Below are 70,763 nucleotides of genomic sequence, written 5' to 3' on the forward strand. Positions count from 1 at the left end.
AGTATCTTGGTCTCATGAAGATAGTCTTTCTCTTATGCCTCAAAAAGGGATTTTTAGGGGCCTCCGTGGGGCCTGTGACTACACTTTGAGAACCATTGTTTTGAAGTTCAGATGAAGCCAGCTTCTTTTGGTCCTTGGCCACCAGAGCTCTTCAATATTTGAAATTAGCAGGTATGTTATAGTGAATATAAATAATGTAGGAAAAGGAAAGAAAAGTGGTGGGAAAAGGCTACACAGTGCTTGATGTCCATTACCGTGAGGATAGGAAATTCTGCACCAGTGACATAGGGAAGGGCTCATGAGGGAGCCTGGTTCTGACACAGTCGGTGGTTGAGATTGAACCAGCTACCTTGGCGTGATGCCTTGCCTTAAGAGTCTGGATTAAGAATGTGAATGTAAATTAAGATAATTGTGATCTTGGATTTTGCATAGATTATGGAAGGGACCAATTGGAAAAATCCCAAGGAAGATTGTCCTTGTGTTCTTAAAAACCTTAGCCTGGGACCCATTGCTTTAGCCATGGGGAAGTACATAATTGGTTTATCTGCAGTTAGTTGCTCACCTCATAACCAATAATTGTGTCTAAAGATGCAGGCTCTGTAAACTCCAACTCTGTAAATTGGAGCTCCTTATGACAGAGCAGGTCACGTTTTTCTTTCAGAATCCATACGTACAAAGAATTATCTTGCTCTCCAAACACATTTCTTTGTAGTCGGAAAACCGCAAGGATGGGAGCAGCAGTTGCTCAAAGATAGGGAACCAGAGGTACACCTGGGTGGCTCAGTCAGTTAAGTGTCTGCCTTCAGCTCAGGTCAGGATCTCAGGGTCCTGGGATCGAGGCCCGCATCGGGCTCCCTGCTCAGCGGGGAGTCTGCTTCTCCCTCTGCTGCTCCCTCTGCTTGTGCATGCTCTCTCTCTGACAAATAAATAAATAAAAACCTAAAAAAAAAAAAAAAAGATAGGGAACCAGAATGCATGAAGGAAAGTTATGGTGCTATTCCAGGCGGTTGTGACAAATGTCACAAAGATGCCAAGTGTTAGGTTAAGTTTCCCCTTGCCAGAGAATCATTTCTGCCGGTTGGTTAGAGTATGTCTAAAGCACTTTTATGACTGGAGAGGAATAGCATCTACAATGAATTGTCCTTAGTTTCATGCTAAGTAGATTAAGCTTACTCTACCAATCAAGACATGGGAACTGATTTTTGTCAAGTATCTAAAAGTTGGTTACATTTTGGAAAAATCATCTCTGAAACAGTTTGCATTGAAATCACAAATTTAACATCACTGATGAGACAAAGTGGAGAAAAACAGGCAAAAGCAATGATTGTAAAAATGTTATTGCTAGACCAACACCTAGATTTCCTTCAAAAAAGTTTGGAGCTCTGGAGTCTATCTGAAAGCTTGCCACATCCAGGGGAAAGCTTGGCCGGTGAATCGAGCTAATATTGGTCGATTAGAGCCCTCAGAGTGGTAGTTCCTAGAATCCCCAACCCCCCGGCCTGCGGCAGGTGGCTGTGAGGATGGAAACAAGAGGTCTGGTAGGGTTTGTTGGATCCAGGGTGGTCAGTATCCATGTTCTGTGTTTCGATGGTAGGTTGCTGCTTCTGCCTGCTGCCTGCAAATACAGAGGCTCTTGCCGTTGTTTTATACCCCAAAGGGTATAAATCTTAATGTGGATTCCAGGAGATTTCAAGGAGCCATCTCTTCTTTTGAAGGCATTCAAAAACACTGTTATTTAGGGCGTGAGTTTGTGGGAGGGGCTAGCATCATTCAGTTCATTTTGTACCTAGCCGCACAAAAGGGATGCTGAGGCAGCGACGTCATGCAGTAGTTTAGCTAAACTCCCAGCAAAGCCATACATTAAAAACCCACAGCTGACGTCCCACTCAATGGTGGAAGGCTGAAAGCATTCCTCCTGAGATCAGGAGCAAGATAGGACACCCATTCCCACCACTGCTATTCAACATTATACTGGACCCTCTAGCGAGAGCCATGAGACAAGCAACAGAAACAAAGGGCATCCAAATTGGAAAGGATGAGGGAAAACTATTCTCAGTCACAGATGACGTGACCTTACGTACAGCAAATCCCAAAGGGCTCATAAGGAAACTCGTAGAGCTAATAAACGAGCTCAGCAAACTTGCAAGGAGCAAGACGAACATACAGAGATCAGTTGTGTTTCTACACATCAGTAGTGAACTCTCCCAAAGGAAATTTTCTGACAGGTACAGAGTTTTTGTTGGGGATGACAAAAATGTCTTGTGTAGAGTTAGTGGTGATGGTTGTACAACAATGTGTATCTATTTAATGCCACTGGACTGTGTAGTTAGGCATGGTCAAAATGACATTGTTATGCAGATTTTGTCACAGTTAAGACATAATCTATAGAAAGATAATCATAGATATCGTAATGTCTACTAATTATATGGAGCAGAGATCCACAAAGTGAGCACGGCTCACTGCCTGTGTATGTATAGCCCCCAAGCTAAAAATGACTTAGACATTTTTTTAATGGCTGAAAAATCCAAAGGACGAATAATATTTCAGGACACTTGAAAGTCATGGGAATTCCAACTTTCAGTATTCAGAAGTAAAATGTTTTGGAACCAAAAAATTAGCGGGATTTGGATGCTTGATTTATCCTTAGTTAGGGCCCTGATATGGTTGCTTCTCCCCAGGTGATTCAAATCCAAGCCACTGATCACCAAAATGACCTCTTTTTTTTTATGGTAAACCTTTACTTTCTACACACTTTAGAAAGTGCCCGTGACTTTGCCTTCCTTATAGGTTTTAGTATTTTTGCAACCTGGCGTCTCATGAATGGACCTGCCTTTTAGAGGTTCCGTTTACCAGTGTTATGGGATCCACAGGATTTATTCACCTCTCTTCTACACTGTGAAGCTCTTTCTACACTTGATCTTAGCCAAAAGGCCGAGAAGCGATTGTGAAGCTCTTTCTGTGCTTGAGCACCGGACCACTGACCCGTCACTTGTGTGGCCACTGGTGGATCCCTTGTTCCTGTACTCGATACACTTCCTGTCCGTATGCCTGCCGCCATTCTTCCCACCTGGTGCCTTTTCACAGCTGCTGGGCTTGCCTCAATGTCCCGCTTGCACAAATAGAGACGTTCAAATCTCTACTCCATCACCTGCCATGGATATAAAAGAAGAAAAAATAGTCACGTCCATTCACCTTCCCGCACTTATTAAAACCGGTGACAAACTCAACATATTTTATTTGTGTTCATCCAGCTTTTATACTTCAACCGCCTTTTCCTAACCTTTATATTAATTTTCTGTTTTTCACTGTAATTATGAACTCGTGGCTTTTCGTAGAATCAACTTCTTCCAAATAATGATGTTAATGTTATTTTCATTTTCAAATTGTCACAGGTGGTCTGGCAGGATTCCTTCCTTGGATGCCTTGTTTTATCAGCCTTGTTGCTGGCTTGATTTCTGGCATCAACATGGTGTTCAGTTCTGTCCTGAATTTTCCTGATGCAAGACACAAATACCTACTCTCTAAGAAGACAGATTTCTTTTCGGAGGAAACAGAGCTAGGGAGTAAACTCTAGTCACTGGTATCGCACAAGAGAATTGGGGGTAGGTAGTGATGCTACTAGGTCCCGTTTGCCTCCCTTAGGAGAGACAGAGCCGGAAATAGTATCTTAAACATAATTTTAGAAGTATGAGCTCACATCACATTTCCGATTGAATATATTTCTTCAAGGGTGAGGTATTGTCAACCACTAATATCTTGTGCTATGTTGACAGTTACTTTATTAAAGAAGTTGGTTAAAGGAAATTAAAATAAAATGGAGAAGCCAGGCAAATAGAAACTGAGGTTTGAGACGGTTGAGAATCGGTACTGAGGGGGAATTGCAGATGCCGATTCAAGGTGGTAGTCTGTATCAAAGGCCAGAAAATACCAACAAGTGTTTCATAATTAAACAATCCCTGGTATGAACGATGCAACCCAAGGAGAAGGTGCCAGTCACTGAGCTGGCTTTGGGCAAGCTCAAAGGTCTTGGAAGAATTTCTAAACTCAGCAAAGGCAGAGACAGAGCAGTTCTAGTTAGAGGGGCCAAGACAAGACATCGAAGGGAAAGGACAGGAGACATCTGAGCAGAAGAGGCCAGGAGGGCGCAGGTTGAGAAGGCATTTGGGGACTCTAAATCTGGGCAGGCTGAACACCTGCTGGCAAGTTCATTGTGACCAGTTATGCAATAAAATCTACAAACCCAGGGACTTTTTAAAATGAATCTTAGTCTGTTTCCTCAAAATTAATACAGTTTCATTTAGGCATCTTAAAAATTGGCTACTCCAGAACAGAGACCAGAATCACAATAAAATAATAAATATCACAGTAATGGTCAACATTCTGGAGTGTCATACCCCAGGTACGCATTGTTTACATAGTGAAATCTTACTTTCTTCACCATCATTGTAGCTGATCTTTTCATGGAATACAACAATTTCAACAGACTCATGAAAATGGTATTTCATTTTCAATGCATGTTTTCTCTTCCCCCCACATATTTTTTAATATTTATAATGCATATTCTCTTTTTTATTGAGATATAATTGAGGTATACCATTATGTGTTTCAGATGTACAGCGTGATGATTTGATATTTGGATAGATAGTGGAATGATGGCCACAGTACGTCTAGTTAGCATACATTTCATGCACATCTCCTATGTGTAAGCAAGGTGCAATAGACTTACTGGGAGTCTAATGCCTTTTTGAGAGGAGAGGAGGAGATGCTTTAATGCACCTGATTTAGGCACGAGAGAGAAGGAAAAGATTAACAGAGTCAGAATCCAGAAATTAACCTAACAGTGTTAGTCAGCCTCTTGTGATGATATGGATAATAAATGCTAGAAAAGGAGTGTGACAGCCCAATAGTCTGTTTAGAAATTTTTCAGTGAGGTATCACAATACTGTCACAGGGTCAATGAGCTAGGAATTTTCAGGCTCTGTTGATCAGAGTGTAAACACTGATAGGGCAGAACCTTTTGAGAAATTGGCTTGGAAACATCAGATAAGGGCTTCAAAATATATATATTTAATAATTTTCCACAGCGTCATAAAATCTGAATAAACATCATTATGATTTCTTTTTTCAGAACTGTTTAGGTAGTCTGTGTACTTTCTATTGCTACATATCATGAAGCAGATAATGCCTGGATTTCAATTGCTCTTTTATTTATTTATTTTTTATTTTTATTTTCTTAAAGATTTTATTTATTTGAGTGAGGGAGAGAGAGCACAATCAGGGGGAGGGGCAGAAGCAGACTCCCCACTGAGTAGGCAGCCAGACATGGGGCTCGATCCCAGGACCCCGAGATCATGACCTGAGCCAAAGGCAGACACTTTACCGACTGAGCCACCCAGGCACCCCTCAATTGCTCTCTTAATTTATCAATTCAAACTTGGAAATGGAGGTAGGCCCAGAGTTAGAGCTTCATTAAATAGGTTAAAAACAAAATTAATCGAAGATTAATCATTCTAAGACCATGTTAGAATAATACAAATGTATTGGGGTTGTCAAATTCAACTCAAAATGGATTAAAGACTTAAATATAAGACCTAGAACTTTAAAACTCTGGAGGAAAACATTGGAGAAAATCTTAATGACATTAATCGTGATTTCATACCAGAAGTACAAGCAACATGATGAAAATAAACAAGTGGGACTTCATCAAACCAAAAAGCTTGAAAACAGCAAAGGAAACCATCAACAGAGAGAAAAGGCATTCTTTGAAATGGAAGAATTTGGCATTTGCAAACCATGTACTTGATAAGAAGTTCCTTTCCAAAATATATAAGGAACTCCCACAACTTGTTAGTAAAGGAAACTAATAACAAATTCAAAAATGGGCAAGGACTGAAGTAGACATTTCTTCAAAGAAGATATGCAAATAGCCAAGAGGTACATGGAAATATGCTCCACATCACTCATCATCAGGGAGATGCAGATCAAAACCACAACATCACTTCATACCTGTCAGGATGGCTATTAACAAAAAACAGTGGGTAACAGGTATCAGAGAAGATGTGGAGAAATTGGAATTCTCAAGAATTGGAATGTCAATGTTACAGCCACTTCGGAAAACACTTGACAGTTTCTCAGAATGTTAAACCTGGGTTTGCTCTATGACTCAGTGATTCTAGGCTTACGTATAGACCCAAGAGAATTGAAAATGTATGTCCACACAAAAACATGTGCATGGATGTTTACTTAAGCATTATTCCCAGTAGGCAAAGAGCTGAAAAAACCAAATGTTTGTCAACTGATGAATGGATAAGAAGCATGCGGTACATCTGTACAAAGGGATGTTAGTTAGCCCTTAAAAGGAATGAACGACTATTACACACTATGACGTGGACTGGCCTTGAGAACATTATGCTAAGTGAAAGCAAGCAGCCACAAAATGCCACATAGTGTAGGAATGCATTTATATAAAGTTTCCAGAATAGGCAAATCCAAAGAGACAGAAAGTGGCTGCCAGGGGTCGAAGGGAGAGAGGAGTGGGGAGTTGTTTCTATGAGTATGGGGTTTTGAAGGGTTATGAAAATGCTCTAAATTTGTACATGGATAACAAGTCCAGGAATAGACTAAAAACTGCTGACTTGGGTAATTTAAAGGGGGTGATTTTATGGTATGTGACGTATATCTCATTAAAGCTGTTAAAAAAAAAAGTCAATTATATTATTTTCTCCCCTCAGCAGATTTCTTTTAATAAACAGCCAGAAGAGTGCAAAGAGATGGACCCAGTGAAAGCTTGCTCTATAAAGCTGAATGACGGACACCTCATGCCTATGTTGGGATTTGGCACCTCTGCTCCTGGTGAGGTAGTCGCAATGACATTGGGGATGGAGAGTAGACATGGGTCCTTATCAGAATCAGAATTTAGGAAATGCAGGAAGGCCTCATTTTCTCCATTTGTAAGCTGCGTCTCTCCAGGCTAGGTTGTTTTGTGCATTAGGTCAATGCTTTTCAAATTTTAATAGGCATACAAACACCTGAGGACCTTGTTAAAAATGCAGATTTGGGGGCTGCACCCACAAAGGTTCTGAATGAGTAGATCTGGGATAGGCCTCAAGAATCCACATTTCTAATGAGCTACCCAGTGACTCTGATGCTGTTTATCCAAGGATCACACTTGGAGTGGTGCTCTATCAAGGGACATGGAAGTGTGTCATCTATCAGCAGTCCGGGGGTGGGCAAGGCTGTTTCTGTTCCTTTCACCTGCTATCCGGTTGTAGCCATTCAAAGCCTGTCGGAATCAGTGAAAGCCAGGAGTCAGGGACTTCGCAGCAACCTTGCTTGTCATGAAGTTTCTTTGTGACGCCCAGGGTCCAAGACCTCTCTGTCCACGCACGCTCGTAGAATATCTAGAGAAATCTCAGCCGCTGAAGGATCTGGAGAGAGGCGAGATTCACGTAGAGAGAGTGTTGGCAGTCTGGAGTGGAAATACTCTCTTCGAGGCCCGGTTGTTAAGACTGTGCCATGGGGAGAGCCATGTGGCCCTTGGAAATTCTCTCTCTGCTTGGAAAACTGAGCTCCATGCATGTTTCTCATTTGAACATCGCGAATTTACAAGAGCACATCTTCAGTGGTTCTTGGTGGAGGAGCTTATAACTATTTAAAGCAAGTTGTAGGGTTTGTTCCCCAGCATGAGAGTCACGTGGGTTGTCATGCTGAGGACTCAGCGAGGACCCTAGCACAGAGTGTTTCTTTTCTTTGGACGTGGCTTTTAAGTCTGTATCGTTGGGAGTTACAAGTTAAAAAATAATCCTGGAGACATTTTAAGTGAGGGAGAGGAGGGTCACAGAGAGGGGAAATTATGGATAACTTTAAAAGTCCAGCCTGGTAAAGCAGCAGAACAGTAGGCAGCTAAGAAAAATAACCAAGTTGTCTATTGATCATAGGAGAAAGTATCACCTACAGACACCAACTTAGTGACATAACAACAAATTAATGAGCTATTTTTGCGTAAAAAAATAGTTTATTTTCTTTTACCTCTTTGTCCTTCCTCAAACGTTGTTTGAAGTGTTTTTCCAAGTTGACATAGGTAAATCATTAATTTATTCTGTGTAAAGTTATACCTTCATTGCACTGATAGATAATTTTGAGCCTTAGACTTCTGAATTGCAATCAGTGTAATAATCTCTTACCAGTGAATTAACTTGGGACTGTAAATCTATAGACTGTATAAAACCACAGAGCATGTAAATCCAGAGGCAGAGGGTTAAACCAGTGACAAGTGGGGCCAGCTCATGGGCTCACGAGATCCGACAGTGAGCACCTTTTCCTAGTGTTCATAGCTTGAAGTTAGCAGTGATGGGAGTATTTATACCATAGAAACTGGCAAATATTCTAAATCAGGACTTCTTTTCTTCAGAGAGTCTGTTGTTAAACATTTACCGCTAAGGTTATAAGTCATCATTTAGCTCTGTCATCTCTAGCTCTCAGCGCTTAGAAAAACAATAGGTCCTGCTGAATAGCTCTGCTTGTGGAACTGGCCATTCCTGAATCTAGTAGGTCCTTGTCTTTTTATGGTCTTCTAGGTTGCAAAGAGCAATGTAGAAGAGGCCGTCAAGACAGCAATCAGTGTAGGCTACCGCCATATTGACCCAGCTTATTTGTATCTAAATGAAGACGAGATTGGGAGGGCCATCTGGAAGAAGAATGCCGATGGCACGGTGAAGACAGAGGACATATTCTACACTTCGAAGGTTCTGTGTATAGTTCCCTCTGTATCTGTGAATAATAGACATGTTAGGTCTCTTTCCTCTGAAGTAGGAAAATAGAACTGCTCCAAGCATGAAATTAATATTTGTAAAAATACTTATGTATCTTGTTAACTTTTTAAACAAAGATGTACTTATTTATTTTTTTAAAAAGATTTTATTTATTCAATCAATAGAGAGAGACACAGCGAGAGAGGGAACACAAGCAGGGGGAGTGGGCAAAGGAGAAGCAAGCTTCCCGCCGAGCAGGGAGCCCGATGTGGGGCTCGATCCCAGGACCCTGGGATCATGACCTGAGCCGAAGGCAGTCGCCCAACCGACTGAGGCACCCAGGTGCCCAAGATGTACTTATTTATTTTAGAGAGAGAGAGTGTGCATGTGCACCAGCAGGGGGAGGGGCAGAGGGAGAGAGAATCTCAAGCCGACTCCCCGCTGAGCATAGAGCCTACACGGGGCTTTATCTCATGACCTGAGATCTTGACCTGAGCCTAAATCAAGACTTGGACGCTTAACTGAGTGAGCCACCCAGGCGCCCCTATACACACACACACACACACACACACACACACACACACACACACACACACACATTTTACTTTTGAGCATTTTCTCCTCTATTCCTCATGTCCATGGATATCATACCTGAAACAAATAAAAGAACTTTCATATTTGAGTCAGACTAGAAAGAGAATCCAAGAGGCATTTTTCCAGTAGTGTTCATTGAGCTGACTACTACTAGAACCAAATGTATATATTTTTTAAAGATTTTATTTTATTTGAGAGAGAGAGAGAGAGAATAGCGGGGTGAGGGTCAGAGGGAGAAGCAGACTGTGCTGAGCAGGGAGCCCGATGCGAGGCTCCATCCCGGGACCCTGGGATCATGACCTGAGCCGAAGGCAGACGCTTAACGACTGAGCCACCCTGGCGCCCTAGAACCAAATATTTAAACGTGAGGTGAAGTAGCCCATGAAGAGAGAGTTGAAGTTCACGCAAATGAATCCTAGGCAGGTCTGTGAACAGATACCGCTTCCTTTTCACTCCAGAAGATGAAGCTGTCTCTATGTGTTAGACACGGTATCACCATCTTACTCTCATCTGTTTATCTCCTTTCCATTAGATCCTTTTGTTTTGTTGGTTTTAGCAATTTTGATTGATTTTCCTTAAATTATTCCTTCTTTAAAATAAGCTGACTAAAGTACCTTCCCCACCCAAATCCCTACAGGGCCGAATTTTCTTGGGAACACTGAACCATTTAATACAGTCAAGACACAATTTCCTGAACCACAACTGCTTGAGGTTCTTGTTTAAAATGCGATTTCCCAGCTCAATCTCTAGATACTGTGATTTATTAGGTTTGAGGTAGAACCCAGGGATGCGTTCTACACAGGGAGGCCAATTAATTCCTTTACGTTCTAAAGTTTGTGGGGCGCTTGGGTGGCTCAGTCTTTAAGCGTCTGCCTTCAGCCCAGGTCATGATCCCAGAGCCCGGGATGGAGTCTCACATTGGTCTCCCTGCCCAGCACAGTCTGCTTCTCCCTCTGACCCTCACCCCACTCATTCTCTCTCTCTCTCTCAAATAAAATAAAATCTTTAAAAAATATATACATTTGGATCGAGCCCCACATCGGGCTCCCTGCTCAGCTGGAAGCCCGTTTCTCCCTCTCCCACTCCCCCTGCTTGTGTTCCTGCTCTCGCTGTCCCTCTCTGTCAAATAAATAAATTAAAAAAAAGAACTTTAAAGTTTGAGACCCTCTGTGTAGGGCCATACTTCTCCGTTTCTACCGCATTGTCTTAATTCAGTATGAAACGGAAGCCATGAGGATACGGAACTTAGGAGCTTGGCAGGATGACTTCCCAATGACAGCACTTGGATTTGTGGTGGTGGTTGTTGTTGTTGATTTGCCATTTTATTATTTTCTCCTAAAGATTCTTTTTTTTTTTTTTTAAGCTGAATCAAATAGTTTTATTTGTTTCCGCTTAGGCTAGAACCAGGCAGCAAGCCCCTGATGACTCAATCAACTAAGCCATATTAAAATACAACATTTATTTTTTTATTGAAGTGAAGTTAAAAGAGCATTTTTTTGTTACAGAAGTAGAGTTGAAACACAATGTTCTTTGAGTTCCAGGCATACAACAGAGTGGTTTGACAAGTCTATACATTACACAACACTCACCACGATAAGTGTAGCCCCCATCCGTCACCATACAATGCTGTTGCAACATTATTGACTATATATAGTCTCCATTCTTCATGACCTCCTTACTGTATAACTAACTGGAAGTTCATACTTCTTGATCCCCTTCACCTCTTTCACCCCTCCCCTGCCTCCCGTCCCTTCTGGAAACTACCAACTACCATTTTCTCCTCTGTATTTATGACTCTGTTTCTCTTTTCTGTTTGTTTGTTTGTTTGTTCATTCATTTGTTTTGCTCTCCAGATTTCACATATAAGTGAAATCATATGGCACTTTTCTTTCTCTGGGTTATTTCACTTAGCATAATATCCTCTAGGCCCATCCATGTTGTCACAAATGGCAAGATTTCATTTTTTTATGGATAACACTCCATTTGTATATATACATATATATCACATCTTTTTTATCCATTCATCTATCAATGGACATTTGGATTGTTTCCATATCTTGGTTGTTGTAAATAATGCTGCAATAAACATAGGGGTGCGTGTATCTTTTTGAATTAGTGTTTTCGTTTTCTTTGGGTAAGTACTCCAAAGTGGAATTAATAGTAGTAGATAATATGGTATTTCTAGTTTTAATTTTTTGAGGAACATCCTTCCATGCTGTTTTTCACAGCAGCTGCACCAGCTTGCAATCCCACCAACAGTGTAAGAAGGTTCCCGTTTCTGCACATCCTCGCCAACACCTGTTGTTTCTTGTGTTGTTGATTTTAGCCATTCTGACAGGTGTGAGGTGGTATCTCATTGTGGTTTTGATTTGGGTTTCCCTGATGGTTGATGATGTTTAGCATCTTTTCATGTGTCTGTTGGCCATCAGCATGTCTTCTTTGAAAAAATGTCCATTCAGGTTTTCTGCCATTAAAAATGCTTTTTTAAAAATTAAAAATCAGATTAGTTGTTCTTTTGGTGTTGAGCTGTATAAGCTCCTTATGTATTTTTGATATTAACCACTTATCAGATATATCATTTGAAATATCTTCTCCCATTCTGTAGGTTGCTTTTTTTGTTTCGTTGATTGTTCCCTTCACTGTACAGAAGCTTTTTACTTTGGTGTAGTCCCAACGGTTTATTTTTGCTTTTGTTTCCCTTGCCTCAGGAGACATATCCATAAGTATGTTGCTGAGGCCAACATCCAAGAGATTACTGCTTGTGTTTTCTTTTAGGCTTTTTATGGTTTCAGGTCTCACATATAAGTCTTTAACCATTTTGAGTTTATTTTTGTGTATGCATGTTGCTGTCCAGTGTTTCCACTACCGTTTGTTGAAGAGACTGTCTTTTTTCCATTGCATATTCTTTCCTGCTGTGTTGAAGATTAATTGCCCATACAGTTGAGGGTCCATTTCTGGGTTTTCTGTTCTGTTCCATTGATTTATGTGTCTGTTTGTGCCAGGACAATACTCTCTTGATGACTACAGCTTTGTAGTATAACTTGAAGTCCAGAATTGTGATATTTTCAGTTTTGTTTTTCTATCTCAAGATGACTTTGGCTGTGCAGGGTCTTTTGTGGTTCCACATACATAGTAGGATTATTTGTTCTAGTTCTGTTGGTATTTTGAGAAGGATTGCATTGAATCTGTAGATTGTTTTTGGTAGTATGGACATTTTAACAATATTAGTTCTCCCAATCTGCGAGCATGGTGTATCTTTACATTTGTTTGTGTCATCTTTAATTTCTTTCATTAATGTCTTGTAATTTTCAGAATCCAGGTCTTTTACTTCTTGATTAAATTTGTTCTTAGGTATTTTATCCTTTTTGGTGCAATTGTAAATGGGATTGTTTTCTTAAGTTCTTTTTCTACTGTGTCCTTATTGTATAGAAATGCAACAGATTTCTGTATATTAATTTTGTCTCCTGCCACTTTACTGAATTCTGAATTTATTAGTTCTAATAGTTTTTTGGTGGAGTCTTTATATGGTATCATGTCTGCATTACAAATAGTGACTGTTTTATACTTTATTAATTTCTCCTAAAGATTCTTAAAAAAAAGGGGGGAGGCTGGGTGGCTCAGTCAGTTAAGCGTCTGCCTTCAGCTCGGGTCGTGATCCCAGGGTCCTGGGATCGAGCCCCGCATCGGGCTCCCTGCTCAGCGGGAAGCCTGCTTCTCCCTCTCCCACTCCCCCTGCTTGTGTTCCCTCTCTTGCTGTGTCTCTCTCTGTCAAATAAATAAAAAAATCTTAAAAAAAGATTCTTAAAAAACATCATCTCTTTACCATTTCTCTTTCGACCACTGCAGGTGTGGGGAACCTTCTTCCGTCCAGAATTGGTTCAAACTGGCCTGGACACGTCCCTGAGGAAGCTTGGGTTGAGCTATGTGAACCTTTATCTCATTCATTTCCCAGCAGCTTTGAAGGTTAGCAAAGTTATTTTACTTTGATGATCAACATAACAATTAGTAGCTGAATACAGCAGAGGATATAGTTTATAAAAATGAGGAGAAAACATACATAGTACTTTGAGATTCCCCTTTTTCTGCTACAATATTCCCATCTCAGTCCCAGAGTGACAAAAGCTCGTTGGCTTCCATGTCTTTGCTTCGATCTTATGAATCCATTGCCTGTATTTTGAAGATCCCATGCTCCGAAATCTCAGCCTCTGTCCTCTTGTGTCTGGGGCAGGTCCCGACGTGGAGACCAGTTGAGGTACCGGAGATCTAATGAGTCTGGAACTCAGGCCTTGAGATGCCGATGAGTCATGCTCTCGTACGGCCACCTCCGGATGGAGAGCAGGGGTGGGAGGGGCCTACCCCCCCAGGGTCGGGGCCAGAGGGCCTGTGGGGTCCTGGCACCACCGTCACTTCTCTCTACGGTGGGGCCTTGGGTGTCTCAAGTTGTGCTTGACACAAACAATATTCATTAAACCTTTAGCAGTTAAAAACACACTTTCTAGGAAGTATACTTCCTCCACATACTTTCTTTCCCTTTAACCTAACCTTTCCGTTCGTTTCAAGAACGAGAATAGATTGTGGCATTAGTCTCCAGGTCTGTGGGCTGTTAGCTGGCTTGGCTGAGGCCAAACGTAGCTTTATACGACCTCCCATTCTTTTCTGTGTCCCAGCCCGGGGAGGAACTTTTTCCAAAGGACAAAGATGGAGAAATCATTTTTGACACAGTGGATTTCGGTGCCACATGGGAGGTGAGTACAGTTCCAAAGGTGCTACCCACGTCTCTGCGTGTTGGGAGACAGAGGATGGACAAGGAGTCCAGGAAACATGTGTCTCGTCCAATTCTGCTCCCGTGTAGACTTGGGCGAGTCCCCGGATGTCCCTCTGCCTTGGTTTCACATCGCCCCCACTTAATAATTCAGTAAGTACTTATTGAGTGCCTATGGTGTACTCAGCGCGGAGAATTTTTAACTTCTCAGGCTACATCAGTGAGCAGATCAAGGCCTCTGGTTGCATGGCGTGGAAGGTGCTGTGGCAAGAGGTTGGAATGGGAAGGGAAGGCTGACTCACGGAACTGAGAGTGCCAAGGTAGCTATGGGGTGCAGATGGGCAGGGTGGGCCCTCCTGAGCAGCTAACATTGGGCAAAGATTTGCAAGAAGTAAGGGAGCTGATCGTGTGGGTATCTGGAGGGAGAGTGATACAGGCATAAAGAAAGCCAAGGCCCAGGGTTGCTTTTTTTCTTTTAAAAATTTTATTTATTTACTTGAGAAAGAGTGAGAGCGAGCGAGAGAGAGAAAGAGAGAGAGCATAAAGGGAGAGGGAAAAGCAGACTCCCTGCTGAGCAGGGAGCCCGATGTGGGGCTCGATCCCAGGACCCCAGGGTCATGACCTGAGCCAAAGGCAGACGCTTAACCAACTGAGCCACCCAGGTGCTCCCAAGGCCCAGTTTTTAAGGTGAGAGAGAACCTATTGTGTTCAAGAACAGCAAAGGGGCATGTGTGACTGGAACAGAGTGAATCTGGTAACCCTAATAGGAAATGAAGTCAAAGGGAAAAGAGGGAGCCAGTGGTCTGGGGGTTACATGTATGGCCTCCTCCCTGCTTCCTGTGCTTCCCAGCCTCCACTTCCTGTTCTCCTGGAGCTTGTTTTGCCATTGCTCAAGGTTTTCTAGCTTTCAGCTAAAAATCGCATTAGCCCCTTTAGCTTTGTCATGAACCGCTTGCCTTCTTTCCTTATTCTATCTTCTTACTCATTTTTTTCTATTATTTTCTTTTTCATTCTCATACTCGGTTAATTCCTACCTCATTTACTGACATCGGCACCTTTCAAGGCTTTCTCTCTCCTGCTGTGTCTCACCTTCTCTCCCAGCCCCAGCCCCTAGGCTAAGCATGCTACTGTTTACCATGCTTCCCCAGGTGGTCACACAGATAACTCCTCACACCCCCTCCGTCCACAGGCCGTGGAGAAGTGTAAGGATTCAGGGCTGACCAAGTCCATCGGCGTGTCCAACTTTAGCTGCAGGCAGCTGGAGATGATCCTGAACAAGCCAGGGCTCAAGTACAAGCCTGTCTGCAACCGGGTGAGCCTCACCAGTCCGCCCCCCCACGCCCCAACCTCTTCTCCCTCCTCAGCTTCCTCTTTCCTCATTTCAACAAGGTCACCAGTGGCCTCTCCCTCCCCTCTAGAGAACGGAGTGCATTGCAAGTTGTTGAAACAGGTCCCAAGGCCACATTGCTTTATAAACAAACATCAGAGGGTCAGGTTGGAGTGTAATCAACTAGAGGTGCTATGGTGGTTGGTCCTAGAAAATTAAAGCTAACCAGCTACTGGGCTTTCTCACCTCCGGTCAATAAAGTTGGAACACCCTTGCGTAAAGGAAAACAGGGAATTCTGTTGAGTTCTGTGTCACGAGATAACCACTGAGACTCGAAGGTACAAAATCAGCCTGCCACAATGTGAATACGTGAATGCCATTGAACCCTACACTTACAAACGGTTAAAATGGTAAACTTATTTTTTTATTTTAATTTTTTTTTAAAGATTTTATTTATTTATCTGACAGAGAGAGAGAGAGAGCGCACAAGTGCGAGGGAGGGGCAGAGGGAGAAGCAGACTCCCCACAGAGCGGGGAGCCCGATGCGGGGCTCGATCCCAGGACCCCGGGATCATGACCTGAGCCCAAGGCAGATGCTTAACCGACTGAGCCACCCAGGCGCCCTGGTAAACTTATTTTTTATAAAAAATGGTAAATTTATGTTATGTGTATTTTACCACAATAACAAATTTACAAGTAAAAAAAATTAAGAAGTCCACTTGCTAAGATAAATCTGCTTTAATAAGCCACACATACAACTTGCTTATTTTACGGAATAAAGTAAGAAATCCTATAAGTAGGGAAGGGAGCGGCCACCCCTCTGCACTAGGCAGGGCCCACACGCACCCTGGTTTTATGTCAACTCCTTTTAAATTTCTTACCTGCTGGCTGACAAAGAGGGATAGGCAGTCCGTGTATTAAATATTCGGGAGGCTTATTTTTAGATGAAAATACAAAGGAGTTCTAAAAACTTGAGCATAACTAGGGAGGTTTACCTCCACTTTGGGCATCACAAGTTTAGAGGAAGTAAAGAAACTGGTTCTGACCGGGGTAGTGGTGACGAATTAAGAAGTCGAACGTGGCCATGAGCTCTACAGAGCCAGCAGAACGCGGCCAAGGAGAGGTCATTGGTCGGCGGGGCATCTGCACGGGCCCGAAGAGCTGGTGCAGAGTATAGTCCCTGGTGACCTGTGAGGCAAACAGGTCATCATGGACGGTGGTTGAGGTCAGGTGTACCCGGGTCCAGGTTTGGCTTGGGGCCCCGCATACAACACGTCCCCCTTCCTCCCCACCTGAGCTGCAAACAGGAGTGGCCGTGACACAGAGAGTTAATTTGCACTTCCTGCCTGAGCCAGCCCCAGCAAGCCAGCTCATTCTGGATCTCTGCTCCCTCTGATCTGACCACCGGAGTCAGAGGAAAAGCAGCGAGAAAGGTGTGCAGCAGAAAGTGCTTCTGCCGCACTTCCGGTTTGGGCTCTGGCACGTTAAGGAGCTGGGGAGTTGTGCCTTGCGTCTGTACAATAAGGAAGAAGCTGACCCAACAGAGAACCAGCCACTCTGTTTCGATCCCTCAGACGACTGGGGTCCAGGCAAGCTGCTGCCCCGAAAATTGGAGAGGCAGACAGGCAGATGCAGGGAATCACAGCTTCCCAGGAACACAAGGGCTGCTAGGGTCCCTTTGGGGCAGGAAAGTGTCGAACAGCAGCTGCTGACTTGCTGGAGGCTCCGTGTGGACGAGTCTGAGAGCTAAAGACTCCGTGGGGCTCATCTATTGGGTGGTTCCACACACTTTTGTGATTTTTACCTCCAGAAGCCCTACCAGGTTTTCCCAATGAACACTGGAGAAAAAAAATCCCCTCATGCTTCTAACCGGGGGAAAGGAAAGTAGTCAGCTTGAAAAATGGTTAGAACATTCTGTTTCTGTTTGGGCCTACCCCACAGCGAAACCACTACACTGCAGCCTAACCACCTGGGGTTTAACTCTGGCCTAACTGACTGATGGAAGGGAATATACCCAACCCCAGCCCAAGAATCCACAATTGAGCTGAGCTGGCCCCTAGCCCACCCGTCCCATGGCTGGGTTGACGGCCTTGGCCCACATATACCTGGACAAGAAGGCGGAGAAGACGTGGTTGGCATTGTGGGTAAAGGTTCTGGATTTCCTGCTCTCCGGGTGCATGGAAGGAAGACAGATGGAAAATGAGGAGACAGTACCACTGAATACCTGTTACTGCACAGAAACCTCTCTCACTAGCTGTGTGTGCGTCTCATAACACTAATAACAGTTTCTGACGAACAACAACTAGCCATTTCTTTCCACTTGATGGCAAAGGGGCCAAAAGTCACAAATCCCTTTACACCCAGGACAAGACTGAGCTTAGGCAAGGGAACAGGTGCAGAGATGCAGAGCAATTCTGGCGTTTGGAGGCTCCGAGGATCACTCGGAGACATCACAATATGATGTGGTGGGAAAGAGGAAAGCACTCTGGTTTCGGGAGCCAAATTACTCAGACGTGGGGGATGAGGCGGGGCGGCTGTGAAGAGAAGAGATCAGTGTAGGGCTGAGGATAATTAGGAAAGGCAGAGCTGCTCCTCCCTAGATACGAGCAACGCGTATCCTCACACAATGGGTGTCCTCACACCCAAGGCCTCCCACCCCGAGCTTGTCCCTCCTGAGCCCCGAGCCCATTTCTCGGTACTTGCTGTCTCTGGGCAGTAATCCAGAGGTCAGCCTCTGGCCACTCCACTGGCCCAGCTGTGGGTGACGATCCTGTGGGACGCCTAAATGCGTTTGTGACCATGCGACACAGCCCCGTATGTTCCTCATCAATTTGGTGGCCCTGGTCCTGAGATCCAACCCTCCTGCTTGGCACTCTGCGGGTGGAATGTCACCCTTACCTCAACCAGAGCAAACTCCTGGAGTTCTGCAAGCCCAAGGACATCGTCCTGACCGCATACGCTGCCTTGGGGTCCGACTCCAGGAAGGAATGGTAATGACCTCTGTGCATTTTTTCTAACCACGGGCGCCGTACCTTCTGGGGTCGTCATTGCTCAACCCTCAGGGGGAGTTTGACTGTAGACGGCAGGAATAATCCATCCTTGAAAACCCTTTAACTATCCTACGTTGTAACGACTCAAGAACACAGTATTAGGTAATAAAATCACTGATTAAAATATTCACACAATTCAAAAGCTTTGGCCTTCAAGAGTGACCAAGGGAGCCCACGCCACGATTCTGACGCTTGAGGGTTGAGTGATAGGAGACAAGTAACAACTTCTGTAAGTCTTAGTTTCTTTATCTCTTGAAGAGGAATATAAAAATGCACCTTTTAGCACTCGACAGAACAGATCATTACTTGAAAGCATTTTTGAAGTTGTTATGAAATAATTAGATTATTTATTATCATGGAGATTATTGGGTCCTGCTTTGGACAAACATTTTATCTTCTTGACCTATCCAGTCTTTTACTACATTACTCAGAAAAGTTTGAAAAAAATGAAATAATACCGGGGAGTCCTTTCCTGCCTTCCTTTCTCTGGTCCTTCTCTGGATTTACTAAAAGAAGCAAAAACAGGGATGGAGACAGCCAGAGGGTAATGAGGCAGATTTCAGAGGATGAAGCACCCGCAGCGTGAGTGGGTATGCAAGCTCAGGCACACGGCACCTCTGCCTCTCTTCCAGGGTGAACAAGAACACCCCCGCTCTCCTGAAGGATCCAGTGCTCAAGGCCATTGCCGAGAAGCACAGGTGCACTCCTGCCCAGGTGGCCCTGAGCTTCCAGCTGCAGTGGGGTGGGGTGGTGGCCTTGGCCAAGAGCTTCAACGAGAAGAGAATTCAGGAGAACTTCCAGGTTCGTGGTAGGGCTGTGGGCAGCAGGGGACCGACAGAGGTGCCTCATTTCCCTCTGGTCTGGGTTATCTGTGGGACCCCCGAGGACTCTTTGGGCGTATACTGTGTGCATCTAAGTGCTGTAGGTAACTACTCCATCCTCCGGCTGAGGCAGGGAAGGAATGTGGGAAAGGACTCCAGAGGGTCAGGTTTGGGTCTCGATGTTGTTTTTTTTTTACCTCACAGTATGGCCTTGATTTCTTCAGGGGCAGAATGGAGGAGTTAGATGAGATGTGATTTGGGCTTAAACCTGTCTAGGATTCCTTTGTTCCAGCCGCACCCACACCCGCCCAGCAACCCCGAGGGTGGTCTGAGTTCAGTGGACACACGGCCACACTCTTGCAGGGGAATGAGCCCCAGGTTCACGGCCACCGTCTCACAACACCTGCACACATCCCTACACAACTATGTGTTTCTCCGGCGGGTGGGGGGCGGGGGCAGTCAGGGGCACAAGGAAAAGGAGCCAGTCTTCTCCCGTTTCTGACAGGTTTTCGATTTCCTGGTGACACCAGAGGACATGGAAACTCTGGACGGCCTAAACAAAAACATTCGCTGTTTTGCAGATCCGTAAGTAGCTCGGTGCGCTGTAGACGCCGGGGAGGAGGAGGGTGATGGAGTCCACTGGTCCCCGTCCACAGGGACGCCTCATCTTTGAGGAAAGTGGCCGGGAAACATCCTTCCTTCTGACCTTCCGACCCCTGTCCCCCGTGGCTCTCCTCTTTGTGATTCTGTGATTCTGTGTTATAGTTTTTCAGGACGGTACCACTGGGGGAAACTGAGTAAAGAGTACATGGGATACTCCATATTATTTCTTATGACTTACTCTGAATCTACAATTAGTTCAAGATAAAAAGTGCTTTATAAAATAAGAAACCAGAAAATCGGTTTCAGCTCCACATATTCCCTTTCCTTTTGGAATCTTTTCTAACCCAGTGTCAAAAGAATTTGGGTGAGACTCTAACCATAGGCCCCTCTACCAGTTCTTGAGTAATCCCAAGGACAATCTCAGAGCACAGCCCAGAGGAAGTGGAATTGAAAACAGGAGTGATTTAGCTCAGCCAGTGAAGCCGGTGGCTCAATACACCTCCTTCTCTGAACTTGAATGATGGGGATTTCAAGCCAGTTGTAGGACTTGGCATTGTTAGTTACCACTTGGTAACTGGGATAATTCAGAATTTGGGGTGAGGGATTCAAAAGTCTAAATGAACCCCAAGGGAAGAACAATCCTTTCTGGAAATTGTTGTTAAACTCAAATTTTAATTTTCCCATACATTCGAATGATTAACCATAAATACTTTTCTTTAGCAACATACACTCTTCCACTTGAGAATATGGGGGGTTCAAATGCTATCAATTCATAGACACATTTGTACGGACTTTGGAATATAATCCCAACTTCCCTCCAGGAGATCTTTATAAATTTATAGTTCTCCTAAAAGTTACTGAAAGGGTAATTCTTCAAAAAACTTAACATATATTGGAGAGTCCAAATTTCAAAAATGGTATAATTGGTAAAAGGGACTGAGAAATGAGTGCCATGATTTATTAAGAGCTTCCAAAGGTGTGCTTTCTCCATTTGCATCAGTGCATCTTTGTGAGGAATTTCCAGCCCCAGCTGCTTGCCATAAAGACCATGTTTCAAATGGAACTGAGTTTAGAATCAGAATTTCAAATTTCTATATCACAAAGTGTTGAATCAAGATTGACATATATATATATATATATGTAAAGCATAGTCAAACTATTGCTTTGAAAAGAATTTGTTAGTAATAAATTAGTAAGAACAAAGAGTTTGGACCGTGATTAAAGTTCTTATTTTTCAATTTTTTATTTCATCCCTGGCTTAATTTTTTTTTCTATTTTGCGGCATATTTTATAATGTACATAACGGATCAGTAAAGAGTGCGTTTATATAATACGTAAAAAATATACATGTATTTGGGTGTAAGTTCAAAAACTGTCACTAATAGTAGAGGTTCCATCAAGAAAGATGGACCCCATTGTTCAGAGCTCACGTTGCCCTTATGTGCACGAGACGGGAGAGCAATGGTGTCCTTTTTCACCAAGGCTGTCCACAGCGCGGAGAGAGAGGCCCCCCTGGCAGCCCTCCAAACCACTGTTCCTCTCCCTGTGGACCAGGCGGGACTGGGCCATTCCCAGACGGGGGCAGGCGCCACACCTGCGGGGAGCCGGGACAGAAGTCGCACCCGCGGGGAGCCGGGGTCGCACCTGCGGGGTGCCCAGGCCAGGGTCACACCCGCGGGGAGCCCGCGTCGCACCTGCGGGGAGCCGGGACAGAAGTCGCACCCGCGGGGAGCCGGGGTCGCACCTGCGGGGTGCCCGGGCCAGGGTCACACCCGCGGGGAGCCGGGGTCGCACCTGCGGGGTGCCCGGGCCAGGGTCACACCCGCGGGGAGCCGGGGTCGCACCTGCGGGGTGCCCGGGCCAGGGTCACACCCGCGGGGAGCCCGCGTCGCACCTGCGGGGAGCCGGGACAGAAGTCGCACCCGCGGGGAGCCGGGGTCGCACCTGCGGGGTGCCCGGGCCACGGTCACACCCGCGGGGAGCCGGCGTCGCACCTGCGGGGTGCCCGGGCCACGGTCACACCCGCGGGGAGCCGGCGTCGCACCTGCGGGGAGCCGGGGCCGGAGTCACGCCTGCGCGGCGCCTCGCCGGAACCCCTGGGCTGCCTGGGGAGAGGTCCAGTCTCAGAAGCTGGGTAAGCAAACAGAGCCCAGCTGCCTGGCCCCCGTCGGCTCCCCTGCTCCGCCTTCCCAGCCAGCGTCCCCGATGTCGGTCCGGGCTCGGGAACGAACCCCTGCCGCCTCCCCTGAGCTGGCCCGTGCGCTCTTGCAGTCCGTTTCCGTCCTCGAGCCTGGATTTCACGACTCCCACCCCCCGGACGACCACCACCCCCCAAGTAGAGCCTCCAACCCACAGGCGGGGGAGCGGCGCCCCCTGCCGCCAGAGCCGCGAATGCGCCGGCGCCCCCCGCGAACCCGCTTCTGAAATCCTCCGACGCAGGCGAGGCCTGGGGTCGCAGCTGGGGTGCCTGCCTGCTCATCGACAGTCCGCGCGCTCGTGCTTTGCGGAGGGTTCTCAGACGTGCACAGTGCGACGGCAGCTGTGGGCCGCCCGCGCTTGGCCCAGCTGATGCAGAGGCGCAGGGCTCACCGTGTGCACGCGTCCTCCACCCCAGCTCTGTGGGGCCGAGTGTTTCTCGTCTTCCTGGTATTTGCCATGGTGTTGCTATTCCAAGTGGTCCTAGTCAAAAAACCACTTACAAATGTGTAATCCTTTTTTTCCTGTAGAATATAAAGTGATGGAACTTACAGTACTGTGTGGTCCCTCAAGGGACATTTGTTTAAGTTTAAGGTGTAGAGATGAGAAGCAGCACAACCCCCCCCCCCCCCCCATCGAACAGTGCCTCTGCAAGGCTGGAATTACCGTGATGAAGATTCAGTGTAAGATGTGGAAATCATTTACACTAGGCAGGAAGCTCGGATGATTAGTTAAAATTATTTGTCAAAATATTAAGTGAACAGTTGCGTGAACTGTACATCCAGTATATACATTCATGCATTTTTAAAAAGCAAGTTACAAATGACATGTGCTGTGTGGCAGGTTTTGTGAAGTGTTTATGTCCATTTATTAGATGTGTATATGTGTTACATATATTTTTTTAAGATTCATTTATTTGAGAGAGAGAGAAAGAGTGAGCAGGGCGAGGGGCAGAGGGAGAGGGACAAGCAGACTCCTCCCTGAGCACGGAGCCCCACTTGGGGCTCAACCTCACAACCCTGAGATCACGACCTGAGCCGAAACCAAGAGTCCCACGCTCCACCGACTGAGCCGCCCAGGCGCCCCTGTGTTACATACTTTATGTAATTTGTTTATCTACATAATGTCGTGGACATGGGCAAAGATTAGAAGGAGCCACTAGAAAGATGATTCTTCTTAGATACTGCTATTTTAGGCCATTTTTGCTTTCTATAATTGAGCTTTTTTCCGTTCTCTTTGCATTCTGAATCCGGCAGAATTACTTTGTTAAATAGAAAAATTCTGTAAATATTGATAGAAAGCATTATTAGCCAATTGTGTAGAACTTTTCATACACTTAACAGAAACAGGGAAACACCTGGCAACTAATTCATGAAAATGAGCCTTCTTAATCTAACATAATAATTGGTCCGAAGCTTGGTGCCGAAGTGCCACCCAGTGAGACAAATCACACGCTGCCCTGAACGAGCCCATGTGGACGCGCGCCCTCATGCTCTTCCTGACGCGGCACGTGGACAGGCTGGACCCTGAGTGCATGAGGGGGACAGGCCACATGTCCTCTCTGAGCTGGGTTTCCCCAGGTATATTTAAATAAGAAGAAAAGCCTCTGTTGAACCGAGACCTCACCCACGTTCAGCCAGGTGTTCTCTGGATGTGTGAAGGTACGGATTTTGGGGGGACTGGCAGGGGCAGAGGAGCACAGATGACACGAGGCGGGCCCAGGGTTGGTGAGGGGACTTGAGTGACAGATGTAGAGACTGATGCGATGATCCCAACTCTTGTATTTAAGTATTTCCATAGTACAATCTTTATTTCGAGAGTATAGGCCACATAGCTTATCTTGTCAGAATCCCATCACGCTGTGCTCAAAGGGTCCTTAGGACTGAGGGTTCTCCACGGAGAGTCCTCACTGCTCCCATGGTGCTTGTCTCCGTCACTGAAACCGGCTGAACCGTGTGTGTTTCTCAGGGAGCTCAGCTTCTGTTCCAGGTGGGAACCCACCCGAATCAAACCCCGTCCCTCCCCTCCCTGGCCACCCGGCGCAGAGGCGGGGGTCAGACCTGGGGCACCTGTCCGGGCAGCAGGAGGACGAAGTGGGGAGCCATGCTCAGTAGTCTATGTTGAAAGGATAGTCCTTGTGGTTTTCAGCTCTGAAAAACAGGAAAACAAATAAAAAATAGAGATGTTCATTCTTTTTAAGAGAAACATACTAAAAGCTACAGTCGTGTACTTTCAAGGTCCCTGATACATTAAATTAAATTAGTCTTTGGCTTCACTCAGTGGCCCAGCCTCAAATAGGAAAGACTGATGAGAAGGCCCAATTTAACCTCAAACGTATATAATCAGCATCTCTTCAAGAACCAATCCCTGTCGTGAGAGGAAGTAAAGGAGACATACTTACATGGGTAACCTGCACATTCGGAAGTTCCTGTCCAGGCCGAGGATGTTGTTCATATCCTGTTCTGATAATTCGAAGTCAAACACCTGCAGCCAAAACAGATGTTCACAGCCAATTCAGATCGGTGAGCATTCCGCTGAGCATGCGTCACCTGCAAGGCGCTGAGCCAGGCCCGTCGGGGACACAGCGCTGCAGATGCAACACCACATATGGCACCTGCAACTCCCCCAGAGCATCGGCCTCCGCACCCGCACGTGGACTGTGGGCTGCCACCACCGGACGCCGGCTGCCCGGGGCTGGGTGGGAACCGCATGCACCCCGCGGGAGTAAGGACACCCCAGGAGAGTTAAGAGGTACAGCAAAGCATTTTTTCCCCACTGCTCATAAAAGCCAAAAAATGAAAAACCAAAGCCCCAAACCACTTGTGCCCCACACCCTGCCAGCCCGGAGGACACGTGGGCCCCGGGACCGTTAAGTCTCACAGTATCCGTAACACGGTGTGATTTTCGTGTCCGTTCCTTCTAAAGCAGAATTCTAAGCTGCCCCCTGCCACTCCGTCTGCCCTTTTACTCTTAACACACTGGAGGACTAGGAGTCACTCCTAAAATAAGAGCTTTTCTCCCAGGAGAGCCAACCCTAGTCGCCGCTGAGGAGCTGGGAGAGAAGGTGCCGTGGCCGGGGGCCCGGCCTCTCCCCAGAGGGAATCCTCCACCCAGTCCGGCAGACACCAGGGACTCGGTGTCCACGCAGTGCTGACTGGAGGGCGGGCTGGGGCCCCGGGGGGGCGCTGGGTTCCGTTCTGGAGGGCTCAGGGCAGCCCCGGGGCCAGCGGTCCTGAGGGTTGGGGAGCAGGCTCCTGGCTGGGCAGGCAGCCCTGGGCGCCTCTGGCTGACTCCCTGGTTCATCACCTCTCCGTTCCCCGTTTCAGCTGGTTTGCCAGCTCCTGGGCCGGTGTGGTCACCCTCTCGGGTTCCTTGTGCTGTGGCCGTGGCTTCATCCCGCCCCTCTGTCGTGTCAAAGCCACAGGGGGCCTGTTTGCTGCAGTGGTCAGACCCCCAGCTAACTAACATATGATTCCAAACCCTCCGAGTAAAAGAAGAAAAGCACTTTCCTGGATATTCTCAAGAATCCGCTTTGGGGTGACTGATTTGGGGATCACTATCACATTCCTCTGGATCTGAAATCGGAGCAAAATCTACAGAAAAAAAAGTCTAATATTAGACAAGGGGAAATCCCATGGAGTTAGCTGTTTCCCGCATAGTCTATATTATATTGTGCAATGAAGTCCAAAAGTCAGGGGCAGCTAAGCCTTTTATTACAAGCTCTTCTGTTCCAAAATCCTTCCAGAACCAAACTGGCGTTTTCTGGATGGTTCCTCCAATGTGTGTGTAATGACTGCCACTGGCCCATGGAGAATTCCGTGAATTAATGAGAATTAATGAGGCGCCCAACCCCCAAACGTCGGACATGAGAGCACGGAAGAGTGGTAAAGGCCATCCCTGTCCCATTGGGCTGGTGGGCCGAGGGACACGGCCTCAGAGCTCCCATCCGGAGTGCCGCCCACGGGGCCTCGCAGCCTGCATGGCTGGGAGCACGGCCCTGGGCTGGTGAACCGAGGGAGCTCCAGACACGGGGTCATCTGGGCCACCGTCAGTGAACCCTTCCTCCGTCCAGTCCCTGGCTCCCCGAGGAAGAGGGCATGCCCCTCCCCTCCCCCCCCAGGCAGCCCCTTCCTACCTGGGCTGGAGACTTGTTGTACTTCCGGGCCACCCTCTGAATCACGGGGTCATCCAGCAGGTCCACCCCCTCACTAGAGAGAGCAGGACCGGGCAGGGAGTTGGGGGTCAAACGTGTGCTTCTTGCTTTAAAACACACAATACTTCCTCCACAACATAAAACCTAGATTTGTGTTTGAGCACAGTACTTGCTCCCTGTAGGGAAGTTAAATGGTACAGGAGAGCTCATCACCCAAATCCCACCGTCCAGCCACAACCAGTGCTAACACCCCCGTGGAAACAGCCGGATGCCCTGCTTTCACGGTCATTCGGTGTGTTCTCGAGAACGAGGTGGCAACGTCGGAGGGCCTGCCCATGCTCTGGTATGTGCCCTTCTGACACTTGCCGCAAGGCCTGGAGTGTGCCCATGGCCAAGTAATTGTTGATGATGATGGCAAGTTCAGAAAAGTTCAACTCAAATACCAGCACAAGCCCAAGACTGGGGACGTGTCGGGCTCCAATGCAGAGAATGGCCCTCTCCCTCAGTGTGGGTCCCACAGGCCCTAACCTCCCCAGAGAGACATTTCGGCAGGAACATTCTATAAGCCGCTCGTAGGTTCTGAGCACTGCTCTAGAAACAGTGCTCAGCATCTCCTGAAGGAACTAAATGGCTGATTTCCTTTGCCGCGGGCCCAGCACTCAGCTGGTTCCCCGCCCCTGGGCGGCTCCCAACGCCCACTATGGCCCCGGGATCCCAGGCTCAGCTGCACACCACCACCCGGCTTCCAGCAACTCGCTTGCTGCTACCAAGTTCAAACCCCTTGCCTGCTTCCCACGGGAGACACACAGAGAATCAGAGTCAAATGCTTCCAGCCCTCGCGGGGCCCCTGCTCTGTCCCAGGCACTGAGCCAGGGGCTGGCGGAGTCACACATCACACGCTGTCCCTGCACTCAAGCAGCTCTGACAAGTGGGAAAAGAAATTAATGACAAGACAGTGTGATGAGGGCTATGGACAAAACCTGACTATGGGGAGTCCGGAGGGCTTCCTGGAGGAGGTGACGCTGAATTCAACCATATACTAGAAATCAGAGTTAGCCAGAAAAAAAAAAAGAATAACAGCAAGATTCTAGGCAAAGAGAACAGTGTGCAGAGGCACAGAGACTGGGAAGAATGCGCTCTACCCTGGGAGCCCCGCGTAGTTTAAAGTGGTTGGTGCGCACACTTCCTGCAGGAAGAAATGACGCAAGAAGTAGGCAGAGGGCAGACCAGTAGGGACTCCTAGGCCATGCCAAGACCTGAGGAGTTTTTAAGCAGGAAAGTGACCTGATCGTATTGAGATGCTCCCTTCAGCTACCGTGAACATGAACGGGGCAAATCTGGCCGGAGGGAAGAAGCAGCAGAATTCCCCGTGAGGACTCCCCGTTAACTAAGGCAGGGATGGCGAGAACAGAGATCAAGAGACAGATCCCAGGTCCTCCGGCGGAATACTCAGCGGATGTTGCTGATGGATTGGAAAGGCTGGACTTCCAGGTGTCTGGTCTGGGGGCCGCGCGAGCCGGGGCTCGTTAGCTTAGCGGAGGGAGGGAGCACACAGTTCAGGTTCTGGGGAAAGAGGACAGGTGGAGGCTCTGTTCTGGGGAGATGGGGATGTCTGCGAACCAGCCCAACGGAGAGGCCCAGCAGAGGACCCTACGTGCTAGTCCAGAGCTCTGGAAGAGGCTGCTCCCAGCCACTTCTGTCCCTCAAAGTGACTCTCCTCCGGCTCCCAGCACCAGCTCCCTCCCTCAGCTACAGGGCCCAGGGGTGCTGTGAGCGCCCCCGGCAGGGTGCCTGTGGTCCCTGCATGCCCTGCCCACACCCTCCTCCCTGAGACCCTCTGCCAACTACCCAAATTCAGCCGGACGGTGCATCTTTCCTGCTAGAGCCTTGACTCAGCACCACTGACGCAGCCCTACCTGGAACCACCGAGGGGCCGGTACGCGGTCACGGACACATCTCTGGACTGGCAAAAACGGATCAGATCCTTCTGGGTAAGATACGGGTGGCACTCAATCTACAAAGAGAATCCCAGCTTACCAAGAAAATTCAGACCAACCGTACATCAGGAAACAGGGCACGCATTGATGTCTCGGCTCTGTCACTGAGGGGCTACATGACCCGCGCCTGTGAAGTGACAGGCCACTGAGAATGCGCAGGAGGGACACCTGCGTTCCCTGGACGCTCAGACAGTGCCTGCTCGGTGAGGCCCTCGCTCTGGTCCTTTACTTTCCGCTCTAGCCCGAGTCACTGACATCCTCGATGTTGTACCTATTTGCCATTGTCTGTCTCCCTCCATGAAGGCACGGGTTTGGTCTGACTGCTGTGCCCCCAGACATCTCCCCAGCATCCAGAATAAGCTAGCCAAACAGAACGTGCCCCATCAACACTTGTGAGGGGAGCGAACGAGGCTGGGGGAGTCACGGGGCAAACACGCTCCAGGGGACGCCAATGGACATTAAAGAAACTGGAGCGCAGGATTCCTGTCTCCACATTCTCTAAATTCTCAAGTACGATGCCAGGTTCTCAGTGGGCTGAAAACAGATGCTGGTTTAGGGTGAAGGAAGAGCTACAACAGTGCCTTGCGGGCTCCAGGACAGAGCTCAGGGGCGTGCTGGGCACGGTCATCGGCAGCAGTGGAAACACAAAGCCACTGGGCTCTCTGAAAACCCTTCTGAGCCCATGTTCCTGGGGGCTCAGAACCCTAACTAGGAAACATGCCCTCCAGCCCCTCTGCACCCCACAGACGAGGCACCAGCCCTCCCCCGGATTTATAGTGCTGCCCCAAACCCTGACGGGACAGGAGCTATGACGCACGTGAACAGATTCTAGGCGCGCAAGGCTGTAAGGCAGGGAAACTAAGCTGTGCCTCACGTGGGGACAGAGGCTAGAAGAGCTTCCAGAAGGCAGAGGCTGTTCTGCTTCCTGCTCTGGGTGCTGACCACTTGGGCACCTCACCTGCGGAGACTCACCAAGCAACAGCCTTTCCCGTATCCACGTGGTACTTCAGCTAGGAAGGTTTTTGAATAAAAAATGGAACGTGATGCTCTATTCTTAATGTCCCCAAACTGGAAACTACCCAAGTCCCCATCAGCGCTAGAATAGATAACTACCCTGCACTCTACTGACGTAACGGAATACCATGCAGAGATCAGAACGAGGGCCAGTCATACATGAACACGGAAGCATCTAACAAATACAAGGTTGAAAGAAGCCAGATACAAACGAGCACATAATGTGTCATGTTATCTACATAAAGCTCAAAGCCACTCTGTGCTTTAGTAATCGGCATAGAGACTGCCCTTTGTTGGGGGCTGGTCCATAGAAAAAAGAGCGTGGTGGGGCTCCCCGGTGCTGGTCACACTGTTTCTAGACCTGGATGCGGAGCACAGCTAGGCTCCATTTAGGAGAATCTATCAAGCTCCACTGTCATGTGTATGCACTTTGTAAATGTACATGACACTTGAGCAAACATCTAGGTAAAATAAAGTGCTACAAAAATGCCCTTTCCTCACGAGCCAGCTCTCTGCACAGAAGTCCTGGGAGCAGCTGTGAACGTGGCGGTCTTTCAGCTGCCCGCCCTGTGAGGCTGGAGAGAGGGGAGGGGGCCCTGGCGCTTTCCCAGGAAGCCCGCACCACTGTGAGCACCGCGGTTAGTGAGGGAGGAGGGCACGCCGGGACCCTTCACCGCTTTTGTGCAGAGAAAACCCAGCTCAGCCCCCGCCCTGCCTTCCGAGGGCACCACCTGTCCGGACAAGCCTCTGGAGCAGCTCCCCTGCCTTGGCGCCAGCTACCTGCCTAACTGCTCCCTAAGTCACCCATTTGCAGCCACAGGAGAAAAATGCCCACTGTGTGCCCCACCCCTTCTTCTGTTTCCCATTTAGCTCCTATTTAGCCGCATGAAAGGGACAGCTGAAAAGCCAACTCCACCTGTTAAAGCCTCACCTGGTTAGTGATTGGCTTGAATCTCAAGTTGGGTTTATTCAGAAGTCTCTCAAGCTGCTCGTGGTTGAAGTTTGACACCCCGATGGCTTTCACCAGCCCCATAACCACCAGGTCCTCCATGGCCTAAAGAGAACAAAGGGTCGTTCTGCTGCACTGATAATCCACGTCCCTCACTCCTCTGCACACTGCACAAACCAGCTGCATCCACGATCCCTAAAAAGCCCCCGGACGCCCCCCAGGCATTCTGCCCCCAGGGCCTAATCCACTTCCACCTCTCCCTGGCTGGGCGGGCTTGGGTGCATTTATATGATCGCACTAAACCTCAGTGTCCTCACCTGCTAGCGGGGACAAGCTTGTCCATGTCACAGGATTGTTTAAAGATTCCATCAAATAATGCAGGCACAGCATTTAGCTCAGGGCTGGAAAGTGGTAAACGCTCAACATGGTAGCTATTATTATTCCTCTTACTCTGAATACCTGTTGAGACGGTGTTGGGCAAGGACGTCCACTGCTGTTCGCTCACCCCTCTTTCTACCTAGATTATGTGCTTCCTAAGCCCAGGGAGGGAGCGTCCGCAGGAGTCCAGGGTGGTCACAGCGGGCAACCCTCGAGCGCACAGCAGCTACAGGCTGCACAGCTGTCCCCCTGGGCACCACCCGGCACCCCGCCCCTGCGCACCGACAGCCCAGAGTTCAACCCTTGGCTTCCCGAGTGGCAAGGCGGTGGGTCAGAAAGGGCTGGGGCCCCTGGCCCCCGCCGCACAGCCCAGACTGCTCAGCTAATCTGTTCCGCTGAGTCCCCTGTTTAAGAGGAATAGGGGGAGAGGGTGGCCTGCAAATCCTCCCCGTCTGTGTACCCCCTCGTTCTGCCAGCTCCGACTCTCCCTGACTCAGTGTGGCCTCACCTGCTTCCCACGCCTCACCCCTGCCCACCTCTACCCCACATCGGTGCGCCACGTCAGCCTGGGGCAGCGGGACCCCCCCGGCCCCCTTCCACACCGGGGCAGTTGGCACCCCTCGCCCCGACTCCCGTGCTCGCTGCTTTGCTCGAGGCCTCTCCCTCCCCTCCTGTCTGGACTCCAGCAGCAGGCTGCAAGCCTGCATACCACCCTCCAGCCCCCAGCACTCCCCAGACCTGGCCGCGCTGCCCGGCATCGCTCCGAGCCCTTACAGACGAGCCCTCGGCAGCTACAGCCTGGCAGTGGTCGTTACCACCGCGTAATGGAAAAATGGATTATTAAATTTTCTTTTTATCCTCTTCTGTATTTCTGTAATGACTGCGTGATGTTTTCTAATCAAAAAACAAGTCGACACTGAGCCTGACAGGGAGGTCTGCCTCAGTTATCCCTCAAACAGACATTTCGGAGAGAGGAACCAGCTGGGACTAAGGGAGCAGACGGCCGCCCAGGTCTCTGAGTTTCTGGGTCAGGTGTGTGTTCCCCGTTCAGACTGCACACCTGTGTGCCTGAACACAGCTCACGGTGGCCCGGCACCCTGCCCAGAGGCCCGCCAGCCCATGGCTCACCTCCCACGTGTCCAGGAAGTCGGTGTCACTGGGTATCACCATGCCGCTGCAGTCCAAGGGCATGTCTTCCTCCCCGGGCTGTGAGGCAGAGGAGGGAGCTGATGGGGGCCCGCGGGCGGTGGCGGGGGGGTGGGTGGTGCCTGGAGCCCAGGCTTCTCCCGAGCTGAGGCCCACGCTCCCTGCACCACCCGGAAGGTGTGACCTGGAAGGAAGGTGCCGCTCACACCTTTCATACCTTGAAACCCATGGGCCAGTGTATGAGGTAGAGGTCCAAGTAATCCAGCTTCAAGGCCTTCAGACTCTTGGCGCACGCTGCTTTCACCAAGGACTTCTGATGGCTGGTGCACCACAGCTGCCGAGGGGAGGGGGGAAGCCAGGGTGACCACAACGTCTGCCCCTGGCCCCACAAATCCAGTATCGGGAAGACAGACAACATAGAAGCCCAGATGGCAATAGATACAACAGGGCCGTGACGTTATCCTCCGATGGTTCCAGGACTCCCTCGGGGAGGGACCTCCAAAACTGGGCTCTGTAGCCCGAGTCCTACTAAAGGGAAGTTGGAGGTACTGTGAACTATTTGGTGGGGGGGCCATCTGGTTAACTGGATCCACTGGGACCAAAAGAAAACCAAAGCCAAACCAAACCAAACCCAGCGCCTGGGAGCAGAAAGGGGAAGAGGGAAACTCAGAAGAAATTCTGCATTGTGTTTCCCACGTCAGTCAGTGCCATGCTGGAGTCCTCGGGGACGAAGGCCTCACGCTCGCGCAGATAAGTCCGGTGGGCGAGTGAACATTCACCGGTCCTGACTTGGGTATTTCCCTCCCCGCCCTCAGCTAAGTAGAAAATCCGTGACTGGTTTTTCCTCTCGTTACTTCCCATCAGACTGTTTAGTATTAACTGTGACGGGAGCCTCCGGGAGCCAATCTGAAGGCTCCAACACAGCGAGAGAAAACACAAAACAAGTACAAGAAGGGATGCAAAGATGTAAAAACACACCGTAAACACAGTGTATTGACAAAAGAGAAGAAAAGCAAAAAAAAACCCTAAAAATACCTTGTTAACAACAGGACTCTCTAGATGGTGAATACATAAAGTGATCTTTCTTTTTTAAATTATATTTCCATGATTTTTGCAAATGTCTAGAGTAATGAGCACAGCTCCCCTGGTGGTGATGCGCTCAGGAGCACTAGTCCCCTGACCTCGGGCTGGCCTAAGCAGTCCCGGCACCCACCTCCCTTCCTGGGGTAGCAGGAGACACGTCTGGTCCTCGGCCAGGTGCGTACCTAGGCCTCTCCCTTACTCGCCCTTTGCTCCAGCTGTGGAAGCACCGACGAATTACAGAAATCATCAGATTTCTAAAATAGAAGAGCAAATCTTCTACAGAAACAGCAGTGAATTGTGCAATTATGGACATTGGACCTGGAAACTACTCAGGCGATGATCAAATCTGAGTCTCACTTTACACACAACGACACTGTGACCCAGCGCCATCCAATGACCGACCCAGGCTCTCGGGGCTCGGGAGAGACAGCTTGGAATGAGGGCCCGTGGCTCCTGGACACAGGGTGTTAATGTTCTGCTTCAAAGTCAAAAGCAAAGGAGTTCTTGAACTCTGCTGCCGGGGTCTGCCCCTAACCGGCTGCACGGCTGTCCCCCTCCTCCACCGTCTCCACTGTCCACGTCCAGGCCACCCCCCCCTCGCCCACCCACACTGCCCTCAGTGTCTCCTGTCTTCTGCCTCCTGCTCAAATGCACGCTCCGTTCAGTGGCTGTAATCACCTAGATAGGACACAAGTCTCACTGCTGTAGAAGATAAGCTCCCTACGTAAAAACCTTCAACTGTGTGCCTTTGTCTATGGGAAAAACAGTAAGGCCCTTAAAAGGCACGCAGGCCTCCGTGATCGGGCCTGTCCCCTGCTCCAGACTTTGTTTCTCAGGACTCCGCTGCCTACCCTTTTCCAATCCAGGAACACCAAGCTTCTTCTAGGTCCCTGTACCCAAGGTGCTGTCCCACGCCTCGTGCCTCTGCACGGGCTGTCCCCTCTGCTCGTCACCCTGTCCTGGACGCCCTCACCCGCACCACTCCCAGCATGTGGACCAAGCTGCCCAAGTCTAGTCAGGTCTGGTTCCAGCTCCTGGGAGACCAGAAACCCCTCCACACGCTGGGTCAGCCATCTTGCTACCCAAGCCCCGAGCAGTCGACACCCTGCTCGCCCCGTGTGTACAGTCCTACCTTACTGACGATAAACAGGTCCGTGCGTTTCACCACACCCTCCTTGATCTTGCACTGGATCCCGGCTCCAATCTCACTCTCATTGTGGTATAAGTAAGCGCAGTCGAAGTGCCGATATCCGGCGTCGATGGCCAATTTCACTGCCTCTGTCACTTCCCCTGGAGCCGCCTGCAGAATGAGCACGACAGAAGCAAGCCACCCACATTCAGGAGATCCCACCTTTTCACTCTAAACTGTAGACTCAAACGGTGCGTAAGTGAGGAGGTCATGGAATTGGTGCAAGTATCAGCACTAAAATTAGGGAACGTCAGAGTCAGAAAGGATTTAAACACAATCCAAATTCCAACTCCTTTCCTTATTTTGGGAAAACTCTATAGGTATTTTTAGTGCCTGCAAATAACGGAGCCAGACGCTGTGCTTCCTGAATGAACAGAGGAATAAAGAAATGGAGGAGGAATCCTAATAGTAACTGAGATACTAGAAGGTGTAGACTCACTCTCTACCCAACAAGACCAGAAGTCCAGGGGTCAAGGTGAACAGGTGTATACTCACATGAAGATAATCCACCACCCCTGCAGCATCTCCCCAAACCCACACGAACGATACGGATTCCATCGAGGCTGGGGAAGTTCAGAAGCGCTCACTGTGAACTGGGGCTGCTCAAGCAAGCAAAGGGATGGAAGCAGGGAAGAAGCCCGGCCAGGGCTCACAACACATCGCACTGAGCCTTCCCAAAGGGCTTCGTGGTTCACAAAGCACCTGCTCACTCGACCTTTGTGGAACCCCATGCACTGTGTGTGTGATGGTCTTCGCTTGACGAGCAGCACATTCAGAGGGGCTGAAAGCTAATGAAGCATCCATCTCCAGTCAGAAGTTAGAAGGAAAGAGAAAATTTGAAAACAAGAATGAACATCCAATAAAGACATGACAGAAATCAACAAAGCCGGAGGCTAGTTCTTTGAAAAATCTGAATGAGGTGGGCAAACTTCTGATGAGACTGACGGGACCAATTTTTTTTTTTTTTAATTACCTGAATGAAAAACAGTCATACAGATTAAACAGAGACCCAAAATCTCAGAAAATATTATCAGTAGCTATAAGCTGACAATTTGGAAAGATGAAAAGAATGGGAAAAATCCCTAGAAAAACTTACTTGAGAAGAAGTAAAAGCTGACTTGTCCTATAATTATCTTTTAAATGAAGCAATTAGTTAAACACACACACAGTTCTACAAAATTTTCAAGGACGAAATCATCCCAATTTAACACAAAATCTTTCAGAGAAGGGAAAAACAAAGAATACTCCCAATTCATCCCACTAAACCAGCATATCTCTGGAATCAAAAGCAGACAAAAATATTAAAAGGATGGTCACACACTCATCTCACTCGTGAATGACAGTTGCAAAAACCCTAAGTAAAATAACAGCAAATTGGATGCAACAATATATTATGGAAAAAGAACATACCACACCCACCCTGAGTTTATCTGAGAAAGCCAAGGATGGCTTGATAGGAAATCCATAATAATTTACATTAATAGACTAAAAAAGAAATCATGTCAATCAATGTTGCATAAGATTCAGCACCCATTCCTGATTTAAAGTCTCAGTGAACTAGGGCAAACAGGAACTCTTTAACCTGGTAAGGAATACCCACATTTAAAACAACGATAACAAAAATATCAAGAACAAACACAGCCCAAAAAACCTAGGAGCAGACATCATGCTAAATGTGTAAGTATCAGAAACATTCCCTTTAAGATCGGGAACAAAACAAGAATGTCCATGGTAATGGAGGCCCTGGCCATCACAAGCAGCTCAGAAAAGGCAATTTGAGACTTAAGGATCAGAAAAAAAGGAAATGAAAGTAGCATTATTTGAAGCTGGTATGATCATTTATGTAGGAAACCCAAATGAATCTATAGGCAAACGAAGAGAATAGGACATTTTAGCAACGTGGCTGGAAATGTGTTGAATATACCAAAGAAGATTGTTTTTTTTCTTTTAACTAGGCTCCACACCCAACATGGGGCTTGAACTTCTGACCCTGAGATCAAGAGTCCCACCCTCTACCGACTGAGCCAGCCAGGCGCCGGAGAAGATTGTTTTTCTATGCATCAACAACGAATGAGCTGAAGACATAATTTCAGAGAAGTTTCATCTCCAACAGTATCACAGACTGTCCAGTATCCAGGAATAATTCCAACAAATGAAGGGAAAGCTGAATATACAACCAGATGAAGAGACAGTGAGAAGATGCCATCTATCTAGGACAATTTATTAACAGAGAAGTATACTATGTTTGTAGAAAGCCAGATTTAATACCATAAAGTTGTGAGTTCTTTCCAGATTGATCTATGGATTTAATGTGATGCCACAGACTCAGAATGAGCTATATTCCCCCGGCTCTTGAACCTGGGCTGTCCCTGTGTTTTACTGCGCCCAACAGAACGCGGAGGAGATGCGGTTCCAAGCCTAGGCTTCAGGATGCCTTGTGCATTTCTCTGGCTCCCTTGTGCTTCAGCCATCACCAGGAGGATATCCCAGATTAGCCTGCTAGAGGCTGAGAGTTAGGTGGAGCCAGGTGGAGCAGCCCAAACGTCCCAACCGAGACCAGCCAGACCCCAGACATGGGAGTGAGCTGCGCCAAGATCCCCAGAGCTGCCCAGCTGACCACCTGCACGCAGCAGTACTAAGCCACAAAACAGTGAGTTTTCGTGCTTGGTTGTTGATGCGGCACTTCTGGGGCATTAGACAGCTGATGGTAGTAGCTCTGTGACCTTACACTACTGAAAACTACCACATAAAAACAACACTCTGCATGATCAGGAAGAGGCGGCTAAGACTGATCCAAGTCTGTGCACCTGAAGTCCAACAATAACAGAAAGGAGTGTTTTGGCCTCTGAAGCAGTGATTGTAGGTTTTCCTTGCACTGTGTGCAAGGCAGGGCTCCCACACTGAGCCAGGTGCAGAAGACAGCCAGGGAAGGCGGGCAGGGAAGTCAAAGCATTTAACCTGGCTTAGCGCTTACTGAGCTGCTAGATGCATGCCGTGCGCCCCCACGAATAAAGTTACATCCTTGCTCTTTGAGAGTTGTAAAGTATTTAGAAGAAATCGTTTGAATAATACTTGGTTGAGCCGGGGTTGATGATGCTAATGCCTACTCATCCGATCGCTTCTTTTATTAAACACGACGTCTAAGCAAACAGTGCAAAGCCACCGGTGCGGAGGGCTCGCGGTGAGCGCTGGCTCCCACGTCCCGGACAGCGGCGACAAAGTCCGAGGACACGAGGGCGCCCAGGGCTCCGCCCCCGGCGCGCACAGGGAGGGAAGTACGCTCTGTCCCAAACCGCAAGTCTTCGGGATGCAGGTCCCCTGGCCCAGGGCGCCCGCGGGCAGGTGGCCGCCAGTCCTCCCGCCCCGACACCGGCCTGACCACCGTCTGCTCCCGCCTTTCACCGACATTTACCGGCCAGGGCTCGGGAGGGGGCAGGGGCGGCGGCGCGGGGGGGTGGGGAGGGAGGGCGGCAGGCGGCCCCGCGGGTGCCCTCCGCGGCTGGGGAAAGGCCCCGCCCGCCCCGGGGCGCGAGGTCCACCTCACCTGCCAGGTGCCCAGGCCCACAGCCGGGATCCGCTCCATGCTCCGAGCAGCTCGGCGACCGCAGCGCGACCACCCCGGCGCGCCGGCGCGCCCGGGGTTCCCAAAGGCCGCGGCGCGCGCGGTGGGCGGCGCCGGCGGGAGGCGGCCCTGATTGGCTGGCGGCACCTCGGGCCAGGGGACACGCCCACATCCCCCCGCGAGCCCGAAAGCCTGGCGTTGGGAGTGGTTGTGCGCAAGCGCCCGAGTCCGCGGTCTCACGGCCAAGGGTTCCAGGCGCGCGGCATCGCGCATTCCTCAGAAGCCAATGCCAGAGAAAGGGTGAACCCGCCAAAGTCCCATCAGTGCTTACATTTGCCTAGCAGTGCTGATTCTAGGAGTTTATCCAAAAGAGATTCTTGCGCAATTTTCCAAAGATCTATTTAGAAGACGACTCCCACAGTGTCTGTAGGCTGTTCACTGCAGGGCTGTAGCCTGGCCCCCCCTGCTCCCTCCAGGCACAGCGCTCCTTCCTCTCAGTGAACCCAGCATATCTAGGGCGGCTCGGCCAGGCACAGGGACCACCGTGGACATGCTCCATCCAGGGGAAGTTCCCAGTTGCAACAGCAGGACCCACTTGAGCTTGTGTGAACACAGGAGGCTTTTGCCAGGTATACAGAGGGGGCTCAGGAAAACTGCTGAAAGGGCAGAGGATCCGGCTCGGGGCTTTAGAGAGGGAAAAAGTGCTCAAACCACATCTAAGGCTCTACCAAGAGTGGCCACTGCACTAGCCCCCATCCCATGTATCAGCTTCTACATGGGCCTTTGGTCGGTGGAAAGGAAGCGGGGAGCCCTCAAGGCAGGGTCAGGTGGAGTCGGCTTGGTCCGAGGCTGTTGGGTGAGGCCACAGTCAGCAATGTGTCTGCCCAGACTTGGAGTCCACTGAGCAGAGAACATCAGTCCTCAAGGGGGGACACCGAAAGCACAAGTATAAAAGAAAATATAAGCTGGCTTCATAAAATTTAACATTTTTTGCATCAAAACATAGCATCGATAAAGAGAAAGACAACCCACCAAATGGGATAAAATATTTGCAAATAATATTTCTAATAAGGGACTTATGTAGATTAAACAACTCTTACACCTCCATAATACAGTAATATAAACATTCCACTTAAAAAGTGGGGGAAGGATCTGAATATGACAAATTCCCCTAAGAAAATATACAGGGGTGTCTGGGTGGTGCAGTCGGTTAAAATGTCTGACTCTTGGTTTCAGCTCAGGTCTGATCTCGGGGTGGTGAGTTCAAGCCCCACGTCAGGCTCCGTGCTCAGCGGGGAGTCTGCTTGAAATTCTCTCCCTCCTTTCCCTTTGTCCCTCCCCCCCACTCTCTCTCTCTCTCTCAAATGTCCTTAAAAAAAGATACACAAATGGCCATAAAAAGAAGGTATACACATGAAAACTGCTAAGCATAATTATTCATTAGGAAATGCAAATCAAAACCACAGTCAGATACCTCTTTACATTCAAAAGGACATCTATTATTAAAAAGACAGATAATGAAGTGTTGGTGAGGATATGGAGAAATTGCTGATTGAAATATAAAATAGCAGTCCTTTGGAAAACAGGTAGTTCTCCAAAAAGGAAAACATAGAGTTACCACGAATCCAGCAAGTGCACTCCAAGGTATGCACCCAGGAGAACCAAAAACATGAAAATCTATGTACATTAATGGTCATAGCATCATCATTCATGATAACCAAAAGGTGGAAACATCCCCAAAATCTACCCACTGATGAACAAGTGGACCAAATATGGTATATTTATGCAACAGAAAAGTGTTCTGCCATAAAAAGGAATGATTTACTGATAAATACCACAAACATGGAGAGAACCTTGAAAACATTAAGCTACATGGACTGTCAGTCACAAAGGACCACATATTATTGTAGGACTCCAGACGTACGAATGGTCTAGAATAGGCAAACTGCAGAGACCCAAAGAGTAGTGGTTGTCTAGGCTCATTGCTTTCCACAAAGAGGTACCTGCTGAGGCATTTTATGGGGATTACATTGAATCCAAAAAATCAAACTGGGGAGAACTGAATATTGTGCAAGGGGAGAAGACTCCATAACTTTAAAAAGGAAGGAAGGATAAGCTGGGACAAATGTCCACAACTCCTGTCTTGGGCAAGAGCCTAACAAGCCCCTGTAAATAAAGAGATCCTAGAAACTTATAAGAAAAAGAGCAGAGAGCGCCTGGGTGGCTCAGTCGGTTAAGCGTCTGCCTTCGGCTCAGGTCATGATCCCAGGGTCCTGGGATCGAGCCCCGCATCGGGCTCCCTGCTCGGCGGGAAGCCTGCTTCTCCCTCTCCTCCCTGCTTGTGCTCTCTGTCACTATCTCTGTCTCAAATAAATAAAATCTTAAAAAAAAAAGAAAAAGAGCAGCCACACAATATAAAACAGGCAAAAGACATTAAAATACAGTTCACGAGAAAGAAATATAAACAGCCTTACACCTGTGACGTATACTCAGTCTCAGTCATGACAAAATGACTAAATCCAAAAGATTACAAGGATACTCGGAAGCTGTGTAGAAAGAGGAACTTTTTATTCATTGTTGATGGGAACCCAAGCTGCCCTCCCGTGGAGGCGGTCTGGCCGCATGTAGCAAAATTACAAATGTATTTCCCCTTTGATTCAACAGCCCCAGCTTGGGGAATCTATCCCACGGAAACGCTTCTACACCTGACCTTCCTCCATGGCTGTGCACCACAGCCTTCTTCATATGAGCAGAGATTGCAAACCACCCAGCTCCCTTCATTAGCGTCTGGTGAAATGAATGACCCCCATCCACGAGATGAAACGCAATGCCGAGGGGGGGGGGGACAAGATGAGGAAGAAAACGTGAAGAGTGAAGTTTCTTTCTGATGGTTTGCCAAGATAGCAAGCCCACGGCCCCTCCAGCCCCACCCAGGTTCGTCCTGAGCTGCTGGACGAGGAGACGCGGGCAGCCTGCTAATCGCGGTTGCAGCTGCCAGCTGAGCCCGGGCCCCGCGTGCCCTCATTTCAGCCCTGCCTCCATCAGCTGCACCCAAGCTGCTTTATTCCCAAGGCTCCAGAAGAGTGTGTAGCACGCAGTAGGCACTTGCCCGCATACTGACTCAGGGTCAACCTCCCAACAGTCCTAGGATGTGACTACTGTTATGTTACAGATGTGAAAAACCAGAGATACAATGGCCTCTTGGGTTAGCTGACCGACTCATTCGTTCATTCGTTCATTCATTCATTCATTCATTCATGTATGTATCCAGCGCCTGTGTACTGCTCCCTTCAGTGTGCAGGCAGATACTCCCCTAACCCTCAGAGCTCACAGCTGACCAGGTGGGACAATGTCTACCCCACAGCCAGGAAGGGGGGGTGGCTACGGAGCTGCCCCCACCTCTAGCACAAGATCTGGCCCGGGGAGGGAGGGGGAGCCCAGAGCTAGGACCAGCTCCAGAATTAGAGCTCCGTCCAGCGTCAGCACTCGGACCGCTAGAGACTTAGCCCGCTCTGGTTCTAGATCCAGACCGGAAGCACACCCATCACTGTTCTCTCCCCAGTTCTGGTACCACCACCACAATCCAGGGCCAGCCACAGAACAGAGCAATTCTAGAACCAGCCTTCGCATGACTGCCTGCGATGGAGCCAACTCCAGCTCTGGAACCCCGTCCTGGGCTAGTTGCCGAGCCCCGGGCCCGGTGCATCTCCAGCTCAGCTGTGGCGCCCCCTCCCCTGGGGAGCCCACCTGGCACCCCCCACACGTGTTCCTGAGCACACCAGAGCCGGTGCCGCTTGAGCTGTCCTTCCCTCCCTTGTGATGACACGCTGGTTTCTAAATCTTCTTCCTATACTTTACAGCTTACTAGATTTTATGCTTTAAAAAGTACACAGTGAAAACTTACCTTTTACTCATTTTAAATTCAGTGGCATTAAGTAAATTCAATATGCTGTGCACCCATCACCACTATCTATTTCTAGAATGTTTCTAAAGACAAATCCTGTATCCAGTAATGCAGACACCCGGACTCTGCCTGTCTCCCCAGGCCCACTCCCAGCTCTGGGGGACTCTAGAAGCTCTGCGCAGGAGCTGGGGGTGCAGAGTGGGGAACACTGGCACCGGGAAGGGGTCCCCGTGCCCACGTCCCTCACCCCTTGGCCACCACTAATCTCCTTTCTGTTTCTATGCATTCCCCTCTCCCAGGCCTGCAGCCACCTCCGGAGCACAGCTGATCCTTCCTCTGTCCCTTCTTTGGCCCGTCCCCCACCAGAGCTGGAGACCCCTGACAACGCCAGCCTGTTCTGCACCAAGAACCCTACCACCAACTGTGTCTTTGTCCTGAAGAATCAGACTTTCACCAGGAGGGCAAAGGCCAGGCACGGACCCAGCTCAACCCTCCCTCACACAAAGCAGACGGGACTCAAAATTGCCAAGGATTCCTTCTCGTTGGTCCCCTAGCGCCAGCTGGCACGGGGCCTGGCGGGTCAGGGAGCTAAGTACTTACAGACCGCAGTGTCCCGGACCAGGTGGGCATCTTCTGCCCAGCCTCCAGCCCAGGCCACTCCCAGGGTCTAGATCCACCCCGAATCTCGCCGGCCGCTGCCATGAATGCCTGCCCTTCAACAGGCTGGCCTCCGCTTGTCCATTCACAGCCTCAGGTGTCTTCTGTTCCTGGGAACCAGAAGACTGGCTGCCGCTTGCCCTGCTGCCCCCTGTATGCGTCCCCACACGTCCTGAGTGCAGGTCACAGCCACGGCGCCCACAGGCCCGTCTCCCCACCCCGCTGCACGGCCGCCGATGCGGAGCCCAGGACCAGTGGCAGCTCCACTCTCGGTCCTCGGACCCGCTCGGGGGTGTCGTCTACCTCCGCGGCATGCTGCTGCTGGTGGGTTCAGCATGCAACCCATCACCTCCTGCAGTTCGAAGGGGAGCAGATCAAGGTGAGCATTTCCCTGGGGTCCCCACTGGCCAACCCGTGAAGCTCCTGCCTCGTCCCATTGCCTTAGCGATCTTCTCCCTCCCCATCTCCCCCTTCCTGCGGCCGGTGTCCCCACTCTGCACCCAGGGAAAGAGCCAAGTTCTCCTGGCTCCTGAGCAGCGCTTCGGGAACCCCCCCCCCCCCCGAGCTGGAAGGAGCCTGCTGCTCTTGCTGTCCCCACTGTTCTGGGGACCACAACCCCGTCCCACCCAGGTCATCCAGCACAGGCCCGCCTCCATCAGCCCCTCTTCCTCTCCGGCTTTAGCACCCCGCCGGCCTGCGCGTGGAGGACAGGCTCATGTGCAGGAGCATCCTGGGGGCGCTGCCCAGCCGCAGCTCCAAGTCCTGTGCCTGTTACAGATGCAGCCCCGCCTCAGCAGTGCGGGTCTGGCTGCCGTGCTCGGGGAGCCCTGGACCAGCCCCTCCGGCCCTGCGGGGGAGGACAGCAAGCGAGCGCCATCCCACACTCCTCTGATGGCCTCCCTTCCCCAGGCCGGTGTTCCCTAATCTCCACACAAAGAGCGGAGAACCCAGTTCCCAGAGGCCCTGAGCTGCCTCCTGGCATGGGGTACTCCGAAGAGTCTGGGGCTTCTGCTCACTTTGCCACCTCCCACCGTTCTGGAAGTCGAGCTCCTTACTGTCCCCCCCCCCCCAATCCACAGCATCATTTGGGCCTCGAGCAGCACGTCCTCCTGCAATCAGAGCCCCTCACTGCTCTGTACTCCGCAGGGGGGCCGTGCTGCCTCCTCCTCCTCACCCCTGCAGGAGGCCAGCAGCAACATTTCCGGAAGCGCCCTCCTGGGTCGGGGCAGCCCCTCTGGTCCCGCCACAGCCCTCACTGTGTGCAGGAGGACACTGGAGCAGGTCTCATGTCTGGGTGCTGCTTAGACGTCCATGCTCTGGTGTGGGTGATCACATGCCCACTAAGCTCCCTCCAAATCTAGGACGCTGTGGCTCTGAGGAGGTGGCCTGGATTGTGCCTCCTGCTTGCCCCGCCCTGCTGTGCCCCTGACTCTGTGGGGCACTCAGAGCGCCTCCCAGTGTGTACCCCTAAAACCCCGCTCCAGCCCCCCCCCTAGAGCCCTCCTCACCCAGGAAGCCCACCAAGCCCTTGCCCCCACGGAAACCCCTGGCTGCACTGCCTCTCTGCGTGACCCCCCACCCACGACAGACTCACAGCCAAGGCTGGGCTCGGAGGCCGCCTCCTCAGGCTCCCGAGCACAGCACACCTGTGGGTCCGAGCGCCTGGGGCTGTGTCACAGCCCTGTGACAGGCAAGCTCATGTCACCACTTCTGAGAGCCTCAGTTCTGCTGCGCTTGGTCACTTGAGTGACCTTAAGCGCTGGTGCCCCCACTCATCTAATATGGGGTGAACTGAGTGACCAGGAAGGGCCCCCCCTCCTTCACCTCTTACACCAGCCACGGAGCTGGACCTGTGTCCCCAGGGCCTGCCAGGAAGACAACGAGAGGAGGGGCAGAGGAAGAGGGGGAAGGGGCGGCCTGACCTTCTCCCTGCCCGGACTCAGGTTTTCCTGGCCCGGCCGCGCACCGAGCTGGCCCCGGGGTGGAGCCTGGGGACCAGCACACCAAGGCAGGAGGTACGCCCGACTCTGCTCGGTCTCCGGCCTGCCTGGCTGGGCTGGGGCGGCCTGGGGGTGCTAGGGATTGTGAGGTCTCACTGCACCAGCCCCCAGGGACTGCAGGGGCCGCCGGGCGGGCCGCGGTTGGTGAGTTGAATGCGCACGCGCGCCACAAGTTGGAGTCTGATGCACGTGCCATTGGTGCTGTCCGTGGGCACGAGGGTCGGCCGCCCCAGGGGTTCCCCTCTGGTCTGCATGTGGGCAGGAGGCCCTGCGCATCCCACAGTGCACCCCACCAAGCCCACCCAGGGTCTGGGAGCCCACGCTGCATCCACACCACCAAGGGGGAGGCGGTGAAGTTGTGTCGGGCCCTCCTGAGACAATTGGGAAACTGAGGCCAGGAGAGGCAGGAAGTGGCTCCGGGCACATCCGATGGCCAGAGTTCAGAGAAGTAGGGAGGGTTCTGGCCACCCAGGCCAGGGCTCAACCCTCCTGTGGGGTTTGCTTTGGAAATGAGAGCCCCTAAGATTGTGGGGGACCTCTGCTCAACGCCCCCCCCCCCGTGTGGGGCCCTTTCCTCTGCGCGTGCCCATGGGAGCACCCCTCCTCCCTATTTGTCTGCATGCCTGCTATGGAGAGAACATTGCTGGAGCCCAGAGAAACTTAGCAGTGTTACCTGGGGGAATGGAGCAATGAAGTGGAAGACATAATTAAAGGCATTTTGGCTGTCGTGACATTATTTTTATGATATATGTAAGTTTTTAATTTTTAAAAATAGTTCATAAATTGAAGTAATGTGGAAAGAGGTATTTTATAGATTGAAGTGTAATTAACATACAGTGTTACATTAGCTTCAGGTGTACAACATGATTCAATAATTCTCTACATTACTCAGTGCTCATTACAGTAAGAACAGTCCCCATTTGTAATACCAAACGGTATTACAATATGATTATATTGCCTATGCTACTTGTCATCTCTATGACTTATAACTGGAAGTTTGTATTTCTTTGAGAAGGCCAATAATGTAGGCTAGCATGTATTTTTTAATAGATATCATTTTAGAAATAATTGTTTTATTGTTATTTATAGATTTTAGAGAAAATTCACAAATTATAAATCAGGTAGATGACTATTTAGAATGTGCTTCACCTGAACTTGGGAAATGTCTTGTAATTGTAGAAATAGGTTTATTAATTTAGGAAAAATAATTGTATGGTAAAAAAAATAGTTACCTATTCGTTGAGAATACTCCTAATACAACACCAATTACAGGGATCCGCGCGCAGACTTCAGCTTGGCTCTCCTGCCCTCTGGTGGTCATTCTTCAAAATGCAGACACAGCTGTATGCAGGTGGAAGGTCTGAAACTATTCGGACAACCCACGTGTGTGAACTGCACTCCCAATTTTTTAGATTTGAGGAACCTGAGAAATTTTCTCATTCAGGTTCCTCACTTTAATTTTGCCATGTCATCACTGTGTCTCGATTACACAGTCCCTTGAGATTCCTGATACAAAACTGAATTCTGGCGTCTCTTGACTATTTGACTTAGCAGCTTTATCCAAAGCTACACACATTTTCTGTAAAATCTTTTACATATATACTATAATCTTAGGCCTTATAAGTACCACCCAAAAGGTGTTTTGCAAATAAAGAAACTAGTAAATGTACTTATCCTGTGTCTATTAGATAAGTCCTTTGTATATTGTATTTTTTTTATTCCTCGTAACCAGGCCATACACCTTGTGAAGTATACACTGTTATGTTTCAGATTTCATGGAAATAAGGCAACATTGGGGGAGGCTGACACGAACGTAGGCAGTCGTACAGCCTTGGCCTGAAAATCAATCTGACTTTAGATTGGGTCGTTAACTTTCCTCCTTCTTTTTAAGATCCATACAGTTAATTACCTTTCAATTGATTGTAAATTACTTAATGAGAATAGCTGGTAGTATGTTTCAATGTTTTAACATGCTCGTTTGTTGAAAGCAACATTTGTGTATCATATTTTTTCATACGCTGATGTGAGTCGCGCTCAAAGACCTAGACTCCTCTGTAAAGTTTAAGAACCAGGCTCCACGATTTGATTTGATTTATTTTGTTTTTAAGATTCATTTAGTTATTTGAGAGGGAGACAGAGAGAGAGAGAGAGAGAGAGAGAGCGCACAGGCAGGGAAGGAGGGGCAGAGGGAGAGGGAGAAGCAGACTCCCCTGCTGGGCAGAGAGCCTGACAACGCGACAACGCGGGGCTTGATCCCAGGATTCTGGGATCATGACCTGACCCCAAGGCAGACGCTTAACCGACTGAGCCACCCAGGCGTCCCTAGGCTCCACGATTTTAGAAAAGGGTAGATTTTAGAAAGTCTTAAAATACAGGTTTTTCATTTTTAAGCTTCCAACTTCTTTAATTTTTCAAGAATTTAAGGAGAAACTGGTGCTTAGCATCCTTTTCATGGAAGATGCCAGTGTATAGATTGTGATTTCTGATAAAAATAATTATTAACTTCAAAACAGATTTTTCACTGCTATGGAACTTCAGGGTAAACTTTCTAAGAGTCCCTTGTGTAAAATAACTTCATCAAAAAAAAAAAAAATCCTTTGGGCTTTCCTCTGATAGACAGTTTCAGGTCAAATCAGTTCTGATTAAGCTACCCGTGGTCCACAGACAGGTCACCTGATCATGTTAGCCAGTAATGACTTTTCCTCCCTTGAATTTCTACATCTGGTTTATGCTGCTCATACAGCACTAACTTCACAAATAAGAACAATGGAACAACCATAAGACCCAAAGAAAAAAGAATTATCATATTGGGTTAAGCCCAGAAACCTATACATAATAGACGAGGTTAGCTGCTCATATATTAACTAGAAATGTGTGGCTCTCCATGGGATCAAAGTAATTGGAGTGAAATCTCAGGGAGGCATATGAGAGGCTTGGCCATAAATAGGAAAGCTCAAGTCTGGCCAGTTGTACTATGTCCTGTGTGAAAAGAGTATTAAAACAATCATGTAACTGGTTTCATGTTAATTTAATAATTGTGGCTACGTGAAATACTTAAAACCCAATTATTCTAAGTTCTAATGCAAGCAATTCCCACCTCTATCCCCAGGAGATGGGTATTCTTGTTAACCACACTTTTGTAATGAATAAACTGAGATGCATACAAGTCAGTAACTTTCAAGATTTCAATCTAGTAGATGATGGAGCATGATTCATCCTGGGTTCTCAAGTCAGGACACATCAACATGTTGCTCTAATACCTCATTTAAGATGGTCTACGCTTGTGATGGTTAATTTTATGTGTCAACCAGACTGGTCCACAGGGTGTCCACATATTTGGTCAAATGTTGTTCTGAGTGGTTCTCTAAGGATGTTTCTCCATAAGATTTAACATTTTAATCGGTAAAGCAGATTACCTTCCCTAATGTGGACGGGCCTCAACCAAGGCCTGAACAGAACAGAAAGGCTGACTCTTCCCTGAGTAAAAAGGAATTCCTCTTGCCTGATTGCCTTTGAGCTAGGACACTGGTCTTCTCCTACCTCCAGACTTGGACTCAGACTGAATTACAACATTGGCTCTCCTGGGTCTCTAGGTTGTTGACTGTTGATGTTGGGACTTCTTGGCCTCCATAATTGTGTGAGCCAATTCCCTACAATAGATACATATGCTGTTTATATAATACACATGCATTCTATATATTACTTATACATATACATAATTCCATAAATTTATACATATAAATGTATACAATTTCTATACATATATATAATTTTATAATTTATATGTATACATTCTCTGGAGAACCCAGACTAATACAGATTTTTGTTCTGAGAATGGGCATGGGGAGACAGATATCTGTATCTGTATCTGTATATATATATCACCCTGATGTGTTGTAAGCTCCCAAGAATGTGGAAATACGTGTTATCTTTCCACTGCATATCCAGCACCTGTTATAATTTCTGCTGCAGGGTAGGCTTCCCAAAATTATGCATGTATTCATTGGAGAGAAATGCTAGATGAAAGAATACAGAAATAAAATACACAGTTCCTGGGGTGCCTGGGTGGCTCAGTTGGTTAAGTGTCTGCCCTCTGCTCAGGTCGTGATCTCAGGGTTCTGGGACAGAGCTCCCCACCGGCTCAGTACTCAGCAGGGAACCTGCTTCTCCCTCAGCCTGACCCTGCTCATTCTCTCTCTCAAATAAATAAATAAAATCTTTAAAAAATTACTAGTTCCCGCCTTCAGGGGCCTCACACTTCTTAGGATGACATGCAGAATCTACATATATAAAATCTAATTAACTGGGTGACTTCCATATTAATCTCAAATGGGTATGGACCTAATAATGGAGTTTCACGATGTATGAATCTGAAGTTGATAGAACTGTAAAGGGAAATAGATCCACAATCACAGTTGGAGATTTCAATACGCCGCTCAGCAACTGATAGAATAAATAGAAGACAACTCCATCCACCAGTGGGACAGAGTTATTAGCATGTACAGAACACTGAACCTAAACAAAGCAGAACGCACAGTCTTTTCAGGAGCGCTTGGTGACGTTCGCCAGGAGAAACCATATTCTGGGCCGCAAGCTGAGTTTGGATGTCTTGAAGAGGACAGAAGAAATCCTACAGCATTCCTCCTGGCCTGGAAGCCTCCTGCCCTGGTTCAGGCGGAGAGAACCCAGAAGGGAGAGGGCCGCATCCAGGGGTGACAGGCGGCAGGCAGATGTCTGCGATGACACGTCCCCGAGCCGGACGTGTCAGAGAGCGTGGGGGAGACGCAGGGTGTGCGACGGGGAGAACCGGGGTGACGACGGGGACTGGGCTCCTCGCGGACGCCGGAGAGCCGCACCTGCTCCCCGCACCTGCTCCCCGCACCTGCTCCCCGCACCTGCTCCCCGCACCTGCTCCCCGCACCTGCTCCCCGCACCTGCTCCCCCGGCTTCCGGCGTCGGTAAGTGCAGGGTCGACGATTCGGCTTACCAATAACAGAAGTAAAAACAACAGGCCCCTTCCGTCCCTCCCTTCCCGCAAGAGGAACGCAGCCTCCCACTCCTCTTCCTCAAGTCCCGCCCCTTTTGCCCACCCGCCGGGGGAGACGAATCTGCGGCCGCGGAACCGCCCGCAGCAGCGCGCCGCGCTCCGGGGGCGGAAGTAGCTCTCACGCGGAGCCGTAAAGCGCGCTCCCTTCCGGTTAACGACAGCCGCCGCGACCGTCCCTGCCGGCCGACCTCCGGTAAGCGCCTCCGCCGGACCCTGGGCGTTTCCACAAATCTTCCCAGCTCGGGCTCTTCGCTGGGGGCGCCCCCTTCGCCTTGGATCATGTTCAAGAAATTCGATGAAAAGGAAAACGTGTCCAACTGCATCCAGTTGAAAACCTCGGTTATTAAGGGTATTAAGAATCAGTTGATAGAGCAGTTTCCGGGGATTGAGCCGTGGCTCAATCAAATCTTGCCCAAGAAAGATCCGGTCAAAATCGTGCGCTGCCACGAGCACATAGAGATCCTCACGGTCAACGGAGAGTTACTGTTCTTTAGACAGAGAGAGGGGCCGTTCTACCCGACCCTGAGGCTCCTTCACAAATACCCCTTCATCCTGCCGCACCAGCAGGTGGACAAGGGGGCCATCAAGTTTGTGCTCAGTGGGGCCAACATCATGTGTCCCGGCCTGACGTCCCCGGGGGCGCAGCTGTACCCCGCCGCGGTGGACACGGTCGTGGCCATCATGGCCGAGGGCAAGCAGCACGCGCTGTGCGTCGGCGTCATGCGGATGTCCGCCGAAGACATCGGGAAGGTCAACAAGGGGATCGGCATCGAGAACATCCACTACTTGAACGATGGGCTGTGGCACATGAAGACGTACAAGTGAGCGCCCGGAGCGGCGCCCCGGGACTGGAGCTGTGGACGTGGTGCTGTGTCTGTGTTTGTGTCTGTGGGACGGCATGAAGAGCGTTCCTCCGCGCTTACGCCAGATGCTCGAGGGAACAAAAACCAAGTAAAGATTTGGAAGGAGCCCAGCTGTCTGTATCTGTGTCCTTGCGCGCGTGTGAGTACGGGTGTGCGTGTTGGCGGCGGGGCGCTTCGTGGAGAGGCGCCGTGTCCTCTGCCCCAAGCGGATGTCGGTTCAAAGGCAGGTGCGTCATCTGTGGTAGAAAAGTAGATTTTTCAAAGCGAAGAGCATGCGGTGCGGTTGGGAGACAGACCCACAGTTGGGATCCAGGAGTTGGGAGGGAAAAAAATGACCGGAGAGGGGCCCGAGCAGCTCGGTTAACAGAGCCCTGGAAGGACGAGCAGAAAGCTCAGGACAAAGTGTCCCGCAGGCATTAGTGGCCGTCTGCCCGACGAGCATCATCCCGTCCCCCCTTGCTGGCAGGGCTCGGTCCATCCCGGCCCTACGTGAGCCAGGGAAATTGCCATTAGGTTGGGCCCACCGCAGTGCTCCGTTTCCCAGTGAGACGGAGTCATTTGTGGGTGGTCATGGGACCTACGGCCAAGTAGAATCTTCCTGTTCAGGAATCCCTAGGAATCCGTAGGTCCTTCCTCCCACGGTTTTTTGTTACTGACCTGGGCGGCCATGTGACCTGTGTTAGGAGGGGCTGCTGGAAGATTTCTGGGAAAGGTGTGCCGGCTCTCAAAGAAAGATGCATGGGGAGAAACAGTCTCCCTGCTTTGGGCGGACGGTGGCATGTGTGATTTTGCTCTTGCCGCACACATACGCGCACATAGACTGACACACACACACTAACGTGCACACAAAACCTTGATGAGCATCAGGTCTGAACATGGAAAGCAACCAGGTCCTTGCTGATTTATGAGCTGATGATTAATCAGCTGTTGAGATTCCATATACCGGGACTCTTTATTAAGGGATGTGGTGAAGTTATGTGAGATAAAACAGTTTCCTTATCAATCACTTCATCTTGCCTTGGGTTTTCTGAAATTTAAAGCCAACGTTATCTCAGTTTTTACAGAATGGCATCATAGACACCCAACTGAACAATTGTGTAAAGGAGGGGAAAACAGGTCAACTGAAGGCTCACTGGCGACTTCGCCGTGATCGGTTTCAGTGTCACTCCTATGAGGGCAAGATAAATTGCGGTAGATTTAGGGGTGAATGGAAAGTGAAAAGGTAAAAGGTGGTTATTTAGACTCATGTTATTCCTTACAGAAGTTTGGTTGTGAATGAAAAGATACTGGGTAAAAACTAGAGGAAGGTTATAGTCAAGATACTTTGTTTCGGAGTCCAGGTTATTTTTCTGTTATTTTTATTGTTGTTGTAGGTTGTTGATGGGGTATCTAAGTACGTCTACTTGTTGAGGAGAAAGATTCACTGAGAGTGGGAATACTCGATGGGGGTAGAATCAGTGGGCTAGAAAAGTGGGAAGGAATGGCTCCAAGAGGAGAGGAGGGGCCGACCTGCCCTCATAAATCCGCACATTTAGATTATGTCCTTTCATCACAGAGTTGTCCTGTAACAACTCAAACTCTCCTCATTAGAACACTATTTTTTCCTCAAAGGATTAGGGCTTTTGCCCCATTTAATTGTCTACCCCAGTCAGCACCCCTCTGGCCGTTGGTGGACACCTGTGGAGGCCCTGGAAGCATCTCATGATAATATTCGGGAGCGGCAGGGACTCTGACGAACACGGACGGAGACACTCAAGGTAAGAACCCTACAGTTCTTTCACTGTGTGTCACCACCAACTATCTCCACCAGAAGTTGAAAGAGGACCCTCTGCATCTATTTTAAGCCTTCTTTCAGGACTCCTCACTCATGCATATGCATACTGTCTTCCATTATTGGACGGTGAGGCTGACCCTTGTATTGATACCAATCCCACCAAACAACTCACGGTAGAAATCCCGCATACACATTGGAAGGGATGGAGGGCAAGAGTTAACATGACCTTCCTGGAATGTCATACAAAATTTGGTGTGTGTATTCAGAGATAGATGTATTTATTAAAGCCTTCTCTACATTCATCATATGTTTAAGGTGATCTGTGAGCCAAAAGGTTATTATGAACAATTAAAGTAGAAGAGGATTGTCTCTACTTACTCTTGGCTAATACCAATGTCTAATTCGATGGTGAGGAGACTGGCAAATACAAGTGATAGTCACATCTTACCTCAAGAATCCGCTCACTCCAGTGCTGTTTCATCCAGAATAGTTCAACAGACATTATTGGGTACTTGCTTTGGGGCTAGATACTGGACTGGAAGTAAGATGCAGAAATATAAAATACCACCCTGTTTTCCAGGAGCTTAGCCTTGTTAGGAAGGCAAACATGTAGATACATAATTTAATTTCAAATATTTGTGTATGTGTACACACCTACATATAGTAAACGTATGAATTACTTATTGTAATATGGTATGAATGAGTGAGGGAAAGTTGTCTCTGCCTCGAAAATCAGAGAGGATTTCTTAGTTAGAGGCTGTCTCACTAGAAATGTTAAAAAAAAAATGATTAAGGATGTTTTCATAATGAAAATGGTGAAAAAAATTCCAGGAAAGGAAATAGTGTGAGCAATGCAGTAGAGTCACAGAAATAGAAGCGGCCTGACTTCTGTAGGTCATCATTTTCCAGGAGAAGAGATGAAACTAGAGGCTTATGGTAGAGACCCACTTTTAATGTGCTAGAGGATTTATGTGCTTACAGTTGAAATGGGTCTTTACAAGAGTGCTGAGAAGGAGTGCAGTATGAGCGAGATTATGGTTTGGGTAGATGATAGTGGGAGAGTGGATTCGAGGGGACCTGGGACTAGAGGAAGTAACTAATACTGCGGCATTGCAGATCCTATTTTAGTACATGTGCTGCCGAGGCAAGCACAGCATTGCAGATCCTGCAGGCAAGAGACGAGGACACTGATTCAAGGGATATGAATTACTCTAAACATTTTTGTGGAGGAAAACTTCAGAAATTTACTGGGAAAAGGAAGTCTCCGCTTGGTGGGAAATGGCCCCATAAATAGAAGAGGAGCCAGGAGGAGGATGGTTTGGGCAGGGCAGCAGACGAGGAGAGGGACATCATTCTAGTGACGCATATGAAGCGTACATTTCCTACGGGACCTCCAAGTGGGACCACCCAGCAGACGTACAGGTAACAGGTGTCTGGAGAGCGGGCAGTGCCAGGGCTTTGAGGCAGATTTCTGAGCCATTAGTATGCAGGTGGTGGTTAAAATGATGAGAAGTAAATGCTCGTGAGTTTTAAAATGAGGAGGCTGGAGATGGACTGTGTGAGCGGAGGAAGATCTGTCCACTCGGAGAACGAAGGGGACAACGAGTCGGTGGGACCATGAACCCTATGACCCACTAATTCCTGGGAGGAGAAAAGCGGTTTCCTTCAGCTCTAGAGGGCGAAGTAAATACCTAGAATGGTGACTTATAGGGCCTGGAAAATTTTGAATGGGACTCACTGGGACAGAAAGAGGCTTGTCTGTCTTCACATATACAGTGCCCACTGGTGGCAGAAAAGGGGGACATGTGCGTTTTCCCAGCAGTCAGCCTTGGCCAATCCCACTGGACTTGGGTTGCTGTTTGGACAGTTAATGTTCCTAATTCTGGCCAGCCACCTTGAAAATCTATGTAACCTCAAGATTCAGAGAAAGAATTGTGTTGGGCAGGCGGTGCACTCTGGCGCCGAGGGCCTGGCAAGAATGCAAGGCTCTGACCACGCAGAGTCGCTTTCAGCGTTGTATGGGCAGGGCGTTGACCACGAGGGATGAGGTGACCCCTTCCTCTGGAGAAGGAGCAGCCTTGCTTCTGCCCGTAAGAGCCGCGGATGCAGCAAGCTTGGACCCCCTCTGCAGCACGAGCCCCTGTGTTTGCAGTCATCACCTGTGGGGTGTGAAGGTCTTGGGGAGTCAGTGCAAACGAACGTGAAGCTCTGGCTGCTGCTTTTCTCGTGACTCCTCTGTCCTTTGTCCCTGGCTGCGCAGCCTTGTGCCTTCTGCCCGCATTCATGAAGCAAGCTAGCTTGCTGGTGTGCAGGTCGGGTGAAGTTGGAGAGCCGGCACAGTTCTTGGCAGTTTGGGGGATGGGGATGGGATGCTAACTGAGACATGGCTTCTGGAAGAGAGAAAATGAGGACCCCCCACAGGCCAGGCAAGAGGACTTTAGAAGACCCCTCAGGATCCTGTGACAAAGGCCCTTGTCGTACCAGCAGCGGGTGAGAAGGGGAAGCGGGGCACTGCCCTCGCCTGTCTGTTCAGCAGCAGGAGACGGGATTGACACCAGCCTTTCAGATGGCACCTTGGTTGTCACACCCTCCCTCCTGAGGAAGAACGGGGTGCTGTCACTACCAAGGGCAGGCCCCGGACTCTAACTGAAAGGTGATGTGGTTTTGGTTGCAGAGTCAGGGGGTCTCCAGCGCTGAATTAAATGATGTCCACAAGGGGATGGAAGGTTTTGGAGGGAAAAGTTTGTTTATTGAGCTCAACAGGCAGCCTCTGGAGACCAAAGGTAAATGCAAAAATCTTCCTTCCTGTTCCTTACTTCCTACGCTGTTCCCTGAGGCCCTCCTGCCTCCCTCCCTCTCTCCTGCCTCAGCTGCTTTAGGAACAAAGCCAAGTAAGTTAGCCCCTGAGGCACAGGTGTTAAATCCTTGATCTGTGTTAGCATTTTGGGGGTGGTTGTGGGGAGCAGCATCTGAATTCAACTGATAGGTCTCAGAAAATTCACAAAGAAAGTGGTAAGAACCAGCTCACTCAAGAACCAGGTAACTAGGGGCGCCGGGGTGGCTCAGTCAGTTGAGCATCCGACTCTTGATCTCCGCTTGGTTCTCGATCTCGGGGTCATGGGTTCAGGCCCCCCGTTGGGCTCCATGCTGGGTGTGGAGTCTACTTTAAAAAAAAGAAAACAGGTTGCTAGAAGAGTACTGTTGTACAGGAACAATTTAACTTCTACCCTTCTAGCTTCTGTGGCTGGTCAAACAGTTACAATAGCATAAGACAGGTTAACAAGAGAAAACCAAATTTAATTATGTACGGGAGCCCCATAAAGATATGAAGACTCACAAGGCAGCTCTGGGCAATTGAAGCTTATACAACATCCTGAGCGATAGAGAGGGTTGGGGGCCTGGGGAGACAAAGGGAAGGAAGGCTGTTCACAAGACGGCAGAGGAGGTGTTTGGAGAATAAAGGTTTCCCTGTTATCCACACAGTTTCTTAGGTAAACTGGCTGTCTCTGGTTAAAGCTCTCTTCCTGGTACCAGGCCCTCTTTCCCATGTAAATTTAGGCAGTTGAGAGAAAGGTGAGAGCTTCTCCTGAATCTGCTGGGTTTTGATCGCCTTTAGCTCAAAATAATCCTCGTGCCAATGTGACATATATTGGGGAGACTCGTCCTGAAACCCTGAGTTTTGTACTTATTAAATTAATTAAATTTGTAGTTAAAGTTCTTCAAACAAAGAAAACTCCAGACCCAGAAAGTCTCACTGGTGAATTCCACTAAACATTCAAAGAAGAAATAAAAATTTTACGGAGTTTCTTCTTTAATAAATAAGTTTAGGGGACACTTCCCAATTCATTTTATGAAGCCAGTGTTACTCAAAAATCCAAACCAAAGACACGACAAGAAAATAAAATCAGACCAATATCCTTCATGAACATAAACACAAATATCCTAAAAAATATTAGCAAATTGAGCCAGAAATATGTAAAAATAGCAAAATATGGGATTTATTCTGGAAATGGAAGGCTGGTTGTCATGAGCGAGCCATAAGGTCGCACACACGAGTTGTGTCTTTCCACAATGTCAGCTTTATTTAATCATAAAGCAAAGTTAAATCACAATTATAGAGCAGGTTCAGGATTCCAAACTCAGTGACATTTCACCATGTGATTAAACTTGGCTTCCTACATAGCACAGAAAGCAGGACGTGAGACAAGCCACACAACAAACAAGGCAACAGAAGGGCGCAGGAAGTTACCGAACCAAACGCCAAGTCATCCTGTGGGCGTGCAGTTGAGATGAGGCCTTGGTCTGCCCGGGTCAGCCCTCGGCACTTACTGCTGCTTATGTTCGAGCAGTGACGGGTCTCAGTTCTGTTTGGAGATCCACTGGGCAGAACCTTTGGCCGCAGCTGTCTGTTGTAAGTGGTCAGACAGAGATGGGTCAGGTCTGAAGAGTCTGACAGTTTGCTGCCCAAGTCCTTCCCTTTTTAAAGGGATTTAATTGGTTTTGGGGTCCCTACAGACCTCTTCTGGTTCTGGTCGTTATCAGTTCTGGGGTGTCAGCTGACGCTGGTCCCGTTGATATCTCTTAGCTGCGGTACCTTAACTGCTCAAGTCATTGCTTGACACAGGCGCCTGCTTGACATGAGAGACTCCATTTTGCTCTCTACACTGGTTCAATATTCAGAACTTAATTAATGTAATGAACCGTATTAGTAGGTTAAAGAAGAAAAATCACATGCTTATTTTACTAGATGCAGAAAAAAATGGATATAATTCAATATTAATTCGTTCAATAAAAGAAAAGTTCCCCAATCTGGTAAAATAGATCTACAAAACATCTACAGCTCACATTATATTTATTGGGAAAGACCGAATGCTTTCTTCCTAAAATCAGGAGCAGGACAGATATGTCCCCTGTTACCACTTATATCAGTCATTCTACGTGGTCCAGTAGGGGAAGAAAAAGAAAAGACATATAGCTTGCAAATAAAGAATAAAACTGTCTGTTCACAGACAGTATGATTGTCTAAGTGGAAAATCCAAAAGAATCAATAAAAAGGTTTCTAGAACAGATATGTGAGATGAGCAAATCAATTTATTCCAAAATCAGTTGCATGTCAATATGCTAGCAATGAATATTGGAAATTGAAATTTAGAAATAGACCATTTTCAGTAGCATGGAAAACTTGAAATAATTATGTATCAATCTCACAGAGTACGTGTATGATCTGTATGTCAAAACAACACAAAACACTTAGGAAAGGAGCCCAGATTAAAGGGAACCCTAGCAAGCCCAGAGGTATGCTCTGTTCACAAACTGCAAGACTCAATAACGGTGTAATTGATGTGGGAAACAAAGGCAAAGGGAAAAACCTCAATTACCTTTCTGGCTACAGCCTATTGACGAGTCCTTGAGACAGGCAGAGTGACCTTCCTGTACGAACTCAGCTGCCTCGATGTGGGAAGCTTTGCTAAGGGCAAAAGGTAATCTTAGCCTGACCCCCTGGGATCCTGAAATTCAACACATAAAAATTCCTTTGGAAACTTCCTTTGTATCTACCCTCCAAGATATACGTTGGCAGTCATCCCCCAAGCATACGACCCACCGATATACATCTACAGGGTCTCATGACTAGGGTTTTACTAGACAGTAGTAAATGACCTTTTGCTAACAACAGCTAGCCCCTCAAGGTCCTGGAAACCTTGCTTCCAAATTCCTTAGAGGCTTACTCTCTCCCCAGCCCCCTCCCAACTTGAAAGTATATAAATAGTCACCTATCACAACCCCAGGGCCGCTCTTTCTGCCCACGGGTCTTATGCCCATGCTTTAATAAAACTACTTTTTTTGCACTGAAGATGTCTCAAGAATTCTTTCTGGACTGTTCACTCTGAACCCCAACATTTCTACATCAGTAATGTCAATTCTCCCCAAATAAATGTATACATTTTATATAATTGGAGTCAAAATCACACAAGATTTTTCATAAGAATTGACAAACTATTTCTAAAGTTTCGGGGGCAGTTAAAGGGCATGGAATAGCTGAAAACATTTTGAAAAGAGAAAAAAGTTGGGGGCTTACACCACCTGACTCAAGGCTTACTATAAAGTGTCATCACTTTAGTGATGTATAGTAAGTACCGTATAGTACTTACTATAGTACCATAAGTACTTATACAGTATATATAAGTACTTATATGCTATAGTACTTACTATAGTAAGTACCGTATAGTAAGTACTGACACATCAGTAGGGCATTAGCAAAAGGATAGACATGTGAATTAATGGAACTGAGAAGAGAGTCCAGAAACAGACCCACTAAACATTGTCAAATGGCGTTTTACAAAGCTGCAAGGGAAATCCAATTGAGGAAAAACAGTCTTTGCCACAAATGGTGCTGGGGACATCCCCGTGCAGAAATATTGGACCTCAGACCATCCCTTGCAATGTAAACAGGTGTTAACTCAAAATGGATTATAAACATAAATGTACTAAATTTCTAGGAGCAAACATAGGAGAATGCCTTTTTGACCTTGAATTCAGCAAAGATTTCATAGACCTAACACTGAAAGCACTATTCTTAAATGAAAAAATAGAATTAATTGAAATTAGGAATTTCTGAGTTTTGAAAGACAGCTAAGAAAATGAAAATACAAACCATATACTAAAAGAAAATATTAGCAAAACCTATGTTTAATAGATAATTTAGCCTTAGGAATATAGCAAACTCTCCAAATGGTGAAAAAGCAGAAGCATTAAAAAACTGGACAAAAATTTGAACAGATACTGCACCAAATAGGATATATACACGTGAAAAGATGCTCAGCACCTTTAACCACGAGGGACATTCAAATTAAGCCGCCGTGAGACACCACTGCATATCTGTTAGAATGGACAGCAACAACAGAACCCTGACCACGTATGTGTTGGTGAAAATGCGGTTACTGGTAGGAATGCAAATGGTATAGTCACATTGGAAAGGAAATGTGTAAATGGGTTTATTTGTAACCTTCCCGAACCAGAAAAACAGGAACACTCCTACCATTGTCCCACGTTTACCTGCTCCCTGCTCTCAGTCTGTATTTTACTAGGAATCTTGTAGTGGTGAATATTACAAATAATGGCCAATGAGGATTTTGGATATTACAAATCGAGGTTTTCATATTCCGAGGATTAACGATAATGTACATGTTGGCACATTTTTCTTTTACGTCTACGCACTTTCTCATCTTTAAAAAAAAATCAAAGTCTCCATTTACTGTGGTGCCCCAGTCCCTTCATTTCATCCTCACGTGATAAACTCTAGGAAAACTTTAAAACATTTACAAAGAGCATGATTGCAATTCTTGCATGCTCTTTCAGCAGAGCTAAATTCAGGATATAATTATTTTCTTTAAAAATTCAGTTGGCTCAACATATTTTCAAAAGAGGAAATTCCAAGGCTTTGGAAAAGCACATCTGTGTTACAGAGAAAACATTTCCTAAGCAGGAAAAGTCTTTCTGACCATGCAAAATATCAAATTTCCAATCGCATGTTTTGGGGTTATTTCTATCCAAAGACTTTTTCCTTTTAGTTGGAGCGATTTAGAAATGTGGGCACTCAAGTCATGGTACTGTCAGAAGCTTAGCCGAACAACCGTGAATGCTATATTAAATGATTTTCTTAGGGCAAAACAGAGGCTTTTTAACGTGAGCTGTGCACTTGGCCTGTGTTGCAGAGCATGTACCCAAAGATATCCTTGTCTTTCAAAAGCATGAAACCTGCAGCTCTTTCAAGGGCTCCTTGCGGACACATGGGCCGTTGGTAATGATGTCTCTGTTCCTTTGAGGTCAAATGTCAATTGATTCTCTGAAGTTTGTGTTCACCTCTGTATCTCCTTAAAAATCGACAGGCGTGCACAGTAGAATAAAAAGGTTAAATGGCAATTGTCCCTTTTGCAACAGCACGGGTGAACCTGGCCCTCTGTCATGCTGAGTGAGTGGTGTCAGTCAGAGAAAGGCAAATACCATAGGGCATCACTTACACGTGGAATCTAAAAAAGGCCAACTCGCAAACAACGCATCATGGAACACCACATCAAAAACTAATGATGTATGGTGATTAACATAACGTAATAAAAAATGTAATAAATAAATAAAAAACCGTGAATGTTGGGAAAGAAAAAAGCCTACCAAAACCAACAGTTGATTTACCTGAAATCTAATTTTGAAAATAAACTTTATGTCATAACAATTAAAAAAAAAAAAGTCCAACTCATTGAAAGGGAAGGTAGACTGGTGGTCGCCAGGGGCTGGGGGTGGAGGGAATGGGAAGGTGTGGGTCAAAGGGAGCAAGCTTCCAGTTATACGATGAAGGAATTCCAGGGATCTCATGTCCAGCATGGTGGCTCTAATGAATAATCCACTACCACATACTTGAAATTTGCTAAGAGAGATTTTAAGCAGTTGCATAAAAAAAGGGTAATTATGTGAGGTGATGGGTGTGTTAGCTTGATTGTGGTGATCGTTTCAAATCGCATCAAATCATCACGGTGTACACCTTCAGTACGTTAGGATTTTATGTGTCAGTTATACCTCCGTAAAGCTGGGGAAGAAAAGGAGGAGTGAGATGAAAAACTGGCGTGGACGATGGACTCTTATTACTGAAACTTTGGCGCGAGCTGCCTCCCCCTGCTGGTCGCTGGCCTTCATTACATTTCTCCTGCCCCTTCTGGAAGGAGGTGTGGTCCACACTCCAAGCCCATCGGAGGCCCTTGTGTTTTCTGATACCAGGAGGCGTGAGATACTCCAGTCCCCCAGTTTGTGTGACCTGATGTTCCCTTTCCACTGCTCAGAAGGAACCAGAACCCGGAGCTGTGGTGTCACAGCTGGGCCTAAGAGGCACAGCTCGATAACTCTGCCATAGACCGTTTTGAAAAAAAGTCCCCGTATCATAGTTTTTGTAAAGAATACAAAAGTACTAAAACTTGTTCATGTTGCAAGGTGTTGGAGATAACCTCCCTTCATTTAGAGGATGAGACTACGGAACCATGGGAAGATGAACAAAGTTGGCCCTGGGCTTGGACATCCTGAGCTGTGGAGACTTCTGGAACCATTGCATTAGGTGGTGATTAACTCTGCATAGCTGCTGCCACCATTACTCCAGCCTTCCTTCCCTGGTGGCCTCCTCTAAAAACCTACACAGTGTTCCCTCTGCGGCCTCCCTGTCTCCCCATACACCCTTAAAAACATCAGGAATTTATGAGAAAACCCCTCTGTGATAGGATCATAGCCTCTTTGGAGATGACAAACTCGAGGCACAGAGGGGCTGAGCTAATCAGCCAAGGTCTCCGAACCTGTGCGCGGTGGGGATGGGTTGTCCTCCAGCATCTGTGAGCTAGTCCATGGAGGGGACCACGGTATTACCCTTACTGATCCATGTTGTCATTTCACTTGTTAACCCCAGAGGCACGAGGGCACTTCCGTTCGTTTCTTATTGCTTACTGGGGGAAAAAAGTGCTAGAGATTCTTAGTTTTCAGCATGCTCATCTGGAAAAGCTAACGCTCTCCAGTCCAGCCTACCTCTTTTCCCCACCCTCTCGCAGACTCTGTATGGACCTTCTGGAGTCTGTTTGATTCCGGTTATTCTTTTATCTTGAGTTTGCTGTTCCCTCCTGGTCCAATTACATTATTGCTTTTCTTCAAAACTTAATGGAAGTTCTACATTTCCTCTATTAGATTCTCTTTTCTTATTTTGCTCACCCAAAATCAAATCTTCTGAACTCTTACCAGAGCTTAATGTCTGTATATCTCATTTTATCACATTGGCCTCAAGGAATCAAATAAAAGCTGCATTGATTGTCATCCGGTTGCAAAACCACGGTGCTGGGTACCATCGGGACTGCAGAGTGGGACGAGCAGAGTTCTTGCACTCACTGAATTGATATATGTGAAGGCAGAATATAAATAGGATTTTTTTTTTTTTTTTTTACGAAACTGAAGGTATGAATGATAAAAGACAAGATGACAGCAAAGGAGCTGACACTTTGCAGAGGGCGTGTGAGGGAAAAACCACTTTATGCATGAAGAGGAGGAAGAGTAACTGGAGTCGGACCAGTCAAGCAGGATTTATGCGGGAGACCCACGCAACCTGGGTGGCAGAAAAATGTAACTTGTAATCCCTGAGGGCAGAAGTGGAAGTTCAGAATGGAAAAGGTGGATTGCAACCACCCAGGAGAGGACTTTGAGTTCTCAATCACTGAGTTCACTGAAGGCAAGAGATCACCTATTCTTCTGATGCTACCAATGGAATGTTGATTTTGAGAGTGCCCAGCGGGAGAGAGTAGGGAGAGAAAACTCCCAGGGCTCCAAACGGGGCGGGGCCACGGAGGGCTGGAGCCCTGCACTTGGCGGGAGAGGGACAGGGAAGGAAAAGGGAAGGGGGTGATGAAGTCATGACTAGGAGTTATCCACACATGGCTGTGTGTGTGTGTGTGTCCATGTGTGCATGAGTGTGTGCGTGTGAATGTGTGCACCCGTGTGAGTGTGCGCGCGCATGTGCATGTGTGTCCACGTGCCCGAGAATATTTGTATTCTGAGAATTGCACAGGACAACTCGATGTGGACTTTTTCCTACAGAATCCCCAAATAATGACCGATTCAGTAGGAATAGGAAAGTGTGTTATCTGACATCTCTCGCCCAGGAAGAACTACTCTCTGGCAGACATTCTTCGCTCCCTTACCTGACCGGCATTGCCTTAGTGTCTGAACTGTGTCTTTTTTTTTTTTTTTAAGATTGTATTTATGTATTTGAGAGGGAATGAGAGTGAGAGAGATTACAGAGGGAGAGGGAGAAGCAGATTTCCCAAGGAGCAGGGACTCCGATATTCGGCTTGATCCCAGGACCCTGAAATCATGACCTGAGCCGAAGGCAGACGCTGAACCTACTGAGCCACCCAGACGCCCCTGAACTGTGTCTTTTTAGCACCATCCATACTAAACACTGCAAAGAACAAACACCACCCATATGATTAGGGAATAATTTGTTTGCTTGTTCTTTTTCTTTTTTTTTAATGACAGTGTGAACTACAAAATCATAGATTCTTTTAGCACTAGAAACATGAATGATTTAAAACATGTGGTTGGATTCAGGTAAAATAAAATTGGTGCAGAAACCTGGCTGTGAAAAACAGCACCAAAGAAGAACACAATATGACGTGCAGGGTTTTTCCCCATAAAACTCTAGTTCAGGGACGATCATACATATGTTCATATATATTTAAATACCTAAAAATTAAGAAATAGATGAAATAAATGTGCATAGAAGCTGAAACATGAAATTATGGTAGAATGGGTATGTGGTATAGTTTATTCCCTTAGAATGTTTCAAGGCTTGAATTTAATAATGCATTAAATTATTAATAATAAAACATTTTTTAAAGTACATGTCTCAATTTTAATACACAATGCAACAATGCAATAATGGAGAAGGCCTCAGCATTTCTTATAGCTTTTAAAACTTATAATCTTTCATTTTACACCTACAGGCAGATCTTTAAATAAGAATTAGTTATTTTAAACATTAGGAAATACAATTTTTATAAAGTACTGCATATTGGATACTTCCTGCCTAGAGAGTTAAACAGGAAAGGACCGCTCCCCCCCAACACAACGTACTACACAGATCAAGTCTTTCCATTTATTCTAAAGGTTTTATTCATTTATTTGAGAGGGAGAGAGAGAGCTCGAGCATGAGTGGGAGGAGGGGCAGAGGCAGAGGGAGAAGCAGACTCCCCGCGGAGCAGGGAGCTCCCCTCGGGGCTCGATCCCAGGACCCCAAGATCATGACCTGAGCCGAAGGCAGACGCTTCACCGACTGAGCCGCCCAGGCGCCCCTGCGTCTTTCCATTTAAAACAAATGTTTTGAACAAGGTAATCGTAATAGTGCCTGAAAGACAAACTGCTTCTTTTGAGGAGGGAGGAGGATGTGATTAGGAAAGAAAATGTAATAAACAGATTTAGATAATTAGTTGGAAGAAATAATCGAAAGCCTTATGTTGTTAATTTTCAAAATTCGTCTGCAGTCATCGGCTTAATTTATGCATTCATTTATCCTTACATTATTTATTACATCCATTCATTTATATACATCCATTCATTTAATAACTACTAATTAATACCCACTCTGAAATGGAAATTAAAACACTTAGGCAATTCTTTTTGGTTCAATTAACAAAACCCCATTGCTCTAGTAGGAGCAAAGCAATGTGGGGTGATTTTAAAGATTTGAGGATCTAAAGGAAGGCACAGGCTTGGGGGCGGGTTGGTTCTCACAGGGGACTGGGCCTGCATACCTGTCCTGACCCAAGGTGACAAAAGATTCTCTCCGTCTCTTCTCTGCTTCATTGTGTTCTCTCCTAGCAAACCAACCTGCTCTGATTTCGGCGTGCATGACTCAAAAGTACCCAGACCATTCTTCTGAATAGCCATGGTCACCAGTCCAGGCCACCCAGGGATGGTGATTGGTGTCTGAAATAAAAATCCAAATTCCGTGGGGCGCCTGGGTGGCTCAGTCGTTAAGCGTCTGCCTTCAGCTCAGGTCATGGTCCCAGGGTCCTGGGATCGAGCCCCACGTCGGGCTCCCTGCTCTGCGGGAAGCCTGCTTCTCCCTCTGCCTCTGCCTTCTGCTTCCCCTGCTTGTACACTCTCTCTCTCTGTCAAAAATAAATAAAATCTTCAAAAAAAAAAAGTCCAAATTCCAGGAAGAATGTATACAGTTGGCACTGCTTTGCTCTCATCACACCTTGGGCTCATCAATTACATTTAGGAGCAGAGTCATGCAGTGTAAGCACTGCCCCAGGATCCTAGCCCCATAGATGGGTAAGGAGGTGGGGAGTGGGGCTTAGAACCCTTCGGTTTCCAGCACCATCACCAACACCCTCCTTTATGAGCTTGATATGAAAGCCACAGATTATATAACATTATATAACCAGAAAGATGACTTTTAAAAATTAACAGACTGCCCTATATTATAATGTAGAGGAAAATAAAAGGAAGGCTATTTAAGATAAGATATGATTTGAATATTTAAATAGCCTGCACAACTACACTGAGGACATAAGTAGGCACTCAGATGCTTACATAATATACACAAAATTACTGTGAGTGTGGTAGTTACAGAGACAATTCAATGCAGGCGAGTTACATTGAATCCTCAACTCAAGCCCCACAGGTAGTAACATTCCCTGTGATGTGGTTTTTCTGAGATGTGGAGCGTTTGGGGGACATGTCTGAAGCAAAGGACAATCTTCTCTCGATTTGCACATTAATTGAATTTCTATAAAATTCAGTGTGTATTAAAACTATGCAAAAATGTGTATGTGCTTTATTTCAGCAACCTGGGTAGGTTGTGGCGGGCTCTGTGAGCTGTTGGAGGCTCTCCAGGCGCTGCAGGATATCCAGAGTCTCTGGCATTGTCCACTAAGTGACGGTAACACCAGGATCCCTGTGGCAATCCAAAACTTCTCCATGAATCCCAGGCTACTGTTCCCATTTCAGGACCTAGAAATATATTTCTTGAAAGAGTCCAACATAAACTTCCATCTGTCATCTGCCTTCCGGTTCTCAAACCGATACACTCCTTAAATACACTGGCAATGTTCAGCGCTTACTGTGTTTGAGCTACTCTTTCTCTGCCCAAATGCAAGCAATTTCTCCCCAGATCCCCTCTTTCTAGTGTTGGTGTTCCTCAGAGCTCCGTCCTAAAACTTCTCCCCTTCTCATGCCACACACTCCTTGGATAGTCTGTCCTCTCGCAGGGGATGAACTCTGGGCTGATGGTTGTAGTGTTTATACCTTTGGCCCAGATCTCTCTGTGGGAATTCTGAGTATGTTCTACTGCCAGGCAAAATGGCCCTCGGACAGTCCTACAGGGACATCAAATGCAACATGTACAAACCCAGCCTTCCATGTCCCCACCACCTTGTCCCTTCCCGCCCAGTGACATTACTGGGGTTTCATGGAGCAGCAAGTGTAGTGAGAAGCCTAGAACGAAGATGTTATCTGTTGCCTTTCTGCGTGGGAGAGGTAGATGGTCACATTACAGCACAATTATCTTTAATCCTCGAATTCATTTCATTTATTCTCTGGGTTATTTAAACATTAAGACTAGTAGAGGCCAGGCTCTGCGTATAGAGAATACCGCAATCTTCCGATTATAGCAAAGTGTGTCCACACATGGACTTAGGAAAAGCTGGATTTCCCTGTGGTAGGTGGAGCCCGTGGGGAGGGTGGGCAGTGTGGGTAAGAAGCAAGCGGAAAAGCTCTGACATTGCCATCCTTGCTCCGCATGATGGGTGGAGGGGCACCTGGACCGTTAAACGTGGGTGGGCCAGGCTCCCCTGGCGGATCAGCTTTAGCTGGGCACGTGGCTACTCAGGCCCAGACCCTGTTCCCCAGGGTCCTTTCCTCCGCGTGACTGAGTGCCAGCCGCCGGAATGGGGCAGAAATGCCTGTGTATCTGGTCACCTCGGCGTCCCAGCTCACTGCTCTGGACTTTCCCGTCCCTCCCAACATGGCATGTGGACATGGCTGGGACCTGGCTTCCAAATGGCCAGGTAGCATGAGTCACCAGAGCAGAGATGCTTCCTCTCGGTTTCCAGGGACTAATCGTGGAAAAACGGTTAGAATTTTATTTTCACAAACTTCTAAGGAATTTACCATTTCCTGTACGTGTGATTTAGAAAAAGCCCATGATGGCACCCACAGCGCTCTGTCTCCGTCACCAGTAACAACCGTGGATAGTTTCCTGCTTTATCCCAGTAGTTAGTGACATCTGAAGATGAGCGCACTGTTCATGCTCCGGCTACTTCAGAGGGGGGTGCCAGGAGGTCCTTTCCCGGACTGTGTCCCTGAGTGTCTTATTAGGGACACACGGATATTACTGTATGGATACAGTGCTCCACCAGCCATAACCAAATAGCACGGACTTGAGGGCTTAAAGAGCAGACATTTCTTTTCTCAGCGCAGGAGCCTGGAAGTCCCAGATCCGGGCGCTAGCTCATTTGGTTTTTGGTGAGGCCCCCTCTTCTTGGCTCACAGATGGTTGCTTTTTTGCTTCTGTGTTCAAGTGGCTTTTCCTTGGTAAGTAAACATGCAGAGAGAGCGAGCGAGCAAGCGAGCAGGGGAGTAGAGAGAGGGATGGAGAGAATGAGAGAGGGGGAGAGAGAGAGACAGAAAGAGAGGGGAAGAAAGAGCAGGAGAAAGTGATTGAGCGCTCTGGTGTCTCTTCCCGTAAGCACACTTAATACCGTAAGATCAGAGCTCCACCCTCCACCCTTATGCCCACATTTAACCTTAATTACTTCTTCACTCCAAATACAGACACGCTGGAGGTGAAGGCTTCAGTGTATGAATTTTGTTGGTGGGGGGGCCGGGGGGGGGCGGGACGTGCGTGGACACTAACATTCAGTCCATAACACCGTACTACAATTTTACAAAGCGTTTTGTTTTTGTAGTTTATCATTTGATAACGGTCTTCATATATTGTGTCCTTTGTGGTCTTCTATATTTTATGATTCACTCTTAAAATAATTTTTGAGGAGTCTACAGGCCTGGTCACGCTGCCGTGGAGAAGATTATATAAAACTAAGTAAGAACTCCTGCCTAGAGCACTAGTTAGCAATATTGCAGGAAGAACTTGAGTCTTTAAACGACTCCATGAAGCACCATGACGTACGCTGCCTTTGGGTTTAATTTCTCTGTTTTCTCTGCATGGAACACACGCCCTGACTTTGCCTGGTGAACTCTTACCCCTCCTTCTGAGTTAATTGCACATTGGATCCTGCAGACTCTCCTACCCCAGGTCGGAGCTGACACCCGCTGTGCACTGCCCTCGTCCCAGGTCGGGGCATATATACCGTAGTTGTCTCTTCCTGTGTTTGTATAATCCATGAAAACTTCTTTCCACCTATAACATACTGGCTTCTCAATTAATATTGATTAAATAGGTAAATATTCAAACAAATGGATTCCACAGGAGGATAAGGAGATTCCCAGAAGGGAAGCAGACCTTAGTATTGACCGCCCCTCCCCCCATGCTAGGCAAACTGTCAAGGAACGCTATTGTTTAAGGGAAATAAACTGATGATTTTAACTCAGAAGAAAACAGGGTGGGTGATAGAAAACAGAGGGGTAACTTTAATATGGTGGGTGTTTGAAAAGTACAGTGTCTCGTCCTGGTTCTTCATTAACTCATTGTGCAAAATGAGTCAAATCCCCTATATTAGAGTCCATTTACTCAAGGATAAAATACAGCAGCCTTACCAATATCATGGGTTGTTATAAAATTTAAATAAGTATTTAGAAGCTGTAAAGAGATCTCCCAAATGGTATAAAGTCTAACACAATTATATTTTAAAAATCTGTATCCATCAATAATATAACAAGTCTAAAGGGTATCTGAGTAACTTGGAGATCAACGTTTGCGTAATACCTAAGGTATTAGCTCTTTTCTTGGAATCCCAGTGTTGAGATAGCCAACCTCATGCTCGTTCTGTGTGGTGGCACTCAGCACCCGTTTTCCTGTTCCTGCTCTGCACTGGGAATCAATTGAGAGACAGACAAGTCGGGCAGATGGGGATCTGTATATTTATTACTGCAGAAGCTGTCAGACAACCTGGCTTAGTTGTGTGGCAACAACATTCTTACTGATACTATGATAAGCCCACAAAATTTAAGGTCATCTGTTGGAATTAAGGCTTTGAAACTTCTTGGCTCAAGTCATACATTCTTGTGTGAACCTTGATTTCATTATCTGTAAATAGAAATAAATGTCATCCCAAACTACATACAATTTTGTACTTTTATGGATGTGTGTATGTGTGTGTGTGTGTGAGCCACATCGATAGCATGTGAATATAATCCATATATGTTTTTTGTTGCCAGTGTTTTATTATTTTTTTTCTAATTTAAACTCAATTAGCCAACATATAGTACATCATTAGTTTCAGAGGTAAAGGTCAATAATTCATCAGTTGCTTATAGCACCCAGTGCTCATCACATCACGTGCCTTCCTTCATGCCCATCCCCCAGTTACCCCACGCCCCGCCCATCTACCCTCCAACAACACTCAGTTTCTTTCCTGTAGTTAAGAGTCTTGTATTCCATGTATTTTTAAATGATGTAAACATTTTATTAATTGAGCACTAACACAGAAATAACACATAGTAATATCTCTGAGATGATAGATTTAGTAACTCAAGACACTGAGAAGTATGGGCACCAGGCTCTCTCTCAGTGTCTACTTCTGGTGACAAATTTATAGTTCCAGAATTTGAAATTTGAATACTTTTATGTGTATTTGCTCATTTTTCTTCAATGTTTCAGTCAATCACGCATTTGAGTATCTTTTTTTCTAGTTTTATCATTTTATCATATTGTATAATGATAATTCATTTGGGTTGGCTTTAGTTGTTTTTTTCTCCCAAAATATGACCTAAATGCATTTGCTGAGCTAGAAAATCTTTTATTGTTCTTGTAAGTACTCTTTCTGCCTACGTCACTCATTTTATCTCCTTTCTTGCTTATTCTGAGCTCCAGGTTACTGACTAGTTAGGTAAGGTCCGACTTCAGAGCCCCTCGTCCTCCTTCTGGTCCAAATAAAAAAGGTTCCGACCTGTCCTCAGTGAGCGCAGAAAGAGGGGCATTCGGAAAGCACATGAGGGAGTGAGAAGTCCAGCATCTCTCTGGTACCCAGTGTATTCTAGAGAATCGTGGGTATAAAAGGTGCTTGACCTTCTTATCCACCCCAACCCCTTCAGCTCTTGAATGGGAAAAGGTGAGTGAGTAACTTTAAACCCTGATTCTCAACCACTGAATAAACCAAACTCCAGCAGTAGGTTTTGTGAGCATACAATATTCACAGTTAAATGACAGAGACTTTTATGGTGAATGGTTTCCAAATCCACCAAAAGGAAAAGCGACCACGTACTTTTTATAGAGAAAGTATATTGCTTATACACATTAGATACCTACAGAAGCTTGCAGCTTCTATGAATACACTGTTGCTTGAGTAATAGAATAATCTCGTGAAGGTAACGTGCCTGAATCCTGCTGTAAACCAGACACTCCTCACCACGAGCTTCTACAACGGGGTATCTGCCGAAATCCAGCCTAGGAAAGTAGAATGACACGTCCTTCCCGATGGATCTGTGACCCTCAAATCCAGTGCAAAATCCAATACAGAGCATCACTATTGAGCTGAGCTAGTCCTCAAATAACCCAGATCCATAGGATTCTGAAATCTTGCTTCAGTGATTGACGCTGGAGAATGTTCTTCTTTCTGGATTCAGGGCTGTCATTCCAGGCAGGGATTACTTTTAAACCCTAAACTTAGATTCTTGTAGTCAACTGGCACTTTTATTTATACTTGCATGCGTTTGCTTGTGTATACCTGCAGAGGTAAGAAAAGTCTACTAGTCTGGAGAATGAATGACTCTCCTAAGTAGAAGTTCATCATGCCCATTAGGGTAAGGAAAAAATAATGTGAAGAGCAGTTATTATATATGAAAAACACGAAACAGAATTTGTCACAATTAGGTATCTTTATTTCTCCTCTCTCTTCATCCTGATTATGTAAGTACAATTTATTTGTGATTTTCCTTGAAGTATTTTCTCTCTATTTATGAAAGCCAAGGTTATTTTACTTAGAAAAATCTGTTTAAAGTTTTCTTGGATGGTGACCCCCAAAAGGTAAGTCCACAAGGAACCTCAGAATACGGACCCTTGGAATAGGGTCTTTGCAGATGTGATTAAGGGAAGGATCTGACGATAATACCACCGTGGATTAGAAAGGTTCCTAAATCCAATGACATGTGTCTTGTAGGAGGAAAAGACGCACAGCCCAGGGAACAAGGACATGTGGAGACATAGGCAGAGATTGGACTCTTGCAACCACAAGCCGAGGAAAGCC

The 70,763-nt window shown here is 47.5% G+C and overlaps 3 protein-coding genes across 6 annotated transcripts; 2 read left to right on the forward strand and 1 right to left on the reverse strand.

Annotated features, from left to right (window-relative positions):
• The first annotated feature begins 6,770 nt into the window (after positions 1–6,770).
• Positions 6,771–19,893, forward strand: LOC114217720 (aldo-keto reductase family 1 member C4-like). The gene is made up of 8 exons (XM_028114672.2): positions 6,771–6,857; positions 8,577–8,744; positions 13,191–13,307; positions 14,012–14,089; positions 15,296–15,415; positions 18,311–18,423; positions 19,116–19,284; positions 19,810–19,893. Exons 1-8 carry the CDS (start codon positions 6,771–6,773, stop codon positions 19,891–19,893), a joined length of 936 nt encoding a protein of 311 aa, XP_027970473.2.
• A 3,999-nt stretch (positions 19,894–23,892) lies between these two features.
• On the reverse strand, positions 23,893–37,659 carry AKR1E2 (aldo-keto reductase family 1 member E2). Of its 4 annotated transcripts, XM_088025822.1 has the most exons (11): positions 37,557–37,659; positions 33,956–34,123; positions 31,958–32,119; positions 31,723–31,800; positions 30,199–30,321; positions 28,173–28,270; positions 26,239–26,311; positions 25,612–25,696; positions 24,505–24,586; positions 24,164–24,253; positions 23,893–24,083 (listed from the first exon to the last, which is right to left on the reverse strand). In XM_088025822.1, exons 1-10 carry the CDS (start codon positions 37,593–37,595, stop codon positions 24,211–24,213), a joined length of 951 nt encoding a protein of 316 aa, XP_087881948.1. In that variant the 5' UTR covers positions 37,596–37,659; the 3' UTR covers positions 23,893–24,083; positions 24,164–24,210. The 4 variants fall into 4 exon arrangements, with proteins under 4 accessions (XP_087881948.1, XP_087881949.1, XP_087881947.1 ...); XM_088025823.1 differs by having other exon boundaries at positions 23,893–24,253; positions 31,958–32,074; XM_088025821.1 differs by having other exon boundaries at positions 23,893–24,253.
• An 11,657-nt stretch (positions 37,660–49,316) lies between these two features.
• On the forward strand, positions 49,317–50,150 carry LOC114217745 (malignant T-cell-amplified sequence 1-like). Its single transcript, XM_028114700.2, has one exon. It carries the CDS (start codon positions 49,462–49,464, stop codon positions 50,005–50,007), a length of 546 nt encoding a protein of 181 aa, XP_027970501.1. The 5' UTR covers positions 49,317–49,461; the 3' UTR covers positions 50,008–50,150.
• The last annotated feature ends 20,613 nt before the right edge of the window (positions 50,151–70,763 follow it).

The sequence above is a fragment of the Eumetopias jubatus genome, unplaced genomic scaffold (assembly GCF_037043125.1).
Source record: "Eumetopias jubatus isolate StellerSeaLion01/CBP00866 unplaced genomic scaffold, mEumJub1_p1.0 scaffold_8, whole genome shotgun sequence".
Lineage (NCBI taxonomy): Eukaryota > Metazoa > Chordata > Mammalia > Carnivora > Otariidae > Eumetopias > Eumetopias jubatus.

Coding starts and splice junctions, on each gene's coding strand:
- LOC114217745 (XM_028114700.2), top strand. CDS start 49,462: ATGTTCAAGAAATTCGATGAAAAGGAAAACGTGTCCAACTGCATCCAG.
- LOC114217720 (XM_028114672.2), top strand. CDS start 6,771: ATGGACCCAGTGAAAGCTTGCTCTATAAAGCTGAATGACGGACACCTC. Junction 13,308..14,011: donor ATTTCCCAGCAGCTTTGAAG/GTTAGCAAAGTT, acceptor TCTGTGTCCCAG/CCCGGGGAGGAACTTTTTCC. Junction 18,424..19,115: donor TCCGACTCCAGGAAGGAATG/GTAATGACCTCT, acceptor CCTCTCTTCCAG/GGTGAACAAGAACACCCCCG.
- AKR1E2 (XM_088025822.1), bottom strand. CDS start 37,595: ATGGAGCGGATCCCGGCTGTGGGCCTGGGCACCTGGCAG. Junction 30,322..31,722: donor ACTTCCTGGACACGTGGGAG/GTGAGCCATGGG, acceptor TGTTCTCTTTAG/GCCATGGAGGACCTGGTGGT. Junction 24,254..24,504: donor CGAATGTGCAGGTTACCCAT/GTAAGTATGTCT, acceptor CCTGTTTTTCAG/AGCTGAAAACCACAAGGACT.